Here is a 72,089-nt window from a genome sequence, read left to right as displayed (position 1 = left end):
ACCTGAACGCAATACTCTGCTCATGGGGGACGATCCGGCGCGGTTATATCGCTTGGACGGAGTCGCCCATATAGCTGGGGTCATCAACGAAGAGGTTAGTACGGAAATAACTTTGTTTTACCGGTACATGTGAGTTTGTGGTTTGGCATGCGAGTAAGATATTGGTTTAGTTTGTGGTTTATTTTAGTGGTTTATGTTAGTGATTTCTGTAAATGGTTTATGTTAGTGGTTTTTGTTAGTGATTTATGTTGGTGGTTTATCTTAGTGGTTTATCTTAGTGGTTTATGTTAGTGGTTTATCTTAGTGGTTTATGTATGTGGTTTATGTAAGCGGTTTACGTTAACGGTTTACGTTTGTGGTTTTTGTTAGCGGTTTATGTTGGTGGTTTATGTTAGTGGTTTATCTTAGTGGTTTATGTTAGTGGTTTATGTTAGTGGTTTATGTATGTGGTTTATGTATGTGGTTTATTTAAGCGGTTTACGTTAACGGTTTACGTTAGTGGTTTTTGTTAGTGGTTTATGTTGGTGGTTTATCTTAGTGGTTTATCTTAGTGGTTTATGTTAGTGGTTTATGTTACTAGTTTATGTATGTGGTTTATGTAAGCGGTTTACGTTAACGGTTTACGTTAGTGGTTTCTAGTAGTGGTTTATGTAAGCGGTTTAGTTGTGGTTTTATAATGTTAGATCTTTCATGTCAGTAGCCTATGGTGGTTTCTAATTTAAGTTTCTTATGCAAATGGTTCTCGTTCTTGGTATTTTTAAGCGGCTATACATAGTAAGATTTTTTGGTTTATCAATTATCGTGTTGATTATGTTTGTCACCGGTAATTAAGCTGGTTCTAAGAATGCGGTTCATTTCTTCCGCAGCCTCAGCGATGCATCAGGAGCATGCGGCGGCAGCAGGGCATGGTCCTGGATGACAGATACGTTCCGTACCTGCAGATGGCTGGTCTTTACCATCTTGCAAGGCTGAACGATAGATGGTTCCGGTTGGACGAGGCCCTTGTCAGTGCGTTTGTTGAGCGATGGCGTCCGGAGACTCACACGTTTCATATGCCGTTCGGAGAGTGCACTATCACACTGCAGGACGTGGCATACCAGCTGGGTTTGCCAGTGGACGGGCGTTACGTCAGCGGCTGCCTATCAGAGTTCCATATATACATCGAGGGTGGCCGTCCAGCCTGGGTTTGGTTCGAGGAGTTGTTTGGAGTGGTACCTCCTCCTAGCCAGGTTCAGAAGTACGCGGTCAACTGCAGCTGGTTTCAGGAGACGTTTGGTGAGTTCCCGGAGGGAGCTGATGAGGATACTGTACGTCGTTATGCCCGTGCGTACATCATGATGTTGTTGGGCACGCAGCTTTTTGCGGACAAGTCGGGCAACCGGGTTCACATCAGATGGCTTCCGTTTGTAGCTAGGCTGGAGGACATGGGGACCTACAGCTGGGGTTCTGCAGCACTGGCATGGTTGTACCGGTGCATGTGCCGTGTGGCGAACAGAAATGTTATCAAGCTAGCGGGCCCACTTCAGCTACTTCAGTCATGGATTTTCTGGCGATTTCCTCGGTTTAGGCCTGCAGGATTTGAGACGTTCAGCTGGCCATTGGCCTCGAGGTACTTTACTAATCTTTGTCTATTTCAATTTACTACACATAACCGCGTGTTCATTCATAATGTATTGGATACCCTAAGCACACATTTAAGTAGCGGTAACACATGTGCATGTTGCAGGTGGTCAGGTTACATCCCTTCCAGTAGCGAGAAGGGTCCTAGAGTTCAGACGTGGAGGCTCTGGATAGACCGGTTGCAGGATAGAGAGGTCAGTATGTTACTTAATAAGTTTTTTTATTTAACAACGATTTACGAGTTAGGATCACGAGTTGCCCTGACATTGTATCGTTCTGGGTGCAGTTTATCTGGATGCCGTACAGTAGCCCTGACGTACTTCAGGTCGTGCATCCCGAGGTTTTGGAGCCTCGGCATATGGTGCTGTGGCGGTCTGTTACATCGCTTATCTACTTTGCCGCCATAGAGTGGCATCAGGTAGACAGGGTTCTTCCACAGTTTGGAGGGGTGCAGCCCCGTCCACAGGCCGCCTTGAACATCGACTTTCTGATGTCGAAGGACGGCAGAGACGGCGATCGATGGTTCCCGTCCCATTTGCAGAAGTGGCATCAGTATTGGGACGACCGTACGGAGAGCGTGCTGCGATTCGATGTTGTTGCTGACCCTGGTCCGTCGCATCAGTTCTTGGATTGGTGGAGTCAGCACGGGAAGAGGTTTTTGTCTCCGGATCCGCAGTTGGGTGACCCGAGAGCCGTTGCTATTCCTGTTGAGGCCACACAGCGGGGAGCTGGGCAAGTACCTGAGATGGATAGGCCTGACGACGTGCCGGACAGGAGGCGGGTTGATAGGAGAGCACGCGTGGGCACACGTCGCAGCCAGCGTGACTGGGGGTGGCTTGAGCGTGCTATGGAGGCTGGCGACGAGGCCGGCCCCGCTAGGGGTCGACGACGACATCATCCTGGCAGAGGTAGAGGGCGTGCTGCGGTTCATGCCGCTGCACCTGACCCTGGGTACGACGACGATGATCAGCATGGGCCTGAGGGCGGGGATGGTGCAGGGGCGACTTCAGTTGCTGGTGGTAGTACCCAGGATGGGGTTCACGGAGGTGAGTAGTATGGCTCCGGGATTGGTGACGGGGCTGAGCCTAGTGACGCTGGACTTGGGTCCGGTCCTTTTGGACATTACTTTGTTGGAGTTCCCACCGACGACCAGCCTCAGCAGGACGGTACTCCATGGGTTATTCCCGGATCACAGTGGCAGGACTTCCTTGGGGCAGATACGCTTGATGCGGACTTCGGCAGTCCACGGTTTCTAGCGGAGATTTCGGCTATCATGCAGGAGGACGAGCCGGGCCGGAGGCGTCCTCAGACCCCTGGCACGCAGGCACCCTTAGATGTTGATCTGAACGAGCCTGCTACGACACCTGTTGGTGACCAGTTTGCTTTGGGAGGTACCCCACATTCCGCTTACACCGCTGCCTCACAGTCTGTCGCCGGGCCGTCTGCCGCACCACTCCATTTTTCGCCGCCGGCACAGCCTGCCCCGCATGAAGACGCAGATGAGATAGAGGATGAGGAGCCGTTTATCCGCAGAGGTCAGAGGCCACGGGTTCCCCGTCGTTGTGGGACAGGGTCCCACTTGTTTAGATGATTTACATTTCATGTATTTTGGACGTTAGGGTTCACTCATGTATTTTAGATGATTTACTTTAGAGCTATTTTTCCTTGTTGTTTCCTCATCTTATTGTACTTAAAAATCTGTTATTTACCTACTGGATTAGTGACTATGTATTATCATTGAATCATATAACACTGTAGTTATCAACTTTTGCAGTCATGGGATTTCTAAACATATTCAAATTCAGATGCAACTTTTTCATTACTAGAAGGTAAAAGGATAAACAGATAACACAAATCATCTTAAATAACAAGTAACAGGAAAAATAAAACAAATGAACACTAACAATAACAAGATCGCTACTACTGCCCCCCCGTGTGAGACGGTCCTCCAAGCTGTGGGCAACTCCTGCGGGTGTGTCCGGGTTGGCGACAAAGGCCACACCTCTTTGGCCGATTCGGATCTGCCTCGTCCATGTTCGTTCGTATCCTTGTGGATCTCGGACGACCCTCTCTCGCACGCCTCTTGGCAGGGTCCGGGATCACGGTTGGCCCGTCGTAAGGTGGCCAGAATCCCTCCGGTATCGGCGGTGTGAATCCCATCTGGTACACACGGAACACTGAACTAATCTGATACACGCTGTGAACATAAGAGGACCAGGTAACCCGTGAGTAGGCGCAGCATGCAAGTGCGTGCTGGCACGGGAAATGAAGTGCCTGGAAGTACCCGCAGTCACAGGTCCGGGACGCAAGCGATACTCTGTAGGTACCTAATGAGAAAGAGCCCGTCGGAGTGGTCTCGGCTACGGTGAACTCGGAGTTATCCCGGTCATACAAAGTCACCGTGAAGCACCTCGAATTCTTCAAGTTGGCCTCTATACACTTCACCAAGTACTGACTGAATTGCTGTCCGGTTCCCATCTGGGCCTCAGCCTCTCTACCCTTGCGAACAAAGAGTTCCGCAAGCCTTCCATATGTTGCCTTCACCAAAGAGCAAACAGGGAGGTTTCTGACACCCTTTAGGATTGAGTTCACACACTCCGAGATATTCGTCGTCATGTGACCGAATCTCCGTCCCTCGTCACGATGCTGAGTCCATAATGAATAATCAATCCGGTTCGCCCACTCACACATCGCCGGGTCTTCAGACCGAAGAATATCAAACCAGTAATCAAACTCAACCTCGGTCTTGGCATATGCGGCATTCACTAGAAGCCTACGTGCATCCTTGCCCTTGAAGGTAAGGGCAAAATTAGCCGCTACGTGTCGAATGCAGAATGCACGGTATGCAGATGGAGGTAACCAACCTCCGTCCGGAGCCTCAAGCGCCGCCTTTATGCCGTTATGCCTGTCCGATATAACCAGAAGACCGGGCTGCGGTGTCACGTGCTGTCTAAGGTGGGAGAGAAAGAATGACCAAGACTCTGCATTCTCACCTTCTACTAGTGCGAATGCAACGGGTAGAATGTTGGAGTTCCCATCCTGTGCAATCGCGATGAGCAAAGTACCCCCGTACTTCCCATACAGATGGGTCCCATCAATGCTAACTAAAGGCTTGCAATGGCGAAATGCCTGGATGAGCGGTGGAAACGTCCAGAAAAGTCTGTGGAAAAAAGCTTGAGACTCGTCTACTTGTCCACTAACTCGAACGGGGCTCGTCCGTAGGATTGCAACAGTACCGGGCATCGTCAACTGAACTCCCAAAACCCACCTGGGGAGCTCGTTGTATGACTCATCCCAGTCACCGTATACGAGGGCAATTGCCTTCTGCTTCGCCATCCAGACCCTCCTGTAAGTCGGCCTAAACCCGAAGTGTGCTGCCGTGGCATTTAGGAGCACCTTGATGCTGACGGATGCATCAGCCCTAACCATTGGCATAACGAACGCGGAAATCACATGATAATCCAAGCTCCTGTGGTCACTCGAGATGGAGGTCGCAAGACAAGTGTGAGGTCCATTGTACCGCTTGACCTCCCAAATGCCCTTGCGCTTCCGCAGACTCAGTCGAATCAACCATGTGCACCCATTCCCAAACTCAGAACACTTGCCCACATAACGGCGATGATCAGACTCCACAACCTTGTACTGTACCCCTCGCCGGATGCTGTAAGTCTTCACACTTAACAGGGCCTCGTCTTTATCCTGAAACTGCTGACCAACCTGGAACTCTGTCAAACCAGCAGTCCCTTCAGCATCTCTAGCTCCGAATCCAACAGAGTGCCCTGAAAAACCCTCTTGCCTCATGGCATCTAGGTCCAAAGAGGAAAAATGTGGTGGATACTGCTGTGTGCCAGAACTAGAACCACCGACTACCAATGCAGCCTCAGTCGCTCCAACCTCGTCGCCGCTGTCATCCTCAATCATATCCGGCTCGACGTCGTCCTCCTCTACATCACCCAACACTCCGTCACCGACGCCAACCGGTGGAACTCCCTGTAAAGCGTTCGGCAGAATATCAACTGATCCTACCACGTCGCCTACTCCATCATTCAGATCAACAGCAAAAGACGGGGAGGCGACTGGTTCGACCGCTGGCTCGTACACAGGGACGGACGAAGAAGCAACGGCCGGCCTGGAACTCGAACCGGCTGCCGCTGCTTCAGTGGTGGCATTCCGGTTCGAACCCCCTGAGCTGGATACCACATCAACCAACTTTGCCAACAACTCTGGTGTCCTAACCTCGGGAAACTGCCTCCGACATAGAAACATGACTTGCAGGTCCTCATCACTACCAATCGTGAAGCAATCATACTTCACCGTATCCTGCAAGACAGTGATTGGAATGCGATAGAAAAACTTCTTCACTCGCTTCGCACCTTCCAGACCGAGTTTCATCAGCACAGATCTAACAAGATCATCATAGCTAGTCGTTGGTTTCACGACGATACAGAGAGGATCCTTATCTGTGAACTTCACACCGGAGCGAGTTTTTCTCTTAATGGATCCTCTATGGTGAACCAAAACCCCGAAACTCTCCTCACTAGCCATATTACACCCTCTATGAGAGCAACTCACGTCTAGAACCATATATATACTGCACTGTCTACCACTAATTCGAACCGGACTGGTTCGAATTCATTTTGTGTAATTCGAACCAGCCTGGTTCGAATTACTTGGTGCAGCTCCTCCCTTTATAATTCGAACCAGGGTGGTTCGAATTATGTGCTTTGTTTTCCTCCCAAGTAATTCGAACCACCCTGGTTCGATTTACTTAAATGAATTTCTTTCTACATAATTCGAACCACTCTGGTTCGAATTACATACGAATAGAGTTCGAACCACACTGGTTCGAATTATATAAATATAGGGTTTGGCTTATTGCAGAAACGAATTTCACTTTGGCTTATTTAGGTAATTTGCAACTTCCCTTGGTTTATTCTAGTTTTTTGCCCTCATTGGTTTAAATAACAACAGCTATATATGACAAAAACCTTTCATTGAATAAGGAAGAATTGGACCCTGCTTACATGCTGTAATTATTTTTCTATATCACTCTATTTCTTTACCATTTTATAGCGTGTAAAATCTAGCAATATATAGCAAATATGAAAGGTAAACAAAATAAGAAAAGACTCTTATACTTAATTATTTATTTAATTAATATTAGAAAATCCATTTTTTTCAACTAATTTTTTTATCTTAAATTTCCTAACTTAAAAATTAAAATCATAAATTCTTAGCCTTAAACTCTAAATCTTAAAAAAAATTAAAATTAAAAGAAAACCCTTGCTAATGTTAAGTAATGTTGGCATATATAAACTAAATCCGAATTTACTATTATTTTAAGATATCATCAATTTCCTTAAAAAAATTTAGTGTTTATTTGGACACTATTAAATTAATAAAAAAAATTAATAAAAAAATATTTTTTTAATGTGTTTGATAAATTTTTTATAATAAAAATAAAAAAAATTAAAAAAAATATTTTTTTTAAAAACTATAATTTATTTCTTTTTTAAAATTTCTTTTTTAAAAAAAATATTTTTTACATAAAATAATTTTATATGATTATACATAAATATAATTAATAAATAAGAATATATTTTTATATAAAATATTTTAATATAAAATTATTTTTATTTTTTAATAATATTATTTAAAAAAAATATTTTTTAAAAGCTCATTTAAACAAACCCGTAATCAAATAGGTTAGATACATGATTCCCTTATCAACTCATTATTTTGGTGTTTAGTCATACGATCCACACATTTCGAATTTGAACAATTAATTTTTCTTGTACACTATTTGTATAAAAGATCTATATATATAATATGTGGTCCTTATTAAATTTTGTTGAACTATCTAGATGAGTACGTTGGCATAATATTTTAATTTAAAAAAGATACATCTAAATTCTAATGCAAGTATAGCACTCTACTATTCAAGCAGCATAATATCTTTGCCTTTAAACAATTATTATGAAAGAGAAAAATGAACAACTATCTTCAATTCACTGAGATTGAAGATATAAAAAGTTCATATAACTAACAATAAGAATATTATCCACTCATTTAAAGATAATATATCTAGGCATGAAAAGAAGTAGTTAGGCATAGCAACAAAGAAAAAGAGAGATGAAAAGTGATTAATTACCTGGCTAATGAGAGAAGAAGCATGGTTCCAGTGAAATGCAAAGTAAGTGAGGATGCATCTATCAAACTCATCTATCAATTTTAAGTATAAAACATCAGGGTCCCTTTCATTGGCCAAATATTCGTAGATATTTTCTTCACATCCTTTGGCCTTTCTTAAATACTCATGGGCCAATCTACAAAGCTCTGGCACCTCATTTACATCCTCGAATCCCATTTGCCTCGCTATACAAAATACAATTTTGATTAGAACAAAATTGTTAAGAATTCTACTAAAAAGCCAACAGAATATTTATACAATATGTATAATAAACTTTTATTTAATCTAATATAAGTTAAAAAATAAACATCTAAAATAAAATACTACTAATTTTTTAAACACAATATCTCATACTATCCAAAATAACCATTCGAATACTAGCAACAATAAACATCTAATATCCTCATTTCTAATCCCCCATTATACATATGGTACATATACTTCATAAACTCCTTGTACTTCCTCAATTATTAATTGTCAACGTCAAATAATGTTTTGACCAAATATTTAGCTGGACCTAATCAATCTTCATTTTGTTTGGCCAGTACGTTTTTTATATATATAATTATTTATTAGTTTTAATTTTTGAACAAATCATTTTATAATATAATATTCAAACTTATTTTAAGAAAATAAATAAAAGACAAATTTATGCATAATCACGTTTCAACCTCACATGAGATACACCAAATTAGTGTTCCCATAAATAAGAAAGGGCCCACGCTGTTAGAAAAATAAATAAATAACTTTTAGCGCAAGTCATTTTAGCAGCAATAAAAAAATCGCTAATATATTTACTGATAATTTGATATTAGTTGTTTTATGTTTTATTGTTAAAAAATTTTAACAATAATTATATAATTATTAATAAAATTTTTTTTAATAATCATAAAAAATATATAATTACTATTATAATATATAATAATAACAACAAATATATTATTATCACAAAAACATAAATTAAATAAGATATATAGTTATCATTATTTTTATCAAGACTAAAAGTTATTTTTGTTTTATTACTTTACCTTGTCTTTTAATTTAATTTTAATATTATTGTTATTATTATTTAAATAAAAATTCTTACTTAAAATTGAGTGGTTATAAAAGTGCTATAGACAATTTTTGCTGTACCGAAAAAATATTGACATCTTTTAAGAAATTACAAAAAAATATTGAAATTTAAAATTACAATAACAGAAAAAGTACTATAGTTACCAAAATCACTACTATGAACAATTTATATTTTATAATATTCCATTGACAAAATGTTTTCAAATTCCATAAATTAATAAAACACACGTCTCTACTCTACCCAAAAATTAAAGACCCAGAATTTATACGAGTCATTGTTAATATGTTTCGGTCTTTGCCACTACTCATCAATAGTGGACCGAGAAAGTATTTGTGTTTCAGTCATAATAGTACTACGTTTAAGCGTTTGAAAATGTTGTCCAACAAAATAAATGTTTGAGAATAAATAAATTGAGACATTTAAATAAAAGAAAAAGATATATAATACTGGGTAGGTTAAATGTCATATCATCTGAGAAAAAGGTATATAGTATTCATGAAATGTTTGGCAGAGAATAAGAGATTCATTTTGGCCCAGTATTTCGAGAGGAAAATAGTGTGGTCGTTCTGATGACAAAGTTTAGAATTTGAAGTCAAAACAAATATATTGAGTGGTTTGATTTTCTTGGTAACATTGTTAAAAATATTGCTTGAGTTAGAGATCTCCTATCTGTCTTTCTTTTACTTTTTTAGTTTCTTTAATTTTTGTTCAGACACCAAAAAATCTAAGAATATAAGAGCCCATATATTCAACGGCTCTAAACTTTCTTTCGTTCTTTCTTTCTTTTTTTTTTTTTACGAAAAGAAAACACACTAGATATGTGCGATATGCCATTACTGTGAACCGACTTAGAAGAAACGGAAAAGGAAACTATCAAAATTAAAGAAAGTAATAAACAAACTGTCATGTATATAAGTAAAGTGTAATCTTTTGAGTGAATATGAATTTCCAGCTAAAGAACACAACTTAAATTTGTATGTTAATGTACATTATTTCAACCTTGAATTCGCTGCTTGTGTTTCTTTTGTGTGTGGTACTACTTTTGCAAGTGATAATAATTAAGGCCTTCAAATTAAAACTTACCAACATAGTGAGAGAACTTTTCAAGCTTTCCAACACGCCCAGATTCTGTTCTATCTAGATTGGGGATAATCTTCTTATCCTTATTAGAATTCTGCCGCCGGAATCGTGAGGCGGCCGCCGCGGCAATCAATCCGGCAAAAGACGCAACCAGAACATGTGTGAGGTTGATTACTTTTCCACCAGAACCACCTGAAAGACACAAGTCATAGGAATTAATCTTCATGATGTGGTCTTCTTTTTTCAACACATGTATTTAACTTTATTTGTTGCTAAGAGTAGTAACTATGATCTAAGGTTTTGGTGAATTAATTACCTTGCAGCTGCATCTCTAGCTAGTGTTGAGGAGTATAGAATATGGATAGAGAAATATGGGCGGAGAAGCTAATAAGTGAAGATTATTATTATATCGGTGCTGGGTGGCCTTCAATTATTATGGTGCTATTGTTGTGTTTCTGGAAAGGGAGAGTGGTTGGCACTTATTTATATATATATCTATTTCAAGATCAACTTGATATTGGGTCTCCAAACGTGTTTCTTATTGTCAATTTTTTAAAATTAATGTATATGCGAATACAAAAGTGATGTTTATTATGAATTATCATTATAAAGTTATAACTATGAGATTTAGTATTACTGTATTAGTGTGGCAATTGTTTAAGTTATTATTTAAGTGTTATGATCAGGGTTTAATCCTTCCTTAGAAATGGCATGTATACTGTAATTTTTTGTAGTTATCATTTCACCAACTAGAAAAGAAATTCTGACATAATTGACTTTCAGCGCACATGGATATCTGAAAATTAAAATTCATAAAAAATTATTATAATATTCGAATTGAGACGGAAAAAAAATGTTGGAAAAACCATTCGTCAACGAAGCTTTAAATAATGATCTTCTGCTCCATTTTGTTTATATTAGACATATATCTCTTCTCAACTGGCAAATTTTTTATTATATTTTTGGAAGTTTCATTTGATAAATCTCCATGACATATGGATATCATGAAATATGTGGCTTTATATTTATTAATTATTATCTTATTTAATATTTATTAATTATTATAATAATTAATAAATATTAAATAAAATAAATTTTAATTATTTTTTTATTTTTTAATATTATTGTAATTTTATTTTATTTTTTGTTATTAAAATATAAAGCCGTATAGCACTAGCAGTCTAGCACCCACTTAATTAATAATATTCTTAATAATGATACTGTCCCCAATTTCTTAAATTAATTTTATTTTAATTCACCTTGTCCTCAAAGAAATGTTTGTGTTATAGTGGACACTTTATATTGTATTTATTTTTGCTCTCGTCGGTTGCAAATAAAGTAATTCTAATTTAATTCTAATTTTCTTAGGCTTTGTTTGGATATAGGAAAGAAAATAGAAAAAAAGAAAATAAGAGGAAAGAAAATGGGAGGAAAGACAATAGAAGAAAAAGTAGAGTTATTTATGTGTTGTTTGGATGAAGAGAAAATAAATAGAAAGAAAATAGAAAAAAAAATTTCTTTTGTTTAGATAAGAAGAAAAGTGAGAAAAAAAAAAATCATAATGATATAAAATTACATTAATGTTCTTATAATAAAATAAAGTATAAATATTTTTATTTATTTATGTTTTATTGCATTTTATGAATATTATAAAATATTATAATTTTATAAATTATTTATCTAATACATATATAATGTTTAAATGTAAATCTTTATTATAATAATGTATTAAAACTATTAAAACTAAATTTATATTAATAATTATTATTAATAATAGAATTAGGGGTAATATTGTAAATACATCAAAAGTAACATTTTTCTTTTTATTTTCATGCTTCTAATGGATGGAAAAATTTTTTTGTGGGACCCACACCAAAATTTTCTTTTCTTCTCATTTTATTTGGTATCCAAACAAAAGAAAATAAAATTTTTCACTTATTTTTCTTCCACCACTTTTTTTTCCTCTTATTTTCTCTAAAACCAAACATAGTGTTAGATTCTGTGTAGAATTCTTCTACTCATCACTAGTTCAGTTACATTAGTCAATGCTAGTAATCTAAGCTGCTAACCAGGGAAAGGAACGAATGTGAGGTCTTGACAGAAAGGAAGAGATCATTTAGTGGCTTACCAATTTATTATCAAAGCTTATACTAGATACCAAAATCCGTTCCAGAGAAATTAATTATTTTATTAAAAGATTTTTTTTAGAGTAAGAAGACAAATTTAAAATTATTCAAAGTTAAATGAAAAATAGGACAAACATTTAAAAAATTTAGAAGATAGAAATAAGAGAATAAGTTATTCAAAACATGATTTTTTTAAGTGGTGGTAGAGGTTTTCTAAAAAAAATGTTCAATTAAAAAAAAAAGATTGTCTGCTTATGCAATAATCTAAAATCTTTATAAAATGTTATTATTTATTAACACATACGTTTTTTATTAGATGTAATTTATAAAAAGACATTTGTCAGTAAATGAGGGAGAAGATTATTAATGGTCTATTTATAGAACTAAGAGATGATTGTGAGGCAAATTAAATCTTGAAAGGACGCATGGTTATAAAATAGTAGTTTGAAAATCTCCTCTCCTAGACTTTTCTTGGTCACAAATAAAAAAGAATTTGTTATATGAAAATGTGGATTTTGAAATGGAATAAAGTGAGTTTAAATTTTCAATGAAAAAAAGAAATTTACCCCATGAAAATTGAAATTGCTAAATTAGCTTCACAATGTCTTACAGTCAACAAAGTGACAAGAGGAAAAAATTATTAGAGGACATTGTTGTGTAGAAGTTTGATAAAAATTATACGTTTACTATTAATTTTTTGTACATGTGTTAAAAACAGAAACAATACTAAAGACATAGAGTTAATAGTCAAAATCGTCCCTGAAAGATACCCCGATCTCCATTTTAGTCCTCGAAAGATAAAATTAATCAAAGTCATCCCTGAAAGTTATTCACGTTGGTTGAGTTTGTCCTTCCGTCCTCTCAGGTAGTGACGTGGCTAACGTTTGCTGAGGTGGAACGTTAAGTGCCAGCGTGGAGAGGTCCAGCATGGCAACCGTTAATGCTGATAAGATATGTTTGATTATTTAGGTCAAATTAGTCCTAATGTTACAACCCTAACCCCCAATCTGAAGCATATATGTGCGCGATTCTCAGGTGGCGATGTATGTTTGAGGAGTCGCTGCTATGATGAGTGGAAGCCAGAGTGGTGACTGATGAGCGGATATTTTATACGCTTTTTGGGATAATTTCATATAGTTTAGAGTATGTTTTAGTTAGTTTTTAGTCTAATTCTAGTAGTTTTTAGGAAAAATTCATATTTCTGGACTTTACTATGAGTTGTGTGTTTTTCTGTAATTTCAGGTATTTTTCTGGCTGAAATTGAAGGAGCTGAGCAAAAATCTGATTCAGGCTGAAAAAGGACTGCTGATGCTGTTGGATTCTGACCTCCCTGCACTCAAAGTGAATTTTCTGGAGCTACAGAACTCGAAATGGCATGCTTCCAATTGCGTTGGAAAGTAGACATCCAGGGCTTTCCAGAAATATATAATAATCCATACTTTGCACAAGGATAGATGACGTAAACTGGCGTTCAACGCCAGTTCTCTGCCCAATTCTGGCGTCCAGCGCCAGAAAAGGATCAAAAACTGGAGTTGAACGCCCAAACTGGCATAAAAACTGGCGTTCAACTCCACAAATGGCCTCTGCACGAAATCTCAGCCCCAGCACACACCAAGTGGGCCCCAGAAGTGGATCTCTGCATCATCCATCATAGTCCACCCATATTTTGTAACCCTAGGCTACTCGTTTAGTATTTAAACAACTTTTAGAGACTTATTTTGTATCTCATGACATTTCAGATCTAAACTTTGTATTCTCTGACGACATGAGTCTCTAAACCCCATTGTTGGGGGTGAGGAGCTCTGCTGTGTCTCGATGAATTAATGCAAGTATTTCTGTTTTCCATTCAAACACGCTTGTTCCTATCTAAGATGTTCATTCGCGCTTAACTGTGATGAAGGTGATGATCTGTGACATTCATCACCTTCCTCAACCCATGAACGTGTGCCTGACAACCACCTCCGTTCTATATTCGATTGAATGAGTGTCTCTTAGATTCTTTAATCAGAATCTCCGTGGTATAAGCTAGAACTGATGGCGGCATTCATGAGAATCCGGAAAGTCTAAGCCTTGTCTGTGGCATTCCGAGTAGGATTCAAGGATTGAATGACTGTGACGAGCTTCAAACTCCTGAAGGCTGGGCGTTAGTGACAGATGCAAAAGGATAGCAAATCCTATTCCAACCGGATCGAGAACCAACCGGTGATTAGCCGTGATGTGACAAAGTGCGTGAGCGTAGTTTTCACTGGAAGGATGGAAGGTAGCCATTGACAACGGTGATCCACCAACACACAGCTTGCCATAGGAGGACGTGCGTGCGTGAATCAAAAGACAGAGGAAAGCAGAGATTCAGAAGACAAAGCATCTCCAAAACTCCAACATATTCTCCATTATTACACAACAAGTAACTTTTAATTTGTGCTCTACTGGTTATTCATAATTCAACTGATAAACATAATTGACTTCCTGACTAAGATTTACAAGATAACCATAGATTGCTTCAAACCAACAATCTCTGTGGGATTCGACCCTTACTCACGTAAGGTATTACTTGGACGACCCAGTGCACTTGCTGGTCATGTGTGCGAAATTGTAAGAGAGTAATGTGTGCTAAATTGTAAGAAAGTAACAATTTTGTGCACCAAGTAACAATTTCGTGCTACCAAGTTTTTGGCGCCGTTGCCGGGGATTGTTCGTGTTTGAACAACTGACGGATTATTTTGTTGCTTAGATTAGGAAAAATCTTTCTTTTTGGTTTAGAGTCTTTTATTAATTAACCCTTGTTAAAATACTTTAAACTTATAGCTCAGTTATTTAGAACGTGGTGTTTATGTTCATGATAATTGGCTATCATATTTTTAAAAACCTTTTTCAAAAATAATTTTTCTATTAAATCTTGTGCCAAACTTTAAGTTTGGTGTTTTCTTGTTGATTCCCCTTTGATTTTCGAAAATTTTGGTTTGGTTTTCTAAAAATTTTAAGTTTGGTGTTCTTCCTTCATGTTCTTGTGTTCTTGTGAGTCTTCAAAGTGTTCTTGAATTTCCTTGTGTCTTGATCTTAGAATTTTTAAGTTTGGTGTTCCTTGGTGTTTTCCCTCCAAATTTTTCAAAAACAAGGAGCATTAGATCTAAAAATTTTAAATCTTGTACTATCTTATTGTTTTTCTCTTTCCTTACTAAATTCAAAAATATCTTTTCAAAATATCTTTTCTAACTTCCTATCTTTTCAAAATTTGTTTCAACTAACTAACCAACTTTTTGTTTGTTTCTTAACTTTTTCAAAACTACCTAACTAACTCTCTCTCTCAAATTTTCGAAAATATCTCCCCTCTTTTTCAAAAATTTCGTTTTTTTTAACTAATTATTTTTAATTTTTTTTTTACAAAAAAAAAAATTTATTTCAAAATTCAAATTCTTTTTAGTTATTTTATTTTATTTAAGTATTTACTTCTTATAAAATAAAATAAATAAAAAGGTAAATCAGTCCAAGTTATATCCATAGATCCATCATGGACATAAGTGGAGATGGACAGTCCAGGAGGACTTTGGGGTCATATTCTAACCCCTCTACTGCTTCATATGGGAGTAGCATCTGCATACCCTCCATTGGAGTTAGTAGCTTTGAGTTGAATCCTCAGCTCATTATCATGGTGCAGCAAAGTTGCCAGTATTCCGGTCTTCCACAGGAAGAACCTACAGAGTTTCTGGCACAATTTTTACAGATTGCTGACACAGTACATGATAAGGAAATAGATCAGGATGTCTACAGACTATTACTGTTTCCATTTGCTGTAAAAGATCAAGCTAAAAGGTGGTTAAATAACCAACCTAAGGCCAGCATAAGAACATGGAAACAGCTGACAGAAAAATTCCTGAATCAATATTTCCCTCCAAAAAGGATGACACAGCTAAGGCTGGACATCCAAGGCTTTAAACAAGGAGATAATGAATCTCTTTATGATGCCTGGGAGAGATATAGAGAGATGCTACGAAAATGCCCCTCTGAAATGTTTTCAGAGTGGGTTCAGTTAGACATCTTCTACTATGGGCTTGCAGAAGGAGCTCAGATGTCTTTAGATTACTCAGCTGGTGGATCTATCCACATGAGAAAGACAATTGAAGAGGCTCAAGAGCTCATTGATACAGTTGCCATGAATCAGCATCTGTATCTAAGCAGCAATCCTTCCATGAATGAAGAGGTTAAAATAGTAACTGCTGAATTCAGTACTGTAAAACAAGCTGCTGAATTCAATCAGCAATTAGATTTTCTAACAAAGCAGCTAGCTGAATTCAAAGACAGGTTACAGGAGACAAGGATAGCTAATATACATATGGAAGAACAGTTTAAGCAAACAAAGCAGCAGCTATCAAAGCAAATAGCAGAAGAATGCCAAGCAGTTCAATTAAGAAGTGGGAAAACATTAAATACCCCACCTCAAGGCATCAAAAATTCAAGAAATGAGCAACCCACCAAATATTCCCCTGAGGACAGTAAGAGCCCAGGGAAAAATAATTCTGGCACTAAAACGCCAGAAAATGGGTGGAAGGCTGGCGCTGAACGCCCAGACCATGCCCAAAACTGGCGTTCAGCTCCAGAAACAAGGCAGGATTGGCGTTCAACGCCAGAAATGGGCAAGAATCTGGCGTTGAACGCCCAACAGAGGCACATTTCTGGCGTTCAGGCGCCAGGAACAGACAGTGAGTTGGCGTCTAACGTCACTCCAGCTTCTAACTCTGGTACGCAATTGCCAGTGAGGGATCAGACACACATAAGTGCTGATAACAACCCCTCTAAAAAGGCTTCTTTAACCACTAAGGTTGAGGAATATAAAGCCAAGATACCTTATCCTCAAAAACTCCGGAAAGAGGAGCAGGATAAGCAATTTGCTCGCTTTGCAGATTATCTAAGGACTCTTGAAATAAAGATTCCTTTTGCAGAGGCACTTGAGCAAATACCTTCTTATGCCAAGTTCATGAAAGAGATCTTGAGTCATAAAAAGGAGTGGAGAGAAACATAAAGAGTTCTCCTCACTGAAGAATGCAGTGCAGTCATTCTGAAAAGCTTTCCTGAAAAGCTTAAAGACCCTGGGAGTTTTCTGATACCATGCATATTGGAAGGTGATTGCACCAAGACAGCCTTATGCGATCTTGGGGCAAGCATCAACCTAATACCTGCATCCACTATCAGGAAGCTTGGCTTAACTGAGGAAGTTAAACTAACCCGGATATGTCTCCAACTTGCTGATGGTTCCACTAAATACCCATCAGGCGTGATTGAGGACATGATTGTCAGAGTTGGGCCATTCGCCTTTCCCACTGACTTTGTTGTGCTGGAAATGGAGGAGCACAAGAGTGCTACTCTCATTCTAGGAAGACCCTTCCTAGCAACTGGACGATCCCTCATTGACGTCCAGCAGGGGGAAATAACCCTGAGAGTCAACGATGACGAGTTCAAGTTGAACGCTGTCAAAGCCATGCAGCATCCAGACACATCAACAGACTGCATGAAAGTTGACCTTATTGACTCTTTGGTAGAAGAGATCAACACGGCTGAGAGTCTCGAATCAGAGTTGGAAAACATCTTTAAAGATGTTCAGCCTGATTTGGAGGATTCAGGGGACATGAAAGAGCCTCTGAACTTTCTTCTGAAAGAGGAAAAACCTCCTAAACCAGAGCTCAAGCCACTGCCACCATCCTTGAAATATGCATTTCTAGGAGAAGGTGACACTTTTCCAGTGATCATAAGCTCTGCTTTAAATTCACAGGAAGAGGAAGCACTTATTCAAGTGCTAAGGACACACAAGACAGCTCTTGGGTGGTCCATAGGTGATCTTAAGGGCATAAGCCCAGCTAGATGCATGCACAAAATCCTATTGGAGGATAATGCCAAACCAGTGGTTCAACCACAGAGGCGGCTAAATCCAGCCATGAAGGAAGTGGTGCAGAAAGAGGTCACCAAATTACTAGAGGCTGGGATTATTTATCCTATTTCTGATAGCCCCTGGGTGAGCCCTGTTCAAGTCGGCCCAAAAAAGGGAGGCATGACAGTGATTCATAATGAAAAAAATGAACTGGTTCCTACAAGAACAGTTACAGGGTTGCGCATGTGTATTGACTACAGAAGGCTCAATACAGCCACCAGAAAGGATCATTTTCCTTTACCATTCATAGACCAGATGCTAGAGAGACTAGCAGGTCATGATTATTACTGCTTTCTGGATGGCTACTCAGGCTATAACCAGATTGCAGTAGATCCCCAGGATCAAGTGAAAACAGCATTCATATGTCCATCCGGAGTGTTTGCTTACAGAAGGATGCCCTTTGGGCTATGCAATGCACCTGCAACCTTCCAGAGATGCATGCTCTCTATTTTCTCTGATATGGTGGAAAAATTTCTGGAAGTCTTCATGGATGACTTCTCAGTATATGGAGACTCATTCAGCTCCTGTCTTGATCACTTGAAACTTGTTCTGAAAAGATGCCAAGAAACCAACCTAGTTCTAAACTGGGAAAAGTGTCACTTCATGGTGACTGAAGGAATTGTTCTTGGGCATAAGATCTCAAACAAGGGAATAGAGGTGGATCAAGCAAAAATAGAGGTAATTGAAAAATTACCACCACCTGCCAATGTTAAGGCAATCAGAAGCTTTCTGGGGCATGCAGGATTCTATAGGAGGTTTATAAAGGATTTTTCAAAAATCGCAAAACCTCTAAGCAATCTGCTAGCTGCTGACACGCCATTTGTGTTTGACACAGCATGCCTGCAGGCGTTTGAAACGCTGAAAGCTAAGCTGGTCTCAGCACCAGTCATTTCTGCACCAGACTGGACATTGCCATTTGAGTTAATGTGTGATGCCAGTGATCATGCCATTGGTGCAGTATTGGGACAGAGGCATGACAAGCTTCTGCATGTCATTTATTACGCCAGTCGCGTTTTAAATGATGCCCAAAAAAATTACACAACCACAGAAAAGGAACTACTTGCAGTGGTTTACGCCATTGACAAGTTCAGATCCTACTTAGTAGGATCAAAGGTGATTGTGTACACTGACCATGCTGCTCTTAAGTATCTACTCACAAAGCAGGATTCAAAACCCAGGCTCATCAGATGGGTATTGCTTCTGTAAGAGTTTGATATAGAAATAAGAGACAGAAAAGGGACAGAGAACCAAGTGGCTGATCATCTGTCCCGGATAGAGCCAATGGAAGGGACGTCCCTCCCCTTTCTTGAGATCTCTGAGACGTTCCCTGATGAGCATCTATTTGCCATTCAGGAAGCACCATGGTTTGCCGATATTGCAAACTATAAAGCTGCAAGGTTCATACCCAAGGAGTACAATAGAATACAAAAGAAGAAATTAGTTACTGATGCAAAGTACTACTTGTGGGATGAACCCTATCTCTTTAAGAGATGTGCAGACGGAATTATCCATAGGTGTGTCCCCAGAGAGGAAGCACAGAGAATCCTATGGCATTGCCACGGATCTCAATATGGAGGCCATTTCGGAGGTGAGCGAACAGCCACCAAAGTCCTCCAATGTGGCTTCTATTGGCCCACACTCTATAAAGATTCCCGAGAGTTTGTACGTAATTGTGACAGTTGCCAAAGAGCTGGTAACCTGCCTCATGGTTACGCCATGCCTCAACAAAGGATCTTGGAAATAGAGTTGTTTGATGTATGGGGAATTGACTTCATGGGACCTTTCCCACCATCATACTCAAACACTTATATTCTGGTGGCAGTTGACTATGTATCAAAATGGGTTGAGGCTATTGCCACACCCACCAATGATGCTGAAACAGTGTTGAAGTTCCTCCAGAAACATATCTTTAGCAGGTTTGGTGTCCCTAGAGTGTTAATCAGTGATGGGGGCACTCACTTCTGCAATAAACAGCTTTACTCTGCCATGGTTCGGTATGGAATCCGCCACAAAGTGGCCACTCCATATCATCCACAAACCAACGGGCAAGCTGAAGTCTCTAACAGAGAATTAAAGAGAATTCTGGAACGGACAGTAAATACCCGTAGAAAGGATTGGGCAAGGAGCTTGGATGATGCTCTGTGGGCTTACAGAACAGCATTCAAGACCCCTATAGGGACCTCTCCATACCAACTCGTGTATGGTAAGGCATGCCACTTGCCCGTGGAACTGGAACATAAGGCCTACTGGGCAACCAGATTCCTAAACTTAGATGCCAAATTAGCAGGAGAAAAACGATTGCTCCAGCTAAATGAGCTAGAGAAATTCAGATTCACAGCTTTCGAAAATGCCAAGCTTTATAAAGAAAAATAAAAAAAATGGCATGACAGAAAGCTGTCATCTAGAATCTTTGAACCAGGACAGAAGGTCCTGTTGTTTAACTCTAGACTCCGGCTATTCCCCGGGAAACTGAAATCCCGGTGGAGGGGACCATACGTGATTACAAGTGTATCACCATATGGTTATGTGGAGCTTCAAGATATTAATTCTGATAAGAAGTTCAGTGTCAATGGACAGAGAATCAAGCATTATCTTGAAGGCAACACTGAGCACGAATGCTCAAGGCTGAAGCTAGATTAAAAGCTCAGCAAAGTCCAGCTAAGGACAGTAAAGAAGCGCTTGTTGGGAGGCAACCCAATTTTTATTTATTCTCATGATTTTTTATGTTTTATTAGGTTCATGATCATGTGGAGTCACAAAATAAATATTAAAAATTGAAAACAGAATCAAAAACAGCAGAAGAAAAATCACACCCTGGAGGAAGCACCTGTCTGGCGTTCAACGCCAGAAATGGCTAGTAAATGGGCGTTGAACGCCCAAAAGGGGCACCAACCTGGCACTGAACGCCCAGAGTTGTGTGCAATTCCCTCTTCTTTTGCTCGAGGGCGAGAAACATTCTAAGTTTGGTGTGGTAAAACAATTATGTAAAGGATCTATAGTTCAGTGGTAGAACATGTGGCTGCAAATCAATAGATACCTCAGGGGATGCACTTCCCTCCACATAATTATTGGAAGCAACTGAGGATAGAAATACCAAAAATCACTAGGAATCAAGCCACAAAGGCAAGGAAGAGACATAAAAGAGCTCAAGAACATCATTGGTGCCTCTAGAAGGAAATGCCATCATCACTAAGGTGGACTCATTCCTTGTTATTGCTTTCTCTGTTTTTCGTTTTCTCTATGATAAGTGCTTATCTATGTCTGTGTCTTCATTACATGATCATTAGTAGTAATTAGTATCTATTTGATTTTATCTCCAATTAAGCTATAGTTTATTTTTCTCATCATCATTAAACATGAATAAAGTAGTAGATCTTTTGAATAAGAGGCAATAAAATTTCGAGTTTAAATAAAACAAATTCTAATTGGTTAAATGTGGTGGCAATACTTTCTGTCTTCTGAATGAATGCTTGAACAGTGCATATGTCTTTTGAATTTGTTGTTTAAGACTGTTAAATATGTTGGCTCTTGAAAGAATAATGAACATGAGACATGTTATTGATAATCTGAAAAATCATAAAAATGATTCTTGAAGCAAGAAAAAGCAGCAAAGAACAAAGCTTGCAAAAAAAAAAAAAAAAAAAAGCAGAAAAAGCCAATAACCCTTAAAACCAAAAGGCGAGGGCAATTAAAAAGGATCCCAAGGCTTTGAGCATCAGTGGATAGGAGGGCCTAAAGGACTGAAATCCTGGTCTAAGCGGCTAAACCAAGCTGTCCCTAACCATGTGCTTGTGGCGTGCAGGTGTCAAGTGAAAACTTGAGACTGAGCGGTTAAAGTCAAGGTCCAAAGCAAAAAGAAGAGTGTGCTTAAGAACTCTGGACACCTCTAATTGGGGACTTTAGCAAAGCTGAGTCACAATCTGAAAAGGTTCACCCAGTTATGTGTCTGTGGCATTCATGTATCCGGTAGTAATACTGGAAAACAAAGTGCTTAGGGCCACGGCCAAGACTCATAAAGAAGCTGTGTTCAAGAATCATCACACTGAACTAAGAAAATCAATAACACTATCTGAATTCTGAGTTCCTATAGATGCCAATCACTCTGAGCTTCAATGGATAAAGTGAGATGCCAAAACTGTTCAGAAGCAAAAAGCTACTAGTCCCACTCATCTAATTAGAATCTGAGCTTCAATCAAAAACTCTGAGATATTATTGCTTCTCAACCTATTAGTCTTCTATTTTATTTGTCTAGTTGCTTGAGGACAAGCAACAGTTTAAGTTTGGTGTTGTGATGAGCGGATATTTTATACGCTTTTTGGGATAATTTCATATAGTTTAGAGTATGTTTTAGTTAGTTTTTAGTCTAATTCTAGTAGTTTTTAGGAAAAATTCATATTTCTGGACTTTACTATGAGTTGTGTGTTTTTCTGTAATTTCAGGTATTTTTTTGGCTGAAATTGAAGGAGCTGAGCAAAAATCTGATTCAGGCTGAAAAAGGACTGCTGATGCTGTTGGATTCTGACCTCCCTGCACTCAAAGTGGATTTTCTGGAGCTACAGAACTCGAAATGGCATGCTTCCAATTGCGTTGGAAAGTAGACATCCAGGGCTTTCTAGCAATATATAATAGTCTATACTTTGCACAAGGATAGACGACGTAAACTGGCGTTCAACGCCAGTTCTCTGCCCAATTCTGGCGTCCAGCGCCAGAAAAGGATCAAAAACTGGAGTTGAACGCCCAAACTGGCATAAAAACTGGCGTTCAACTCCACAAATGGCCTCTGCACGAAATCTCAGCCCCAGCACACACCAAGTGGGCCCCAGCACACCAAGTGGGCCCCAGAAGTGGATCTCTGCATCATCCATCATAGTCCACCCATATTTTGTAACCCTAGGCTACTAGTTTAGTATTTAAACAACTTTTAGAGACTTATTTTGTATCTCATGACATTTCAGATCTAAACTTTGTATTCTCTGACGGCATGAGTCTCTAAACCCCATTGTTGGGGGTGAGGAGCTCTGCTGTGTCTCGATGAATTAATGCAAGTATTTCTGTTTTCCATTCAAACACGCTTGTTCCTATCTAAGATGTTCATTCGCGCTTAACTGTGATGAAGGTGATGATCTGTGACATTCATCACCTTCCTCAACCCATGAACGTGTGCCTGACAACCACCTCCGTTCTATATTCGATTGAATGAGTGTCTCTTAGATTCTTTAATCAGAATCTCCGTGGTATAAGCTAGAACTGATGGCGGCATTCATGAGAATCCGGAAAGTCTAAGCCTTGTCTGTGGCATTCCGAGTAGGATTCAAGGATTGAATGACTGTGACGAGCTTCAAACTCCTGAAGGCTGGGCGTTAGTGACAGATGCAAAAGGATAGCAAATCCTATTCCAACCGGATCGAGAACCAACCGGTGATTAGCCGTGCTGTGACAGAGTGCGTGAGCGTAGTTTTCACTGGAAGGATGGAAGGTAGCCATTGACAACGGTGATCCACCAACACACAGCTTGCCATAGGAGGACGTGCGTGCGTGAATCAGAAGACAGAGGAAAGCAGAGATTCAGAAGACAAAGCATCTCCAAAACTCCAACATATTCTCCATTATTACACAACAAGTAACTTTTAATTTATGCTCTACTGGTTATTCATAATTCAACTGATAAACATAATTGACTTCCTGACTAAGATTTACAAGATAACCATAGATTGCTTCAAACCAACAATCTCTGTGGGATTCGACCCTTACTCACGTAAGGTATTACTTGGACGACCCAGTGCACTTGCTGGTCATGTGTGCGAAATTGTAAGAGAGTAATGTGTGCTAAATTGTAAGAAAGTAACAATTTTGTGCACCAAGTAACAATTTCGTGCTACCAGTGACCTGCCGTCGCAGTCTATCGGTAGCCATGAGTCGAACTCTGCCATGCGACGGAGGAGGAAGATGAAGGACCAGACTTGCTTTTGTGGGTTGAAGACGACAATCAAGAAATCCGGCACAAGAGAGAATCCGGATAGGTTGTTCCACACTTGTGCCAGATACCCGGTGAGTTAGGTTATGATATATTAAGCTTGTTTTCAATATTCCGTTGTCTATTCTGCTGGGTTGTTGAAATTGATTTTATTTTTTTTGGAAAAATTCAGAAGGGAAGTCACTGCAACTTCTTTAGGTGGGTTGAGGAAGATGGGTATGTAGCAGGGGCGGAAACTGATGCAGAGGTTGGTGAGGACTATGATGAATGGAGACTGAATGTGTCATAGAGATTGGGTAGCTTGGAGGGTGAGGTTAGAGCAATGAAGATGCTGATAATGTTCCTGTCAGTTGCAGTGGTGGTGGCTACTGTATTGTGTGTATCACTGTTGTTCACATTAATCTCCAAGTAAAGCCACAAATGGATTGTTATGTTCTTGTGTGTTAGAGGTGTTGTTAGATCAGAGAAATTGAATTAGTTGATATGTAATGATGATGTTAATTATGAATGAAAGTATGGTTTAATTGTCTTTAATTTAACATAAACTTGTTGTTTAAGCTTGATGGGTTTCACTGAGAATACATGATGGTGATGTTTGAACTATTATAAGTATCTTTTCACCAAATAGAAGCATACATGACAGTAGACAAAGTAATTGTAATCCATAACAAACATCATAATTATACTGATATCATATTGTCTTAGTAGACACACCACAAAGGTGATCAAGGATCCAGACAACATTGTTTATGTAAAGAAAAAAACATACTAGGCCTAACTTAAATGATCCTGAACACAGAGGCAGTTTACAGAGCCATGTTCCCAAAAAGCAAACTTTTCAACTACATACAAAATATATTTCCTAGTTAAACATATTAATCTTTCTTTCTTGGACGCTTGAACCCTGGAGTAGGCACGAATGTCATGAAGGTTTGCATCTTCTTTGCAGTGGCAGAAGTTGTTCCTTTCAATGTCTCAGCAGAAATGCCCACAGGTGACTGGGTGGAGGCATTTGATCTTGCCTTTTTTTTATTACATGCAGTTTGGGTGGCCTGCCTCTCTTTTCACCCTGCATAGGCCAGTTGAAGACCAATTAATTTCAAGTAAATAAAACAAATGCAATTGGGCAGAATAAAAAGCAGCAAATAAATAACCTGAATGTCTTGAACAGGCAGTTGGGTATCTTGCACTGGTTGGGTTCCTCCAGGTTGGTTGACTTCCACAGCAGGTTCTGGCTGGACTGGGGGAGGAGGGAGAGAATGTGATTGAACTTCATTGTTGGTATTTGGGTCATCTGTAGGGGGAGCAGGCCCTTTAGCAAGGGCAAGCTGAAGTTGCATTTGCCTAGCTTGTTCCTCAGCATCCTCCTTTTTCTTCTTTGCACAGCTTCTCTTGTTGTGTCCAACTTCACCACAAAACATGCACCTAATTGGGTTGTACTTCCTCTTCATCTTGGTGCTTGACCCAACTGGCTGCTCTCCTTTGTCCTTTCTCCTCTTCTTGGTAGGCCTCCCAGGTTTAGGCTTGATTGGAGGTGGGACAGGGGCAGGTGAAGATATTTTCTCCAACAGATCTTGTCCTTTAGCCGGGTTAACATTGAAACAATATGTCCTTTTATACGCCTCCATTGCCAACAACTCATGGCAATACTCCTCAGTTCTCTTACCATTTTTGTCTTGAATTGCTGAAATTGCATGCATACATGGCATCCCTGTGCCAAGTGTAGACAGACAAAGGTAATGACAAAATCAAAAGCAACTATGACTAATTCAGGCTAAGTGAAGGAGTTATAGGGTCCGAACGAATTACCTGTGAGTTGCCAGAATCGACAGGTGCAAGTGTGCTTTCCCAAGTCGACCACCATGTTTGTGGGCCAGCCATGTACTTCAAACAACTCCTCCTTTTCATCCCCGCACCATTGGGGAGCCCAGTGACTAGATAACTTTGTCATGGCTTCTAGTCTGCTTTGCTGAACCGGGGGTAAAATTTCTTGATAAGTGCTCAGCTTCAGTTTGTTATCTACCATGCTCTTCATGATTATTCTCCTCACCTCTTCAGCTAAAGTTAAAATCGGCTTGGTCCTCTCATGCTTTATCTTAGCATTGAATGATTCGCAAGCATTGTTGCAAATATTGTCATTCTTAGGATCCTCACTGAAGTAAGCCTTAGTCCAAGCCTCCTTCGGCCACTTTTCAAGATACTGCCAAGCCTGTTCGTTGATGACCTTTACTCTCTTCATGTTCCTCTCGAACTCATTACGTGTCCTTGATCGAGCACACTCTCAAATCAGGTCTTTCAACTCCGTGCTACCCCATTGTTTTGAAAAATTTCGCCACAAATGCCAGACACAGAACCTGTGCTGGGCCATGGGCATGACTTCCTTCACTGCTGGAATGAGTCCCTGCCAGATACAAAGAAACCCGAAAAGATTGTTAGTCAAATACTTCCTAAGTTTTGGAACAAGTTTGCTTAGTGTCTACTGTTGGGTGGCTGCCCTGTTTTTTCACCTTCTAGGACAGATACGGTTGTCAACCAGGGTTTTAATTTGCCACGACCCGTCTTGCTTACTACGTGCATAGTATACTACCCAAGGACAACCCTCAGCCTTACACACAGCCCTAACCCGAACATTGTCATTCTTTGTAAACAATATGTTTCTACCTAACTGGATTGTATAGTCCCTAGTTGCATGCATAAAATGTTCCTTTGATTTGAATATCATACTAACCTTAAATTTGAGGTCCCCGAACTTTGCCTTGTCATTATACTGGGGATAGACGGTTGGTGATTCCTCATCAGAGTCTAGTTCCTGGTCTGAGTCCTCCGAGTGCCATGAGTTGAGATCCGAATCATTGTCCTCAAGGGGATTATCCTCTAGGTCTGCCAAATAGAAACCACAAATTAAGTAATCAGTCATGTGACCAAAATTAAATCAACATCTACAAACCAATTGATTTAACCAAATACCTGAGTCACTTTCATCCTCACTCTCAGAAGCTTCATAGCTTGAATCGTCAGTCTCTATTTCTTTCTCTGCTAATCTGGTCTTAGCAGGCTTGTGCTTCTCCTTAACCTCCCTTTTTTGTTCATCCTTGTAGAGTTGACACCATCATCACTGTCACTGCTAGATTCATCATCTTTTAGTACCCTTGGAGGTTTGTAAAGGCTGTCTTCAGCACTCTCATAGGAGTCATGAGAGTCACTGTCTTCCTCAACCTCTACTGTCTTCACATGCCTGCCTGCCCTTGTGGTGGTAGTGACTTTGGCCTTACCTTTAGGCTGAGCTGTAGCAGGGGTAGGTTTGGTAGGCTGACTATAGGCCTTTCTTTGCTGTGATGAAGTTTGCACAGGTTCATGTGACTTCTTGGTGGGCTGAGATAATGGTCTGCTGGGCTTAGTGGTTGGTCTAGTAGGCTTAGCTGATGGACCCGTGGGCTTCAATGATGGTCCAGTGGGCTTAGTAGGCTCCTTAGTGGGCTTCATTGGTTGCTTAGTGGGATAGGTAGGCAGTTTACTGGGCTGACTTGGTTCCTTTGTGGATTGGGTAGAAAATTTCTTGGACTGAGAAGGCAACTTTGAAGGCTGAGATAATCTGCTTCCTTCAGCTGATGCCTTCGTGGACTCAGAGCATGCTTTTTGGTGGGATGGTAACTTGGTGGGTTGGAACTGATGTCTCTTGGTCTGGGTTGGGTTAATTTTAGGCACATCTTCTTCCTGCTCATCAACCGCACATGGCTCTGAAACACCATGCTCGAAATACAGGTTGATCAAGTTGAAGTTCCTCCTGCAATCCTTCACCATTGCAACCATATCATCATCTGTGGCCAGCCTCCTCAGCCCATATTCAAGGGGAACTCCTGGAGATTTCCACCAGCACTCCCTAGCCTCAGCATATCCCAGTTCGACATAGTACCCCCTCACAAAGAACACGTCAAGTGTGTCAGCTTCAACTCCCATTAACACATCTGTGTGATCCGGCTCATAGTATAGATATCTACCCTCATCCTTTTTAAACTTCCCACCATGGTGAAATACAAAAGTCATCGGAGGACCCTCCATCTACAAGTACAAATAAATGTAGTCAACATCAACATCTAAAACAACTCCTCTCTTACAACTGCATGTAAACACACAGCAAATCATAACCATCGCAAACCCTCAACTCCCCAGAAAAACCCACCACATAAGGACCAGGAAACCCCTAACAAACGCATACAGAATATCTTCAGGCTAATCCAAACCCTAGCCTCACTAGATGGTTCTTAGAACTAAGTCACCCTAAACCAACGGACACCAACATTGCAAAATCAACAGAAACTATGAAAAAAATTAAGCCTTACCTATGGCAGTTACTGTTCCTTCCTCCAACTACGAAACTCCTCCGCGACCTCCTCCAACGTAGCAGGGCCTACTCTTCTACAAGCCTCGCACACACGAATGCTCGATAACGCCACCAAGTTTTGATCAAAGGATCTTTGGGCAGAGTACCAGGGTAGAGAGAAGACGAGGAGTTTTGGAGCGAAAGTGGAAGAGGTTTGTTACGAGAGAATAGAAGGGCAGAACGTTTGAATATCCACATGTGACTCATAAACGACGTCGTTCCACTGATTTGGGGCTGAGGGTATGAAACTACGTCGTTTTGCACCTCACCACGCTGGCACTTAACGTTCCACCTCAGCAAACGTTAGCCACGTCACTACCTGAGAGGACGGAAGGACAAACTCGACCAACGTGAATACCTTTCGGGGACGACTTTGATTAATTTTATCTTTCGAGGACTAAAATGGAGATCGGAGTATCTTTCAGGAACGATTTTGACTATTAACTCTAAAGACATATTAAGCTATAGTTTCACTAAAGATGTATAGAGGAGTTAATATTAAGAATAGAGTAAACTTCCACCGATGATAATTGTTTGTTGTATAACAAGAATGTTGAAAGTATACATTATTTAGTTATTTATTTTGCAAAGTCATGATATTTTATTGATTTAAGAAATAAATACTTAGTCCATCTTGGACAACATCAGGAATGAATGATTCTCACCAACTTACAACCTTATCACAATAAATCACTACTAGAAATATAATTTTTTCAGACAAAAATTTCAGACGAAATTTATTCTGTTGGAATAATTTTTTAATTTTGGATAAATTTAAGATAAATTTTAAATTTTTAGTGGAGGTTTTAGAAAAATATATTTTGTCTTAAATTTGTTTAAATTTTGTCCCAAATTTTAGCACCAAATTTTTTCTGGATAGTCCTAAAATTTTCTTACAAATTAGCAACAAATTTGGACAAAAACTATAATTCGTCCATATTTTATCTGAATATGTGCAATAACTTCATATGGATTTTGTAAGACTCCATATTTTTGAAAAAAAAAATTAAATAATAAATTATTTATGATTTATTATATTTATTCGCAATTATATTTTCAAAAATTTTTATACTGAACTAGACATTTTTTTATTTATGATTTGCAACTTTAGAAATTGAAAAATAATAAGAGTTTTATATGCTTAATTTTAAATATTTAGATTTTGAGCTTTATTTTATAATTTTAAAAGAAATTAATTTTTATTATCTCTAATTCTTGAAATAGAGTAATTATTTAAACATAATTTGTAAGTTTATGAAAAAATAGTGCTTTCTTTTAAATATAATTTTGTTGAATTAAAATTAGTTTTCAATTACTATATATCCCTAATTTTTATTAAAATTACCAAACTACCCAAAAATTTCCAAATTGAAACCCTAACCCTAAGTATACCTCACACACACTCACCCCCCTTTTCCTTATCTCAGCATCGTCACCCCTCTTTCCTTCACCCTCACCAGACACGCACAACCAGGGGCGGAGCTAGGCTAACTATTTAGGGCGACGGTGTTTAATAATTTACTAAAAATATTTTATATTACTATTTCTATTGATAAAATTAAAATATATATATATATAATCTCAATCAAAGTAAGATAATAATATATAAAAATTATCACTTACAGTTTTGTATCATGAAAAGGCTATTCGACGTTTTTTTTCTATTTTCAAAATCATCTATAATTGAATTTGTGTCAAAAATAGCTGCTAATTCTTTTTCTATATAGATGACCAAATTGTCTGCAAGAAATTCATCAGCCATCTTACTTTGGAGTCTTGTCTTAACAATTTTCATTGCTGAAAAAGCTCTTTCTGTTGTTGCTGTAGATACTGGTAGAGTCAAAACAAGACGTATTAATCTATCAACCATGTGATAAGTTCTTGATTTTCCCATTTCTTGCAACTTGTTGCACAATTCAGAAAGTGTACCAATGCCTTTCAAATGATTTGGTATATCATGCTGATAATGTTGCAACTGAGATTTCAAAATATTTAGCTCATTAGAAGGAAAGTCAAGGGGATAAAACTTCTCTACTAACTTACTAATTTCTTCAATATTAAATGATTTGAAATTGTCCTTAGAATCCAAAGTACAACTCAAAGTCAAAAGCTCTATTGTTTGCTCATTAAATTTACTATTCAACTCTTGTATTTGAGAGTCAATTGTTGCCAAGAATACATCTATTCGATAATGATGCTCAACTGTCACACTTGGTTGACGAGATCGACCTCTTCCAAAAACATATTGTGCACTCATATTAGGGACTTCAATTTCATATTTTTCACAAAAATCTTTAACATTTGCAAGAAAATTGCACCATTCACCATCTCTTAATGTTGAAGAAGTAACTTTGATGTAGAAACAATATACATTGCATTAAGAATATCTTGAGATTGTTGTTGCAGTGCTTGGCAAAGAACATTAGTGATTCCCATAATCTCTTTCATCAAGTGCAAAGTGAAAACAAATTCAAATGACAATAATATTTTACTAACACCATAAGCCTCACCTCTTTGTGCATAAGTTGTCCCGTCTTCAATGATATTATTGAGAACAATGTTGGTAGCAGTAAATATTTTTACCAAACTGCAAATAGAATTAAAGTGAGAGCTCCATCGAGTATCCCCAACTCTTTGTAAAGTGCTTATTTGATTCACACCTTTTCCTGTTTCTAATTCATTTTGAGCAACCAAGTTTGCATTTTAATTGCTTGAGCTTCTTGTAATTGATCATGTCTTTTTGAAGAAGCACTAACAATATTGACAATAGAGTTTAATTGAGTAAAAAAATCATGAATTTGAAGTACCTCTCTTGAAGCTGCCACCAATGCTAATTGTAACATATGAGCAAAACAATGTACATAGTATGCTTGTGGAGAATCTTTAAGAAACAAAGCTTGCAAACCATTCCACTCACCCCGCATGTTGCTAGCACCATCATACCCTTGACCCCTAATATTTTCAACTTGGAGATTATAATGAGAAAGGACAGAAATCAATTCTTTCTTTAAAGTTGTTGCACAAGTATCAGTGACATGCACAAGATCAAAGAATATCTCTTTAACAAAACCATCTAGAGTAACAAATCTCAAAATAATGGCCATTTGCTCCTTTTTAGATTCATCTCTAGCTTCATCAACAATAATACGAAATTTGGCATCTCCAATCTCTTCTTTAATTGAATTTCTCACCTTAGTAGCAAGAATATGTAGAATTTCTTTTTGGACATTATTTGAAGTATACTTAGCATTTTTTGGAGCATTTTCCAAAACATTCTTTTTCACTCTTTCATTGTAAGATCCCAAAAATTTTAACATTTCCAAAAAGTTACCTCTGTTGCTTGAACTTTGGCTTTCATCATGTCCTCTGTATGCACAACCTTGAAATGTCAACCATCTAATGTAATCTATAGATGCTCCTAGTCGAATTCGATTCTTTTCAATCTCTTCTGATGTTTGCTTATGAAGAAGTCTGTCAATATGTTGTGATTGTTTCATTAAATTATCACATGATTTCAGCGCCTTATGATGGAATGAGTTGGGACCTTTGCCAATATGATTCGAAAGAGCACATTCTTTTTCACTATTTACTTTCTTCCAATTCCTGAAACCATTCTCAATAAAAGCATTTGAACCCATATTGATTGAAGGTTCCTTAGCAAAAACAAAGCACGGAAAACAATATATAGCATCATCTTCTATAGAATATTCTAACCAAGATGGAAACAATTTAAACCATGAAGCTTGAAAGCGACGATGACTTTTATCACCAGAAAATGGATAATGATCAATAATTGGTTGATTTGGCCCAACTTTAATATAAGCCCGACGGATTTCATCTCTTTTATTTGGAGAAAACTTCCAAATCATTGGTCCCATTCCAGGATCTCTTTCCAAACGAAAAACATCTAGTTGATTTGGAAGAAGTCGTGGACGCTTTGAGCTATTCAATGGAGAACTTGAAGTAATGAAATTTGATGACCCCTCAAGTATTGGAGTAGTAATAGTAGAAGCATCTTCATTCTCTTGATCTTTTCTTTTAAAAAATATATCAATGGTTTTGAACTTACTCATAATTCAAATGGGCAAATAAGTTCCTATAATTAAAAATATATTTAGCAAAAAGTGTAAATTACAGTGTAAATCTTTATAAAATATAAAAATTATATTTCAATTTAAAATAAAATATTAAAATTCAGAACAATAATACTAACATCCTAGTATAAATAATATAAAATTGTAATTAAATAGTTAACTAATAAAAAAAACTAAATATACAAACTAACATATAATAACATAAACTTAATTAAAAAATAATAATAAATTAACTAATTAAGTAAATAACTAAATATATAAAAAAGAATAAAAATATAACCTTTTTTGAGAAAGAGGAGTGAAAAATCACTTGTTGAACTACTATCTTTTTTTTTAATCTGCAAAAAAAAAAAAGAGTCAAAGAGGTAAAACCGTAAAAGATAAGAAGATTAAAGAGATAAAGAAGAAGAAGAATAAGAAAAGTTGTTACCTGAAATTTTAGAAAGTGAAGGCAGGAAGGGGGAGACGGGGAGACTAGTTGTACGCTGGGAAATAGAAAAGGGGATAGGGAATGGGCTATTGGGCTGGGTTTTTTGTAGGAATTAAAAAGGGGGCTGGGAAAGTTATGGAACAAAAAGAAAGGGGGGGGGGGCTGGGAAATAAAGAAAGGGGGACTAGACTATTTTTTTTTAATAAAAAATAAAATGGGGGGGGGGAGGCATTGTCCCCCTTTACTTATATGTACCTGCGCCCCTGCGCACAACACACACGCTCCACTCATGAAGCTCGCACGCGTAGAAGAGAAGAGGGAAAAGAGAGGTATCGCCGACGGAGGGAAGGTCGCTGCCGCCGTCACCACCGTGTCGCTGAGCAAAGCCCGAGACAGAGAGGAGGGATACGCAAGCCAGGGACCACGACAAGGGGAGGAAGCCGCCGCATTGCCGTCAGACTCCATCGTCGCCATTGGGAGAGCAAAACCGCAAGAGAGAGAGACACCGGTGAGAAAGGAAGGGTTGCGTCTAGCCGCCGTTGCCTCCATTCACGCTGTCACCTCCAGCTGCATCACCGTCCTTCGTGCTCGCCATTGTGGAAGCCGTCACCGTGCATGTCGTCTTCAGAGAAGCAGAAGGCAATGGAAAGAAGGAAGCTACTTCGTTTGTTACTGCTTGTGCCACCGTTCGTCGCTTCCATCGTTGTTGTTCGTACGAATCGACGCCGCTGTGGTGGTTGCCGTGCCTCTGGTCGCCGAAAACTGCTGTTGCAGCTGTAGCTGCTTCACTCTTTGGTTCTTCTTTGAGTTCAGTAAGTCACTCTTATCCCAGAACCCTTATCGTTGTTATTTTGTTATAAGTTATTAAGTTTTACGCGACGCTAATATCTCAGGGTTGAGTTTTGGTTCTTGCATGCTATGTTTGATGAACTGTTGCCGCTGCGAAGATGGACTGAGTTGACGCCGCTGTTCGAATTAAGAGTTTTAAAGAAATTTTGTCGTGTGGTTAAGTCGCGATCGAGGTAGGGGCAATTTCTTAAACTCTATTTACTTTTAAGAATGGTTATGAGTCGATATTAATGCGGAAAATATATTTTTATGATTTTTGTAAGTCTTAAAGATTGAATTGAATTGCCTTGGATGAATGAGATTGTTTATCTGATTGAATTATTGATTGATTGAGGAGGCTGGATATTCGGATTGTCTTATCGATTATATTGAGTTGGCTGTTGTTGGAATGATTGTTGGATAATTTTGTATTAGCTATAGAATTGGTTAAGTGAGTTTGGATTAAGAATTTAATGAAAGGTTGGGATTTTTGCCTTGCTTGATTGGTTGATGAATTGATTGAGAATGTTTAGTTGGGTCTTATGCTTAGTTTGAAGTTATTATGATGATGGTTGGATTGGGGTTGTTTTCTGAATATTAAGACTAGTTGTTTGCTGCATGTTTGGTTTAAATTGTGATTTACTGGAATTTGTTTGATTTTGCTGGTAATGAAATAAGATTTGGAAATGATTTGAAAGGAGTTTGAGAAATGGTTTGGTTGGGATCCTTGAAGGGTGGCAAAAGTCTGAGTTTTAGAGTAGATGCTGCCAAATTTTTTTGAGAAATTGGAAGTTCTGTTTTGGTTAAATTGATTAAAGAACTATTTGATTTTATTTTGATTTTATTAAAGGAAGGAGCAGGTCTTGAGTAGTTTTAGCAAATTTTTAAGTAGTATTGAAGAATAAATGATTGTGTTTCAATTAGAATTTATAATTGGGAATTTAAAATGGTTTTAAAACTTTTAGGAAGAATTTTTAAACCTTAAGGTGAAGTTAAAGTTAGTTTTGGAAAATCGGTTTTCGAAAACTCATTTTTAAAACAAAAGTGAGCTTCATTCAATTAACTCTAATTTAAAAGTTATGTTCTCGGGGATTCTCCAATGAATATGAAGGAACAAATTATTGAAGTCTTTTAAATGATTTCTTGAGCCTTTTAAAAAGAGTTTAAATTTGAAAATGGTTTTGAAGTTAGCTCGAGGAAATTGAGAATGAATGAGACATGATTAATTGCAACGATGATATTGATAAGTTAGATGTCGAGAAGGTGGTAGGGTGCTAATCCCTCGATCTATTCCCCTCCATTCTTTATGATTGTGCTGAGTTGGATGTGGGAAAGGTAGTAGGGCGCTAATCCTTCGATTCATTCTTCTGCATTCATTGTGAATTGTGTTTTGTGGGATGTGAGGAAGGTGATAGAGCACTAATCTCCAGATTTCTTCCCTCACATTCTATCTCTCTCTGTCTGCAACGTGGTAAGGCACTAATCCGTCGACCGATATGGCACGACCTCACTAGGAGAATGTGGTAGGATACTAATCCCCTGATTTATTTCCCTTGGTGTTTGCCTTTAGGAGAATGTGGTAGGGCACTAATTCCCCAATCTTATGCCTCCTGGAGATGCGCATTCGAGAGACGGTATCGGGTTTTACTACCAGATGTGTCGGGTTCTGGCAGTATAACCAACACGTAAGCTCACGGCCAGTAGGATAGGCATGCATCATGTTGCATTTGTTTTCTTTGTTTGGGTGTGCTTGAGTGTTTTGGTTTGCTATCTGGTGAATTCTGTTTAACTGGTAACTATGATACTTGTTGTAACTGTTCTTTAAATATGTTTGCCTTGTATTTGTTTGTGCTTGTGATTGATTTCTGTTTTGAAGTATTGGTGGTGGATTAATGATAGTGGTGATTTGTTTTGAATTAGGCCAGAGGCAAAGTTGATTTGATTTGGGTCAGAGGCCGGGATTGGTTGGATCAGTAGTAAGTTTATTTAAAATATTTTTTTAGTAAGCGGTAAAATATATGGGATGTTATTTTGTGTGAAATTTTATATGAAAAATATAAGTTTTAGATTTGAACAATGAACTAACGATCACTACGACTGAAAAAAGTTTTATTTCAAATATCTTCTTATAACAATTCTTAAAAACCCTCTACTGAGAACTAACGAGGACGATGTTCTCACCCCCTACAGACTTCTCTTTTTAGGACAGATGAGGAAGCTGAGGAAGTTTTTGCTAAGTCTTTGGTTGTACTATTTTTTATTGTGTATAAGTTATAGTTTTTCCTTCGTCCTTGTCATTATAACTTTGTAAAAGGGATAGGAGTTGTATGATTGGTATGTGGTGCACGAATTGTGAATCACACTTTTCACAACGCGTACCACTAACCAGCAAGTGCACTGGGTCGTCCAAGTAATACCTTACGTGAGTAAGGGTCGAATCCCACGGAGATTGTTGGTTTGAAGCAATCTATGGTTATCTTGTAAATCTTAGTCAGGAAGTCAATTATGTTTATCAGTTGAATTGCGAATAACCAAGAGAGCATAAATTAAAGGTTACTTGTTGTGCAGTAATGGAGAATATGTTGGAGTTTTGGAGATGCTTTGTCTTCTGAATCTCTGCTTTCCTCTGTCTTCTGATTCACGCACGCACGTCCTCCTATGGCAAGCTGTGTGTTGGTGGATCACCGTTGTCAATGGCTACCTTCCATCCTTCCAGTGAAAACTACGCTCACGCGCTCTGTCACAGCACGGCTAATCACCGGTTGGTTCTCGATCCGGTTGGAATAGGATTTACTATCCTTTTGCGTCTGTCACTAACGCCCAGCCTTCAGGAGTTTGAAGCTCATCACAGTCGTTCAATCCTTGAATCCTACTCGGAATACCACAGACAAGGTTTAGACTTTCCGGATTCTCATGAATGCCGCCATCAGTTCTAGCTTATACCACGGAGATTCTGATTAAGAGATCTCAGAGATACTCATTCAATCGGATATAGAATGGAGGTGGTTGTCAGGCACACGTTCATGGTTTGAGGAAGGTGATGAATGTCATAGATCATCACCTTCATCACAGTTTAGCGCGAATGAACATCTTAGATAGGAACAAGCGTGTTTGAATGGAAAACAGAAATACTTGCATTAATTCATCGAGACACAGCAGAGCTCCTCACCCCCAACAATGGGGTTTAAAGACTCATGCCGTCAGAGAATACAAGGGTTTGATCTAAAAATGTCATGAGATACAAAATAAGTCTCTAAAAGTTGTTTAAATACTAAACTAGTAGCCTAGGTTTACAAAAAATGAGTAGACTATGATGGATGATGCAGAGATCCACTTCTGGGGCCCACTTGGTGTGTGCTGGGCTGAGACTTAAGTAATTCACGTGCAGAGGCCATTTGTGGAGTTGAACGCTAGTATTTATGCCAGTTTGGGCATTCAACTCCAGTTTTTGATCCTTTTCTGGCGCTGGACGCCAGAATTGGGCAGAGAACTGGCGTTGAACGCCAGTTTACGTCATCTATCCTTGTGCAAAGTATGAACTATTATATATTTCTGGAAAGCCCTGGATGTCTACTTTCCAACGCAATTGGAAGCATGCCATTTTGAGTTCTGTAGCTCCAGAAAATCCACTTTGAGTGCAGGGAGGTCAGAATCCAACAACATCAGCAGTCCTTTTTCAGCCTGAATAAGATTTTTGCTCAGCTCCTTCAATTTCAGTCAGAAAAGTACCTGAAATTACAGAAAAACACACAACTCATAGTAAAGTCCAGAAATATGAATTTTTCCTAAAAACTAATGAAAATAGACTAAAAACTATATGAAATTAACCCCAAAAAGCGTATAAAATATCCACTCATCACAACACCAAACTTAAACTGTTGCTTGTCCTCAAGCAACTAGACAAATAAAATAGAAGACTAATAGGTTGAGAAGCAATAATATCTCAGAGTTTTTGAGTGAAGCTCAGATTCTAATTAGATGAGCGGGACTAGTAGCTCTTTGCTTCTGAACAGTTTTGGCATCTCACTTTATCCATTGAAGCTCAGAGTGATTGGCATCTATAGGAACTCAGAATTCAGATAGTGTTATTGATTCTCTTAGTTCAGTGTGATGATTCTTGAACACAGCTTTTTTTTTTATGAGTCTTGGCCGTGGCCCTAAGCACCTTGTTTTCCAGTATTACCACCGGATACATAAATGCCACAGACACATAACTGGGTGAACCTTTTCAGATTGTGACTCAGCTTTGCTAAAGTCCCCAATTAGAGGTGTCCAGAGTTCTTAAGCACACTCTTATTTTTGCCTTGGACCTTGACTTTAACCGCTCAGTCTCAAGTTTTCACTTGACACCTACACGCCACAAGCACATGGTTAGGGACAGCTTGGTTTAGCCGCTTAGACCAGGATTTTATTCCTTTAGGCCCTCCTATCCACTGATGCTCAAAGCCTTGGGATCCTTTTTATTTGCCTTTGCCTTTTGGTTTTAAGGGTTATTGGCTTTTTGCTCTTGCCTCTTGGTTTTAAGAGCTTTTGGCTTTTTTTGCTTGCTTTTTCTTGTTCTTTCTATTTTTTTTTTCGTCTATATATTTTTTCTGCAAGCTTTGTCCTTTGCTGCTTTTTCTTGCTTCAAGAATCATTTTTATGATTTTTCAGATTATCAATAACATGTCTCATGTTCATCATTCTTTCAAGAGCCAACATATTTAACAGTCTTAAACAACAAATTCAAAAGACATATGCACTGTTCAAGCATTCATTTAGAAGACAGAAAGCATTGCCACCACATTTAACTAATTAGAATTTCTCTTATTAAAACTCGAAATTTTATTGCCTCTTATTCAAAAGATCTACTACTTTATTCATGTTTGCTGATGATGAGAAAAATAAACTATAGCTTAATTGGAGATAAAATCAAAATAGATACTAATTACTACTATATGACTCCTAAGGTAAACTTCTATAAGGACACTGTCACAGAGTTAAGGCAGAAATTGGAAATTAACAACCTTTATTCTGGGGGAACGGGGGTTCCTCTGATCCTTGGGGTGCTTGGTCCTACAAGAGAAGACTTTTGGCGCTTCAATTCCCTTAAGTCACGCCCCTGCTCCTCTTGTTCTTTAAACATATAGGTCAGCATTTGACTGTGTTCCTTCTGTTCTTTTATTATTTGCTCCATAGCTTCCTGTATCTTGGTAACGGACGTCTCAAGATAATCCCAGTATTCAGATTGAGGGATCTCTGGGAGGAATTCCTGTGCTCTCTTCTTGATGGGATCCTCCTGTGCTTGTTGTTTTTCCATTGATGCTTTGGTGATTGGCTTTTCAATTAGGATATATTCAGTTATTCCCATCCTTACTCCAGCGTCCTTGCAGAGCAGAGAAATCATGCTTGGATAAGCCAACCTGGCCTCTTTAGAATTTTTGTTAGCAATTTTGTAGAGTTCAGTTGAAATCAGCTGATGAACCTCCACTTCCTTCCCCATCATGATGCAATGGATCATCACTGCTCTTTTAACTGTGACTTCAGAACGGTTGCTAGTGGGCAACAGAGAACACCCAATGAAGTCCAGCCATCCTCTGGCGACTGGTTTGAGATCCTCTCTCTTGAGTTGATTTGGGACACCCTTTGTGTTGGTGGTCCACCTGGCTCCAGGGATACATATGTCCTCTAGAATCTTATCCAGGTCAATGTCTGCTCTCATCATCCTCCTGTTGAAGGAGTCTGGATCATCCTTTAGTTGAGGTAGCTTTAAGATCTCTCTGATCTTGTCAGGGGTGGTATGAACAATCTTCCCTCTGACCATGGTCCGAAATTCATAGAAGGCAGTTCCAGGTAGTTTTTGCTTGTCAGTCTGCCACATATTAGCATAGAACTCCTGGACCATGTTCCTTCCTACTTTCATTTCAGGATTAGCTAGGACTTCCCAGTTCCTGATTCGAATTTGCTCCTGGATCTCCGGATATTCATCTTCTTTCAGATCGAATCTAACTTCTAGGATCACTGATCTCAGACCCATTACTTTAAGATAATGGTCTGAATATTCTTTAGATAAGAACTTCCCTTGATTCCAAAGTGGTTTTGGAACGCTCTCTTTCTTGCCTCTTGGAGTGGGTTGTTTTCCTTTAGGAGCCATGATCTTAGTGATCTCGGATAAACACACCAAACTTAGAGGTTTGCTTGTCCTCAAGCAAAAGAAAAGAAAGGAGAGGGATAGAAGGAGAGCTAAGTGCAATTGTTGATGGAGGAGGAGGGAGGCCGAACCCAAATTTAAAGGGATGGGGGGGGGGTGGGTTTTCGAAAAATTGGAAAAGATAAGATAAAAAGATTGAGTTGAAAAAGATAAGATAGAAGATATAGTTTAATTTTGAAAAGATATGATAGATTTTTGAAAAAGATAAATCTGAATTTTGAAAAAGATAATATGGAGATTTGAAAAAGATATGGATTAGTTGAAAAGATTTTTGAGTGAAAAAGATAGATTTGTTTTCAGAAAAGTTTTGAAAAGAGTTTGGATTGAATTTGGAAAGAGGGATTTTTAGAAATTAAGGATTTTAGAAATCAGGGTTCTTAACATGTTCATGTAAAAAATCATGCATTGAAACATAAAATTTGAAATTAAAATGGAAGTACGTGTGGAAAAATGAATTTGGCTCCTCCCTGCTGTCCTGGCGTTTGAACGCCCAAACACTGCCTGTTTTGGGCGTTCAGCGCCCAAATGCTGCTCTCCTGGGCGTTCAACGCCCAGCTGCTGCCATTACTGGCGTTCAACGCCCAGTGGGTGCCCTTTTCTGGCGTTGAACGCCCAGATTGCTACCATTACTAGCGTTCAACGCCCAGTGGATGCCCATTTTGGGCGTTGAACGCCCAAAATATACTTTTACTGGTGTTTTCTTGCCAGTGAGCTCTTTTTCTCTATTTTGTGTGCCGAGGTCTTCTGTAAATGATTATTTACCTTGTTGCCAATGAACTCTATATAAACAAATAAGAATAAAAATAGAAATAGGGCAAAATGCTTAGAGGATTGTTGCCCCATGGCTGGGTTGCCTCCCAGCAAGCGCTTCTTTATTGTCTTTAGCTGGACCTTGCTGAGCTTTTAATCTAGCTTCAGCCTTGAGCATTCTTGCTCAATGTTGCCTTCAAGATAATGCTTGATTCTCTGTCCATTGACAATGAACTTCTTATCAGAATCAATATCTTGAAGCTCCACATAACCATATGGTGATACACTTGTAATCACGTATGGTCCCCTCCACCGGGATATCAGTTTCCCGGGGAATAGCCTGAGTCTAGAGTTAAACAACAGGACCTTCTGTCCTGGTTCAAAGATTCTAGATGACAGCTTTCTGTCATGCCATTTTTTTTTATTTTTCTTTATGAAGCTTGGCATTTTCGAAAGCTGTGAATCTGAATTCCTCTAGCTCATTTAGCTGGAGCAATCGTTTTTCTCCTGCTAATTTGGCATCAAAGTTTAGGAATCTGGTTGCCCAGTAGGCCTTATGTTCCAGTTCCACAGGCAGGTGACATGCCTTACCATACACGAGTTGGTATGGAGAGGTCCCTATAGGGGTCTTGAATGCTGTTCTGTAAGCCCACAGAGCATCATCCAAGCTCCTTGCCCAATCCTTTCTACGGGTATTTACTGACCGTTCTAGGATTCTCTTTAATTCTCTATTAGAGACTTCAGCTTGCCCATTGGTTTGTGGATGATATGGAGTGGCCACCTTGTGGCGAATTCCATACCGAACCATGGCGGAGTAAAGCTGTTTATTGCAGAAGTGAGTGCCCCCATCACTGATTAATACTCTAGGGACACCAAACCTGCTAAAGATATGTTTCTGGAGGAACTTCAGCACTGTTTTAGTATCATTGGTGGGTGTGGCAATAGCCTCAACCCATTTTGATACATAGTCAATTGCCACCAGAATATAAGTGTTTGAGTATGATGGTGGGAAAGGTCCCATGAAGTCAATTCCCCATATGTCAAACAACTCAATTTCCAAGATTCCTTGTTGAGGCATGGCATAACCATGAGGCAGGTTACCAGCTCTTTGGCAACTGTCACAATTACGTACAAACTCTCGGAAATCTTTATAGAGTGTGGGCCAATAGAAGCCACATTGGAGGACCTTGGTGGCTATTCGCTCACCTCCGAAATGGCCTCCATATTGAGATCCGTGGTAATGCCACAGGATCCTCTGTGCTTCTTCTCTAGGAACACACCTACGGATAATTCCTTCTGCACATCTCTTAAAGTGATAAGGTTCATCCCACAAGTAGTACTTTGCATCAGTAATTAATTTCTTCTTTTGTATCCTGTTGTACTCCTTGGGTATGAACCTTGCAGCTTTATAGTTTGCAATATCGGCAAACCATGGTGCTTCCTGAATGGCGAATAAATGCTCATCAGGAAACGTCTCAGAGATCTCAAGAGAAGGGAGGGACGTCCCTTCCACTGGCTCTATCCGGGACAGATGATCAACCACTTGGTTCTCTGTCCCTTTTCTGTCTCTTATTTCTATATCAAACTCTTGCAGAAGCAATACCCATCTGATGAGCCTGGGTTTTGAATCCTGCTTTGTGAGTAGATATTTAAGAGCAGCATGGTCAGTATACACAATCACTTTTGATCCTACTAAGTATGATCTGAACTTGTCAATGGCGTAAACCACTGCAAGTAGTTCTTTTTCTGTGGTTGTGTAATTTTTCTGGGCATCATTTAGAATGCGACTGGCATAATAAATGACATGCAGAAGCTTGTCGCGCCTCTGTCCCAATACTGCACCAATGGCATGATCACTGGCATCACACATTAGCTCAAATGGTAATGTCCAGTCTGGTGCAGAAATGACTGGTGCTGTGACCAGCTTAGCTTTCAGCGTTTCAAACGCCTGCAGGCACTTTGTGTCAAACACAAATGGCGTGTCAGCAGCTAGCAGATTGCTTAGAGGTTTTGCGATTTTTGAAAAATCCTTTATAAACCTCCTATAGAATCCTGCATGCCCCAGAAAGCTTCTGATTGCCTTAACATTGGCAGGTGGTGGTAATTTTTCAATTACCTCTATTTTTGCTTGATCCACCTCTATTCCCTTGTTTGAGATTTTATGCCCAAGAACAATTCCTTCAGTCACCATGAAGTGACACTTTTCCCAGTTTAAAACTAGGTTGGTTTCTTGGCATCTTTTCAGAACAAGTTTCAGGTGATCAAGACAGGAGCTGAATGAGTCTCCATATACTGAGAAGTCATCCATGAAGACTTCCAGAAATTTTTCCACCATGTCAGAGAAAATAGAGAGCATGCATCTCTGGAAGGTTGCAGGCGCATTACATAGCCCAAATGGCATCCTTCTATAAGCAAACACTCCGGATGGACATGTGAATGCTGTTTTCTCTTGATCCTGGGGATCTACTGCAATCTGGTTATAACCTGAGTAGCCATCCAAAAAGCAGTAATAATCATGACCTGCTAGTCTTTCTAGCATCTGGTCTATGAATGGTAAAGGAAAATGATCCTTTCTGGTGGCTGTATTGAGCCTTCTGTAGTCAATACACATGCGCCACCCCGTAACTGTTCTTGTAGGAACCAGTTCATTTTTTTCATTATGAATCACTGTCATGCCTCCCTTTTTTGGGACGACTTGAACAGGGCTCACCCAGGGGCTATCAGAAATAGGATAAATAATCCCAGCCTCTAGTAACTTGGTGACCTCTTTCTGCACCACTTCCTTCATGGCTAGATTTAGCCGCCTCTATGGTTGAACCACTGGTTTGGCATTATCCTCCAATAGGATTTTGTGCATGCATCTAGCTGGGCTTATACCCTTAAGGTCACCTATGGACCACCCAAGAGCTGTCTTGTGTGTCCTTAGCACTTGAATAAGTGCTTCCTCTTCCTGTGAATTTAAAGCAGAGCTTATGATCACTGGAAAAGTGTCACCTTCTCCCAGAAATGCATATTTCAAGGATGGTGGTAATGGCTTGAGCTCGGGTTTAGGAGGTTTTTCCTCTTTCAGAAGAAAGTTCAGAGGCTCTTTCATGTCCCCTGAATCCTCCAAATCAGGCTGAACATCTTTAAAGATGTCTTCCAACTCTGATTCAAGACTCTCAGCCATGTTGATCTCTTCTACCAAAGAGTCAATAAGATCAACTTTCATGCAGTCTGTTGATGTGTCTGGATGCTGCATGGCTTTGACAGTGTTCAACTTGAACTCATCATCATTGACTCTCAGGGTTATTTCCCCCTGTTGGACGTCAATGAGGGATCGTCCAGTTGCTAGGAAGGGTCTTCCTAGAATGAGAGTAGCACTCTTGTGCTCCTCCATTTCCAGCACAACAAAGTCAGTGGGAAAGGCGAATGGCCCAACTCTGACAATCATGTCCTCAATCACGCCTGATGGGTATTTAGTGGAACCATCAGCAAGGTGGAGACATATCCGGGTTGGTATAACTTCTTCAGTTAAGCCAAGCTTCCTGATAGTGGATGCAGGTATTAGGTTGATGCTTGCCCCAAGATCGCATAAAGCTGTCTTGGTGCAATTATCTTCTAATATGCATGGTATCAGAAAGCTCCCAGGGTCTTTAAGCTTTTCAAGAAAGCTCTTCAGAATGACTGCACTGCATTCTTCAGTGAGGAGAACTCTTTCTGTTTCTCTCCAATCCTTTTTATGACTCAAGATCTCTTTCATGAACTTGGCATAAGAAGGTATTTGCTCAAGTGCTTCTGCAAATGGAATCTTTATTTCAAGAGTCCTGAGATAATCTGCAATGCGAGCAAATTGCTTATCCTGCTCCTCTTTCCGGAGATTTTGAGGATAAGGTATCTTGGCTTTATATTCTTCAACCTTAGTTGCTGCAGGTTTATTGCCTATAGAAGTGGTTGAAGAAGCCTTTTTAGAGGGGTTGTTATCAGCATTTTTGTGTGTCTGATCCCTCACTGGCACTTGAGTGCCAGAGTTAGAAGATGGAGTGAAATTGGACGCCAGCTCCTTGTCTGCTTCTGGCGTCTGAACGCCAGAACTGTGCCCATTTTGGGCGTTCAGCGCCAGATTCTGCCCATTTTGGGCGTTCAACGCCAGATCCTTGCCCATTTCTGGCGTTGAACGCCAGTCCTGCTGTATTTCTGGCGTTGAACGCCAGTTTTGGCCATGGTCTGGGCGTTCAACGCCAGCCTTCCACCAATTTTCTGGCGCTTTAGCGCCAGAATTATTTTTCCCTGGGCTCTTACTGTCCTCAGGTGAATTTTGGGTGGTTTGCTCATTTCTTAGCTTTTTGCTGCCTTGAGGTGGGGTATTTAATGTTTTCCCACTTCTTAGTTGAACTGCTTGGCATTCTTCTGCTATTTGCCTTGACAGCTGCTACTTTGTTTGCTTAAACTGTTCGTCCATATGTATATTAGCCATCCTTGTCTCTTGTAACCTGTCTTTAAATTCGGCTAACTGCTTTGTTAGAAAGTCCAATTGCTGATTGAATTCAGCAGCTTGTTTTACAGGACTGAGTTCAGCAGTTACTGTTTTAACCTCTTCATTCATGGAAGGGTTGTTGCTTAGGTACAGATGCTGATTCCTGGCAACTGTATCAATGAGCTCTTGAGCCTCTTCAATTGTCTTTCTCATGTGGATAGATCCACCAGCTGAGTAATCTAGAGACATCTGGGCTCCTTCTGCAAGCCCATAGTAGAAGATGTCTAACTGAACCCACTCTGAAAACATTTCAGAGGGGCATTTTCGTAGCATCTCTCTGTATCTCTCCCAGGCATCATAAAGAGATTCATTATCTCCTTGTTTAAAGCCTTGGATGTCCAGCCTTAGCTGTGTCATCCTTTTTGGAGGGAAATATTGATTCAGGAACTTTTCTGTCAGCTGTTTCCATGTCCTTATGCTGGCCTTAGGTTGGTTATTCAAACACCTCTTAGCTTGATCTTTTACAGCAAATGGAAACAGTAATAGTCTGTAGACATCCTGATCTATTTCTTTATCATGTACTGTGTCAGCAATTTGTAAAAATTGTGCCAGAAACTCTGTAGGTTCTTCCTGTGGAAGACCGGAATACTGGCAGCTTTGCTGCACCATGATAATGAGCTGAGGATTCAACTCAAAGCTACTGACTCTAATGGAGGGTAAGCAGATACTACTCCCATATGAAGCAGTAGAGGGGTTAGAATATGACCCCAGAGTCCTCCTGGACTGTTCATTTCCGCTTAGGTCCATGATGGAGAAAGGGAGATGATGTAAAATAGAAAAAATATTTTTATTTATTTATTTATTAATTTATTTCAAAAATAAAATAAATCAAAATAAAATAAATAAAAATGAGTAAAAGATTTTCGAAAAGGTGAGGAGAGAGAAAGTGGTTAGGAGATTTTGAAAAAGATATGATGATTTTTGAAAAAGATTTTAAATTTTGAAATAAAAATCTGAATTTTTAAAGGAGAGAGAAAAACAATAAGATAACACAGGATTTAAAATTTTTAGATCTGAGGTTCCTTATTTTCGAAAATTTTGGAGGGAAAACACCAAAGAACACCAAACTTAAAAATTTTAAGACCAAGTCACAAGGAAAACTCAAGAACACGAAGAAAGAACACCAAACTTAAAATTTTTAGAAAACCAAACCAAAATTTTCGAAAATTTTAAGGAAAATCAACAAGAAAACACCAAACTTAAAGTTTGGCACAGGATCTAATAGAGAAATTATTTTTGAAAACTATATTTTTTTTAAAAAGAAAATAAGGATTCTAAAATTTTAACACGACAATAATAAGAGACTCTAAACAAAAAAGAAATTTTTCCTAATCTAAGCAACAAAATAATCCGTCAGTTGTTCAAACACGAACAATCCCCGGCAACGGCGCCAAAAACTTGGTGCACGAATTGTGAATCACACTTTTCACAACACGTACCACTAACCAGCAAGTGCACTGGGTCGTCCAAGTAATACCTTACGTGAGTAAGGGTCGAATCCCACGGAGATTGTTGGTTTGAAGCAATCTATGGTTATCTTGTAAATCTTAGTCAGGAAGTCAATTATGTTTATCAGTTGAATTGCGAATAACCAAGAGAGCATAAATTAAAGGTTACTTGTTGTGCAGTAATGGAGAATATGTTGGAGTTTTGGAGATGCTTTGTCTTCTGAATCTCTGCTTTCCTCTGTCTTCTGATTCACGCACGCACGTCCTCCTATGACAAGCTGTGTGTTGGTGGATCACCGTTGTCAATGGCTACCTTCCATCCTTCCAGTGAAAACTACGCTCACGCGCTCTGTCACAGCACGGCTAATCACCGGTTGGTTCTCGATCCGGTTGGAATAGGATTTACTATCCTTTTGCGTTTGTCACTAACGCCCAGCCTTCAGGAGTTTGAAGCTCGTCACAGTCGTTCAATCCTTGAATCCTACTCGGAATACCACAGACAAGGTTTAGACTTTCCGGATTCTCATGAATGCCGCCATCAGTTCTAGCTTATACCACGGAGATTCTGATTAAGAGATCTCAGAGATACTCATTCAATCGGATATAGAACGGAGGTGGTTGTCAGGCACACGTTCATGGTTTGAGGAAGGTGATGAATGTCACAGATCATCACCTTCATCACAATTAAGCGCGAATGAACATCTTAGATAGGAACATGCGTGTTTGAATGGAAAACAGAAATACTTGCATTAATTCATCGAGACACAGCAGAGCTCCTCACCCCCAACAATGGGGTTTAAAGACTCATGCTGTCAGAGAATACAAGGGTTTGATCTAAAAATGTCATGAGATACAAAATAAGTCTCTAAAAGTTGTTTAAATACTAAACTAGTAGCCTAGGTTTACAAAAAATGAGTAGAGTATGATGGATGATGCAGAGATCCACTTCTGGGGCCCACTTGGTGTGTGCTGGGCTGAGACTTAAGTAATTCACGTGCAGAGGCTATTTGTGGAGTTGAACGCCAGTATTTATGCCAGTTTGGGCGTTCAACTCCAGTTTTTGATCCTTTTCTGGCGCTGGACGCCAGAATTGGGCAGAGAACTGGCGTTAAACGCTAGTTTACGTCATCTATCCTTGTGCAAAGTATGAACTATTATATATTTCTGGAAAGCCCTGGATGTCTACTTTCCAACGCAATTGGAAGCATGCCATTTCGAGTTCTGTAGCTCCATAAAATTCACTTTGAGTGCAGGGAGGTCAGAATCCAACAGCATCAGCAGTCCTTTTTCAGCCTGAATCAGATTTTTGCTCAGCTCCTTCAATTTCAGTTAGAAAAGTAGCTGAAATTACAGAAAAACACACAACTCATAGTAAAGTCCAGAAATATGAATTTTTCCTAAAAACTAATAAAAATAGACTAAAAACTAACTAAAACATACTCAAAACTATATGAAATTAACCCCAAAAAGCGTATAAAATATCCGCTCATCAGTATGTATATAATATGTATAAGTTACCTGTATAAGAAGTTATATGTGTGTGTGTGTGCGTGCGCGCAGATGTAGTTTCAAATAAAAAGAACTTTCGATTTCTCAAAGATATAGCGATATGATTTCGAGTTAAAGGCTCATATCTTATTATTAAATATATGAAAGTTGTCGTAATATTCTCAGTATCAGAGTGGCACAACCGGAACTGTGACAATCTGCTAGTGAGGGTGCTACATTATGGTATCAGAACAGTCTTTTCTGTAGAGCCTGAGGAATGGAATGACTATGCTTCAATTGTATACTTTGAGCATCTGTCATGTAGTAGGTCTTGTCCTGATGATGAGAGTTAAAGATTTATGCACATGACTGTTTAATGATTAACTCTGTTAGTCTACTGTGCACATTTTCTGGTATTCAGTTTGGTCAACCTAATGCTATAGGTCTGTGTATTTGGGAACATTAACGGGTTATCATAGACGATATATGATCATAAGTAACGCGACTCCGGGGTTTTGGGAGACGTTAGAAGTTGAAGTTTGGGAAGTTGGAGCTCTGAAGTTAGGACGAGCCCAGTGTGTGGACGTTAAGCGCGTTGTTTTAACCCCAGCCTGTTTTATAACATTTTTCTGCCTTGCTTTACCATCGTATGTTTAAACCATGTTATCTTTTGCATCAAGCCCGCCTTGTAACTTCTGCTTTGCAATCACACTTCTACCCTTATATCTTTATACCATGTGAAAATCCAAGTAATTGAAACTGTATATGTATACATATGAGTCGAGACTTTGTGCTTTTCCATAAGGTGTTATAAAAAGCAAAGTTTTGAAACAATATAATATTCTGTGTGTTGCGTTAATTTTTTAGTACGAAAATTTTTATAAGTGTGGTAAGATGTAAGACCCAAGATTTTTAGAAAAAACTAAATAATAAATTATTTATGATTTATTATATTTATTCACAATTATATTTTTGAAGATGTTTATACTGAACTGGACACTTTCTTATTTATGATTTGCAACTTTAGAAATTAAAAAATAATGAGAGTTTTTTATGCTTAATTTTGAATATTTAGATTTTGAACTTTATTTTATGATTTTAAAGGAAATTAATTTTTATTATCTCTAATTCTTGAATTAGAGTAATTATTTGAAAATAATTTGTAAGTCTATGAATAAATAGTGCTTTCTTTTAAATATAATTTTGTTGAATTAAAATTGGTTTTCAATTACTATATATCCCTAATTTTTATTAAAATTACCAAACTACCAAAAAATTCACAAATTGAAACCCTAACCCTAGAATAATCTCATCAAACTACCCAAATTGAATACTCTTATCAAGCTGGCCATAGAAATCATTTTCATATTCACCATAACATATACCTTTGACACATATTCCATAATTCTGAGTTGACTTCTCATTTGCGTGGGATCTTGTGTGAAACTTGAAGCCATTGACTTTGAAGATAGATCAACATTTAACAATTCTCAAAAGACCCCATGCCAAAGAATAAATATTTAAATCTGCTGCATTATTTAAAGGATCATGTACCTATATTAAATAAGAACCAATAAATTAGAATATAATACGTCGTCTAAAAAAATGTGTGTACAATAAAAATATTATATCATGTTGACTTACATAATCTTTAAACCATTTTACAAAATTCGCTTCAATAAATTGATAAACTTGTTCATCTCTTAAAGTAACACGATCTTGGCGTATTAAGTCTACAAATATCCTATAGTGCATGAATTTTAAAGAAATAAATTTATTAATATAAAATATATTATTAATAGTAAAAATATATAAAAAGATAAGTACACACTCAATATATAGCTTAATTTCATCACAGTTTATTAATATATGATTCATGGTTGAACTGAATTCTTTGTTATCTAAATAACGAGTTTTGCATTCACCAGCCAAACAACCAGGCAAATTAAAAATAGACAAAGTTGGTTGTACTGACTCATCACCCACATCATTTCGCCTTGTATCGATGCTAGAATGGTTGAAATAGTACTCACAAAAGTGAGAAATTTCCTCAATTAGGTATGATTTGTAACACCCTACCACACAGAGTCTTATGCTTAAGTCATAAAATAGAGGTGGCGAGGTATTACGATCTCTAAAAGTAAAATATAATAATAATAATAATAATAATAATAATAGTTGAAAGGAATTTTATAACGAAGAGCTTTCGAAGGAAAGTTTAAAACAAACGTCGTAACGCTCACGTAAACGGAAAACTTGCGTACGAAGAAACGTAAGATATATATATATATATATGAAAAGGGAGTGTCAAAAGATACAAAATATTCAAGCTCCAGGCTCAACCTGCGAAGGTCGAAGAATATTTACATAAGTATATACAAGTCCCAAGATCTAAAATACTCAAAACAACCTTAGTTCTTCATCAAGCCTCTATAAGGCAAAAGTGAAGTATATAAAAGGAGAAATATAAGCATATATATACTTATACATAACAAAGAACAAAAATCCAAAGTCCCATCTTCGCTGCAGAGTAAGTCCAGACGCTTAGCGAGATGCCTTTCGACCTGCGTAAAAAACACAACAATATCGTATGGGATGAGAACCGGGGGATTCTCAGTATGATTGAGGTTCCCACATACATAATATATAAGGTCCCGGAAAAGCCAGAGGCAATCCTAGAACTTCAACACTCAGATATAAACTTAAAGGAATAAACTGAACCATAAATTCGATAAAACTCTCTAAGGTATCCAAATCATAATATAACTCTAACTCTGCAGTTTACTTTCTATCTCATTTAACTCTAACCCTTGCTTTCAATTTCACATAACATAACAGTCTATATATTTCACCGCTTTCTAACAAATCATTGTTAACCAGTTCGGCCTCTGGCTCAAATAAACTCAATCCGGCCTCTGGCCCAGTTTAAAACAAATCATCATTATTATCAGTCCATCTCCAAAGTACTCAAAATAGAAGACAATCATAAACATAAGAAAATAAGAGGCAAACACATTTAAAGAACAGTTACAGCAAGTATCACAGTTTCTAGTTAAACAGAATTTATCAGATAGGCAAACCAAAAACAAGTATGCACACCTAAACCAAGCAAACAAATGCAACATGATGCATGTCTGTCCTACTGGCCGTGAGCTCACGTGTCGGTTAACTGCCAGAACCTGACACATTCGATAGCTAACCCGAAAATAGTCTCTCAACTGCGTATCTCCAGGAGGCATAAAATCGGGGGATTAGTGTCCTACCACCTTCTCCCAGAGACAGACACCACGGGGAATAAATCGGGGGATTAGTGCCCTACCACCTTCCCCTAGTGAGGCCATGCCATACTAGTCGAGGGATTAGTGTCCTACCACCTTGTAGATAGAGAGAGAGAGAATGCGAGGGAAAAACATAGGGGATTAGTGCCCTACCACCTGCCTCACATCCCACAAAACACAACCACAAGGAATGCGGGAGAAAAAAAATTGAGGGATTAGCATCTTACCGCCTTCTCCAGCTCCAACAATCATAATCTCATTTTAATAATTATGATCGTTTTTAAGATAATCCAATCAAAGTGAATGGGGGGAGGGGGGAAAGAATTGAGGGATGAGCGCCCTACTACCTTCCCCACATCCAACAAAACACATTAATTCATACCATCATCATGTCCATTCAATCTCAAATTCGTCATTATCCAAGCTTACTTCGCCCCCAAGCTACCTTTCCTTCCTACCTTCATCTCATTACTATGTATTCCACTAAGATCTAGGGGTTAAAAGAGTAAAAATAGAGGTTTAGAGGTTCAAAATTACATTTTGAGTAAAGTATTATTTTTGTCCCCATCATTTGGGGTAAATCCTATTTGTGTCCCTAACGTTTAAATCGTCTTATTTGTTTCCCTAACGTTTGTAAAAGTGATTCAATGTTATCCTGCCGTCAATTACACAACATGAGCGCTTTAGTTTGAGTTTTGAAAATCTCTTCTTGGAGTCAGAATACAAATATTTGGGATAGAATCGATGATTCACTCCGAAAAATAGCTCATCAAAAGTTGAAACTAATTCCTACAACATTTACATAATTCACTTTTCTAGGGGATATAATTGAATCTAAACACAAATAGTGGGTATAATATTAAAATCGAACACATCCAAGTGAGACCTAATTGAGAATGAATATATCCAAGTAAGAATAATTGAAAAATATAATCTGATTTGTTAGTATAATTGATAGTAGGATAACATTGAATCACTTTTATAAATGTTAGGGATACAAATAGGACGATTTAAACATTAGAGACAGAAATAGGACTTACCCCAAACGTCGGGGACAAAAATGATACTTTACTCTTACATTTTAAACCACAAAACTCACTTTGCTGATTTTAGGTGTCATTCGTACGCGTGGGCATGTTTTTCTTGCTGGCGTACGCATGCATCTTGCTCACGTACGCGAGTTCTGCAGAGTGGGTAAAAATGCTAAGTGTTGTAGAATTTCAATTTTGCACACCGAAATTCCGACGCGCATAACTTTCTCATTTTAAAGAATTTTTCATCCGTTCTTTGAACGGCATAAACTTCACAGACCCAATTTTCATATGAAATAACTTTGAAAAAATTTGGGGGTCCGGAAGTGAGTTATAGCTTGCCAAAGTTTGGTCAAAAATTAATTTTTCTCAACAAATCTAAAACCTCTATTTTCACCAAGTTTCTTTCAAAAACCAATAACTCACACCCCAAGTCAGCACTAATCGTGTACAAAACAATCTTATACCTATTCTGTCTCTTTCATCACATGTAAATACATAATTCTTACCATTTTTATCATATACAATTTCACAAACCAATGCAACACAATTCACAAGTCATCCTATTATCATCATCATCATTCAATATCCTCATCAACTATCACAATTCACAATTCTCATTAGTTATTCTCATCAATCCTCAACATAATCACCAATCAACAACCCTTTTCAAGATAACGTGACATTTCATTAAGATTACTAACTCCTAACATACATACATGCTTCAACCTAACTTATGGTCAACTAGGCTATGTTTTCACAAGACATTATATATTATCTACGAGAAACCAAAACCATACCTTGGCCGATTTTTCGTAAAACCCAGAACATTACAATTTGTCACCGTTCTACGACACCCAAGTTTCCAAAGTCTCACCAAATGGGTCTCTGGCTCCCCAGAGTCCAATACCAGGTCTCCAACACCACCAATTTGTTTCCAAAGTACACAATCCAAACAAATTTCACAAAATAACACTAAAATTACCATAGGATTCGCTAATTAGATAAATCAAAAAGGATTGAATGTTTCTCACCTTACTAATAGAAGATCGAACCAAGACCCAACACATTTGCAAGGTCAATATGATCCTAAACATCAAGATTTAACCAAATCTCAACACATGCACTCATTAATTTTTGAAATTGAGGGGTGAGCAGCTGGGAATGAGAACGAAGCTTACCTACAAAATTGTTGAATGAGACTTGTAGAGCTTGTCACAGTGGTCGCGTGGTTGCAAACATTGCGACGATCGGAGCTCCGGATAAAAAGTTATAAGGAATTGGAACTTGGGAGTGAGGGTTTGTGTTCTTCATGTGTTCTTCTCCCATTCTTTGGCTTCCCAGCATGTTTCATTAAGTAAGGGGAGGAATGCTGAAGTTCATTTAAGTGTGGGTTGAAATGTGTTGGGCTTTGGGCTCGTTTTGGGCCCAATTCAACCCAATCTTGGGCCAAATTCTTTAAAATTAGTGTCAAAATTCATGGTTTAATTAATTCTACCTCATTAAACTATAAAATTAATATTTTTAATTTCTTTAATTAATTATTAATTTATTAGATAATTACTTAATTTTGCTGGTTTTATATCCTACCCCCGTAACAGAAATTTTTCCCTCGAAAATTCGTTCTCAAATATTCACATACGCTCCCTTTGATTCAATCGACCTCATATCGTTCATTCTATTTATTCACCAATATCAATTCAAACACCTGTTCACACTCTCCATTTTTATGTACAAGATCATAAACTTAATCAAATACAGGCCTAAGTCATACCCGTTTATTTCACTCTTAACTTAGTCTAGTTCTTTTTCAACGACTACAAATTTCTTTATCTTGTATATGTGCCATCTAATTCAATTTAAATCTCAAGTCCTTCTCAACTATTTCAAACACTAGACAATTACTCTATCTCTTTGTCTGAGTCAAATAATTTTAACCTAAACCCATATACACGCACTCTCCGTTCTTCGATCCTATGTCAATCTTCAATTCATTTTCACATCCCAATACCTCTTTCTCACGTTACTACAATTCTAAAGCCTCCAAATTCACCACGCTTCCGCAGTGTTACTCTGATTATAAGCCACTAAGATCTTAATTACACTCCTACTCTGCTAGAACACTCCTTAAATATCTTCATCTCTCTAACTAAACGTCATCGACCTTTACTCCAGCTGCACGAGTTCTAATCCTTGGCCTTCTCCACCACCTAATCTATTACTGCCTCCATCACAATTCCTAGGTTATCCGCTCCATCCCTTCTGCAGTAGTTCGCACAGCAGCTACCACAAATTCAACCGTATCACTTCACTCGCATCCACAAGATGCTTTTTTGATCCTGTCCACACCAAACAATTGATATTAAGGTGATCAGTCTCAATATCTCAGTCTAGTGCTTTGAATCTCTAAAGGTAATGCTCATGAACATTCATGCTATACATGTTAAGCAGACATCCTAAATAGCATATGCACATAGCTATGCTCAGAAGCATAGTCAGTCCATTCCGCAGGCTCTACGGGAACGAACTGCTCTGACACCATAATATAACACCCTACCACACAGAGTCTTATTCTTAAGTTATAAAACAGAGGTGGCGAGGTATTACGACCTCTAAAAGTAAAATATAATAATAATAATAATAATAATAATAATAATAATAATAATAATAATAATAATAATAATAATAATAATAATAATAATAATAATAATAATAATAATAGTTGAAAGGAATTTTATAACGAGGAGCCTTTGAAGAAAAGTTTAAAACAAAAGTCGTAACGCTCACGTAAACGGAAAACTTGCATACGAAGAAACGTAAGATATATATATGAATAATGAAAAGGGAGTGTCAAAAGATACAAAATATTCAAGCTCCAGGCTCAACCTGCGAAGCCAAGGTTGGCCGGAGAATATTTACATAAGTATATACAAGTCCCAAGATCTAAAATACTAAAAAACAACCTTAGTTCTTCATCAAGTCTCTATGAGGCACAAGAGTGAAGTATACAAAAGGAGAAATCTAAGAATATATATATACTTATACATAATAAAGCACAAAAAACCAAAGTCCCATCTTCGCTGCAGAGTAAGTCCAGACGCTTAGCGAGGTGCCTCTTGACCTGCATAAACAATATCGTATGGGATAAGAACCAGGGGTTCTCAGTATGGTTGAGCTGACCACATACATAATATATAAGGTCCCGGAAAAGCTAGAGGTAATCCTAGAATTTCGACACTTAGATATAAACTTTAAGGAATAAATTGAACCATAGATTCGGTAAAACTCTCTAAGGTATCCAAGTTACAATATATCTCTAACTCTGCAGTTTACTTTCTGTTACATTTAACTTTAACCCTTGCTTTCAATTTCACATAACATAACATTCTATATATTTCATCGCTTACTAAAAAATCATTGTTAACCAGCCTTTATCGCTGATTCAACCAGTCACGGCCTACGGCCCAAATCAAACCAGTTCAGCCTCTAGCCCAAATAAACTCAACCCGGCCTCCGGCCCAGTTCAAAACAAATCATCATTATTATCAGTCCAGCGCCAAAGTACTCAAAATAGAAGATAATCACAAACACAAGCAAATACAAGGCAAACACATTTAAAGAACAGTTACAACAAGTATCACAGTTATCAGTTAAATAGAATTCATCAGATAGGCAAACCAAAAACAATTATGCACACCCAAACCAAGCAAACAAATGCAACATGATGCATGCCTGTCCTACTGGACATGAGCTCACGTGTCGGTTAACTGCCAGAACCAGACACATTCGGTAGCTAACCCGAATATAGTCTCTCGACTACGCATCTCCAGGAGGAATAAAATCAGGGGGTTAGTGCCCTATCACCTTCTCCTGGAGACAGACACCAGGGGGAATAAATCGTGGGATTAGTGCCTTACCACCTTCCTCACATCCCATAAAACACAACTACAAGGAATGCAGGGGAAAAAAATCAAGCGATTAGCACCCTACCACCTTTTCTACATCCAACAATCATAATCTCATTTTAATCATCGTGATCATTTTTAACATAAGCCAATCAAAGCGAATGCGGGGGAAAAGAATCGAGGTATTAGCGCCCTACTGCCTTCCCCACATCCAACAAAACACATTCCTACCATCATCATATCTATTCACTCTCAAATTCGTCATTTTCCAAACTTTCTTCGCCCCCAAGCCACCTTTTCTTCCTTGCTTCATCTCATTACTATGTATTGCACTAAGGTCTAAGGGTTAAAAGAGTAAAAATAGAGGTTTAGAGGTTCAAAATTATATTTTAAAGCGCAAAACTCACTTTGGTTATTTCAGGGGTCACGCGTACGCGTGGGCATGTTTTTCTTGTCGCGTACGCATGCACCTCGCTCACGTACGCGAGATGCCCAACCCGAAATATTGGTCGCGTCGCGTGCAGGTGGTCGCGTACGCGAGTTCTACAGAGTGGGTAAAAATGCTAAGTGCTGCAGAATTTCAATTTTGCACACTGAAATTCCGATACGCATAACTTTCTTGTTTTAAAGCATTTTTCATCCGTTCTTTGAATGACAAAATTTTCGGATCCAATTTTCATATAAAACAAGTTTGAAAGAATTTAGGAGTCCGGAAGCCGAGTTATGGCTTGCCAAAATTCAATCAAAAATAAATTTTTCTCAACAAATCTAAAACCTTTATTTTCACCAAATTTCTTTCAAAAACCAATAACTCACACCCCAAGTCAGCACTAATCGTGTACAAAATTGTCTTATACATATTCCATCTCTTCCATCACATGCAAATACCTAATTTTTAGCATTTTTATCATATACAATTTCACAAACCAATGCAACACAATACACAAGTCATCCTACTATCATCATCATCATTCAATATGCTCATCAACTATCACAATTCACAATTCTCATTAGTTATTCTCATCAATCCTCAACATAATCACCAATCAACAACCCTTTTCAAGATAACGCAACATTTTTCTAAGATTACTAACTCCTAACATATATACATGCTTCAACCTAACTTATGGTCAACTAGCCTATGTTTTCACACGACATTATATATAATCTACGAGAAACCAAAACCATATCTTGGCCGATTTTCTGTAAAACCTGGAATGTCACAATTTGTCACCGTTTCACAACACCCAAGTTTTCAAAGTCTCACCAAACGGGTCTCCAGCTCCCCAGAGTCCAATACCAAGTTTCCAACACCACCAATTTGTTTCCAAAGTACACAATCCAAACTAATTTCACAAAAGAACACTAAAATTATCATAGGGTTCACTAATTAGATAACTTGAAAAGGATTAAACATTTCTCACCTTAAGTGTGGGCTGAAATGGGTTGGGCCTTAGGCCCGTTTTGGGTCCGGTTCGGCCCGTTCGGCCCAATCTTGAGCTAAATTCTTTAAAATTGGTGTTAAAATTCATGTTTTTATTAATTCTACCTCACTAAATTATAAAATTCATATTTCTAATTTCTCTAATTAATTATTCATTTATTGGCTAATTACTTATTAATTTCAGAGGTTTTACATGATTCAATTATAGATCCTTCAACATATGCTTTGTTCTTGACCTTTTTCTTAAAATGATGGAGAAACCTATCATAAAAAAATCATAAAAATTAAATAACAAACAATTGACTTAAAACAATAAGAAAAAAATTTGAGAATAAATATAAAAGTGTGACTAAGATACTTCTCAATTGGATACATCTATCTATATTGCATAGGACCACCAAGTAATGCTTCAAATTAGGGGTGTACATGGGTCGGGCCACACCGGATTTGTCCTAACCCAAACTCGACCCAAAATATATACCATGCCTAGTTTATAGACCCTAACCTGGCCATAGACCTGATGAAACCTACACACCTTCGGGTTGGGTGAAAACCAAATAAAAACTGGGTGAAAACTGGGTCTTTAGCATGTAAAAATCTCAAAATCTCCAACCATTATTTCACAACTATCTCCTCTTCCCATTGTTCGTATCCTAAACAAACAAAATCAAGAATAAATTCAGCAGTACTCAGTAACATATCAGAAGTTCAGCAACATTAGAACAAAATTCGAACAAAACACTAACACGAAGAACAAAACACTAACAGGAAGAATAATGAAGACTTAATTAGAACAATAATCAAAATTCTTAATAAGAAATTCTAATCAAAATTCATAAATTTCAATAATCAAAATTTATAATCAGTACATTTTAACAATTCATAGTATTTTTTCTTTGAAAATCTCTTTACAGGAATATTCACATTTTTTTTACATGTATCTTCTTCTTGCTATCAATTCAGCTACATAACTTGGATGCAAATGGCTTTAAATATTAGTATTTACACATCATCTCATCAATTTTAATTCCATATATATAATAAATCAATATATCATTCCATCTATCAGATTAACCATCATCTAAGTCTGGTCTAGGACATGACTTAACATTTTTTTATATACATCAAAGGGTGTTTAGATGATTTACACTAACAGGAACTCAGGAAGAACAAATTCAATCAATATTATAAAGCCTTAATCAAAATACTAACAGGAACTCAGGAAGAACAAAATCAGAACTATTCACTAACAGGAAGAAAGGGAAGCAAATTTCAAATTTACCTAATCAGAACTTCTAATAACCAAATCTCAAATTTCAGAAGAGAAGCAATCTTAATCAGAAATTCCAAATTTCCAATAATCAGAACCCTAAATCCCTAATCATAAATTCCAATATTCAAATCCCTAATCAGAAATTCTTGTAACCAAATCCCTAATCAGAAATTCAAAACATATAATTTACCTGAACTGAACTTGAGCAGGGGCTAGAGAAGAGAAGAAGACCAGCGACAGAAGTAGTCATTGTTGCCATCGTCGTTCAGGCCTTGAGGGTTAGAGAAGCTCCATCGCTGTTTGCAGTTGTCGTTGTCGAGAGAGACGTCATCACTGGGAGTCGAGATGCAATGCACCACCGTTGTGACTCTGAGGATAGGGAGCGGTAACTGGCGCTGTTATGGTGCTGTTGAGAGATAGAGAGAGGGCTGAGAGGAAAAGAGTGTGACAGTTTGTGAGAGGCACAGAGAGAGATGCGTTGGAAAGATTGGCAGTGCCATCGTCATGGCCTGCGGGGAAGGGTTGAGAGGAGGCTGAGCTCTGAGGGTGGGACTGTGGCAGGGTCAGGGAGAAGGCTTGTGAGGCACAGAGGGTCAGAGGCAGTAGGCACTGATGCTTGTGTATTGTGTGAACTGAATGCCTGCCCTAGGCTAGCATGACAAGTTCACATAATGATGCTCACCGGGCCGAGCCGGGTGACCCGAGCTATGGCCCGGTCCTGGTTTCATGCGTCCTTTTGGTTTCATTATTTTTTCCCAGGTCAATCTCGGGCCACTTCGAGTCCGGGCCAATATGCCTCAAAATTCTTCGGACCCGGGCTGGACTGGGCCGTATACACCCCTACTTTAAATGGCAAACGAATAAGTAAATGTTCCACTGAATAAAAAAATTCAAGAGAAAAAATACGTTCTAACTTGCATAGCACAATTGGAATATTTTATTCAAGCTTATTAAGAACATCTTCTCGTAACGATGTTGAGCACAAATCCCTGAAGAATTGTTTAACTCTGTTATGGGCTTCAATATTTGCTTTGGCAAAGAACTAAAAGCAATTGGAAGTAAACATTCCATAAATACATGACATTCATGACTTTTTATTCCATATAACTTGTCTTCTTCTATGTCTATACATCAGCCTAAATTTAAAACATATCCATCAGGCATCCTTAACTCCTTCACCCATTCACATATTGCTCTCCTTTTTATTAGAGAGTAAATGTGTTGTTTGCTTTATGTTTTATAATTTTACCTCCATTTTGTTCTGGCAATTCTAAACTTTTTTGCTTATAGTATAATAACAAATCCATTCTAGCCTTTGCAGTATCTTTAGTCTTCTCTTTGATGTCCATGCCATACAATATTAAATATATTATCAAATATATTCTTCTCAATATACATCACATCAAGGTTATACTGAATTAAATTAGAAAAAGTATAGGGAGACAATAAGAATAGTAAACAATGTGAACAATAGAGTAAAAAATAGAAAATAGAATTAAAATCATAAATAAGATCATTAATTAATTATTTTTAATTTCAAATTTTAAAATTTAAAAAATAAAGATTAGCAGTTACACCTACTTATCACGCTTACCTCCCTTCTCTATTTGCCATCACCGGCCTGCAGAGGCACCCAGGTGCCGCTTTACTTTCTTTCCAGTTGACGCTGCCCAGCCTCCAGTTAATGCCCCTATCTGGCCGCTGACACCGCCCAAGCATCTCCGCGAACGTCCGATCGCTCCACAGCAACCCCGTGCATCATCCTTCACGCTGCCCATCCGCGTGCTGACCGTGCACCCCCCCAACCCTCGCCTTTACCACCGTTGTAGCTCACCACCACCGTTGACAACAACGACGACCACCTCGACACCAACACATTGTTCAAAGCCATGCAGAATCTCCACTCCGTTCTCGCCTCCCATGGCCTCAACCACAAGATTTCATGGCGGTTCTCGCTTCTTCCTTCCTTCCTTCCTCCGCCATCTTTGCCATGAACCTCACAACACCGCACAGTATGGATCCTAATAGCTACGTCTACAGCAACATGCTGGATGTGCAGATCGATGCTGTGAGAAGGTATGCATCGGAAGTTTTATATACACATGTGGATGTTTATTTTTCATGCAAATAAGATGTTTATTCTTAATGTAAATGGGATGTTTGTTCTTCATATAAATGAGATGTTTATTTTTAACGCAATGAGATGTTTGTTCTTCATGCAAATGAGATATTTTTTCTTAATACAGCACTCGAGGTTGGTGACAGTGGGAGATGACGGCACTAGAAATGGGGTTTGGATTAGAAGAAAGTGTAATTAAGGTTAAAAGAGAGAGGATGGTTAAAATTTCCCGATGGTAGGGTTAAAAGGTTTTTTTTTTAACTTGAGTTGGGGTAGTTTTTTTTAATCCTTAGTAGGCTAAAAAATCAGCCCATTGTTCACGTTGTTCAAATTTCTCATTGTCTACCTAGCAGAATTGATTAAATTATCACGCCAATAAGGCAAATCCCAAAATATGCTTCTTTCATTCCAATTATGCGTACTTCTATACCTTTCTATCTCAAGTTGCTTAACATCACTTATTTTATCATAATTCTAAACTATATGCCATACTTGCTCTCCAGTTAATCTTGACAGAGGTTTTGATCTCTCAATCCTATTCTTAAAGAATACATCCCTGTTTCTTCTAAACATGTGATTATTTGGTAAGAATTGTCTGTGATAGTCAAACAATAATGGCTTTCTCCCATTTTTAATAGGAATGCCTTGGTTTATTCCATACAATTTGGGCATGCTAGCCTACCTGTTGTCATCCATCCAGACTGATGGTTATCAGTGGCTAAGAGAAGGGGGTTAAATCTTGGCCCCTTTTTCTTTATTTTGTATACTTGCTTTATGTTATGGAAATACAGGAGATATTGTGATTTTGTCTCTTGACTAGGCAGGAAATACTTTTGTTTTATCTCCTATAGTGCAAAATCAAAATAGAGATGAGAGGAGAAATTGACACACAGATATATCCTGGTTCAGCTGCCTAGTGCAATATAGCCTACATCCAGTCTCCATCAAAACATTGACAGAATTTCACTATCTTTTCAATAGGTTACAATCACCAATTCTCCCTAGGATCTACCCAATCCTACCTGGGACAAGTCCAGATTCTAAACTAATCTGAACTTAACTAGGAATCAATCTAGCTTTCAACAGCAAAGTGCTAACCCAACTTGCAAGAAAATCCCCATAGGATCATGACACAAAACAGAAATATATTCAAAGAATTTCTGAGATAACTATAACTTTTTCTCCAAGTCTAGCTCACTGTCCTTTTCCACTCATTGACTTTTTTTTACAAACCTCACCATGTTTGCCATTTTCTAGTGATACTCAAACAAACTAAATTGAGAAAAAATTACAACATGAAAACCATGAAGGAGAAGAACAAGAACAGCTCAGGGAGCTATGAAAACCTAAACAAGTGCTCTTTCTCTCTTACCTTCAATCCTTGGCCGTTCACCCTTATTATAGAAAAGTGAAGCTTCAAAGGTTTGAACCAAGTTCAACACTTTGGGTTGTCTTCTTCTCCAGCATAAGAACTAGCAGCAGTGTGGTCAGAGGAGAGAGACAATACTGAATCTGTGACATACAACATACCTATTCTCTTTCATCCTTTTTCTTCAATCTTCTTTAATCTTGGCTGTGTATGTTTTCTTTGTCCCCAAGTTTGATTTTTTATCATTGATGAGCCTCTATGCAAAATTGACTTCATTTTCTTCATGGTTGCTTGATTTGTGCTTGGAACTCAGCAGATTTCTTCATGGTTTCTTGGTGTAGCACAAATGGGGAAAATAACTTTTTGTGATCCTCTATTCGGATGAGATTTACCCCTTTGTTGTAGCCCATCTTCTGGATTGAAATTGGTAAGAACCTTTTTGTTCTTTACCTTCCCCTAGCTTTGGCTCTTTCCATTTTCTTCTTTCTTGACTCTGAGCTTTTTTGTTCTGTAGATTAATTTGCTTATCCTGTTAGTGATTAAGTTGAAGAGAGATGGGTTTATGTGTAAACACCGAATTGGACTTGGAAGGAATTTGAGCTTATTTCTTTCTTTTCTTATGTTTTATTTCTGATGGGCAATTTGTGTTGAAAACTTTTGTTTGTTGAGAATCAATGTGCTTATGTGAACCAGATCGGGTTTGGGCTGCATTTCATGCTTCTTGGGCTGGCTTTGATTAAGTTGTTTTTCCTGCACACTTAAATAAAACATTACACAACCAATCGATAAAAAAAACCAATAATGTTTAATCATCACTTCATTCAAGCTTTAATTTTTCAAACTCAACACAGACAACATTCCATATGCAAGAAAATTATTAATAGTTTATAACAATGCAGCTCGCATTACAAAATTTGACTTGAAATGAATATCATAAGTTAAGACACTATCTTTCCATAGTAGCTTTAGCTCATCAATCAAGGGCTACATGTATACATCAATCCTACTTTTGGAATTACAAGAACTATAGATAATCATAGTTAAAAATATGTAAGAAGTTTTCATGCACATAGAAGGAGGCAAGTTATAAGGAGTGACAATTATTGGCCAACATGAATATTGTTTACAAGATTGACCAAAAGGTGTGAATCCATCAGCACATAATCCTAGCCTGACATTCCATGGTTCTTGAGAAAATTGTGGATATTTTGTATCAAAATCCTAGCCCATTTCTTCCTCCTTCCTCATGCTTGCTGCGCTAAAAATACCAAGGGGAGGGAAGGAAAGAACAAACCCTTTTGATCCGGAGCTCCAATCGCCGCACTGTTTGTGGCCATGTAACCACGGCGTCGAGCTCTACAAAACTCATAATATTATTCAATAGGTAAGCCATGTTTTCCTTCCAATTTTCCCAGCCCTTGATTTCAAAAATCTTGAGTAAAAATGTTAAGATTTTGAGCTCTTTGATGTTATAGGATCCAATTAGCTTGAGGGGAAGGCTTAATCTCACCCCTTTGATCTTTGGGTATGGTAAGATTCTCAACCCTAAGTGAAATACTTGAATTGTTGTGATTAGTTATTGAGTTTTTATGTGTGGGTGTATGTTATGTGTATTAGGTAATATATGTATGTAAGTGGCTTGAAGCTTGATGGAGATTTTGGGAACTTGAAGTGAATTCTAGAAATCTGTTTTTGGAGGTGTTGGAGTCTTGAAAGTTGAGGAAAAGTTGAAATTGGAGGTGTTCTGGGGTGAGCGGGGAATCGGCCAAGGTATGGTTTCGGTTTCTCGTATCTAAAATGTAATTGATAAACAGACTTTTGTATGGTATAGAATTTCACAAATAAGTTCTCGTTGAAAGTATAGCTTCTAAACCAACAAAGAATCCTTTCATGCAAAAGTTCGGTTGTCACAAGTAACAAACCCCCTAATAAAATTGATAACCGAAGTATTTAAACCTCGGGTCGTCTCTCAAGGAATTACAGTGAAGTGTGCTTATAATTGGTTATGGAAAAGTGTGTTTTGGGATTTTGAATAAGGAGCAAGAAAAGAAAATAGCAATGAAATTCAAATGATAAAAAGAGGTCTTGGCAAGGGTTGGTGGTCAAGGATCTCTATCCTTATCACTAACCACAACATGAGATTAGCAAGGATCAATCCCATTAAATCATCCTCTAACTAGTAAAGGAAAGTTAAAATGAGCTATATCAATCCAAGTCCATAAGTCCTAACTCTCCACCAATTCAATTAGTGAGAACTAGAGTCAATGGCTACCAATCATCAATTGCTTGGACATTAGTAACTCAAGAGTTCCCAAGTTACCATCCCACGCTAGGAACACAAAATTCTAAGCTGAAACTCTCCCAAGCATTTCATCAAACACTTGGAGTGCTGGCGTGTAGGCAGAAGTTGGCTAATTAAGAAATCAATATAGAGAATGCGTTGAGAGTATAGTTCTTAACCAGCTAAGATCCGCCTCGTCAATTTAGAAAAGTTGTCACGAAATTTAGAAATAAAAATACTGGGAGTATGAGTCCCAGGTCGTCTCCCAACGAGTTACAGGAAAGGATGCTAACTTATTAATCAGGAATTTTTGAAAGAGTTTAAGTTTGGATAATGAGCAATAATTATAAATGAAAGCAATAAAACTAAGAATTATTATTAATACAAAAAGGCCTTGACTGAGGGAATGATTAATTGGAAGTTCTATCCTTGTTGGGATCTCTTAAGTGTAGTATTAAAAAGGTTGTTGTTTTCACTTAGTTAACCCTTGCTAAATAAAGGAAAGTCAAGTGATTGAGCTAATCCTTATTCACAAATCCTAGTCCTCTCCCTTGGGAAGGTCTAGCGTTAGTAAATACAGAACTAGCCAACAATTCCCATTTTAACCAACACTTAAGCCTTCCAACTCAAGTGTCTCCTCTTAATCAACCCCCATGTCAAGTTTGGGAATTCTACTCCATTGACATTAATATAAAACTCAGAGAAATATACGAAGACATAATAAATTAATTAAAATAAAATAGAGACAAAAAATTAATTAAAAGTAAAAGTAATCCTCTTTACTAATAATTCATGAAAATAATCCAATTAGAACTCTAAATAAAATAAATAAGGATATGGAAGAGTAAGGGACAAGTAAACAAACTAGAATAATGTCTTCAACGGAGGTAATGATTCTTCAGTTTTCAAAAGTAAAAGTAATAACTAGGAATGTAAAGAGAAACTAGAGGAAGAGTAATTCTCTCTCTAGATTCAGATCTAAAACTAAATAATCCTAATGTGAATGATTGTGTATCTCTGTCTATGCGTCTGTGTTAAGTCTATGCTTGTTCCCTGGCCTTATTCTATGTTTCTGGGCCAAAAACTGGGTTGAAACGCAGTCCGAAATTGCCCCCAGCATTTTCTATTAATTCTGCAGATCGTGCAGGTCACGCGTACGCGTCATCCATGCATTCGCATCATTCGGCGATTTTTCTTGTCACGCGTACGCGTCATCCACACGTTCACATCATTCGTGCAGACTCCAATCCACGCGTTCGCATCAAGCACGTGCTCGCGTCGCTGTGATTTTCTCCATTCCACGCGTTCGCGTGAGCCATGCGCTCGCGTTAGTGTTCGCTGGTCATCTCCTTAGTTTCTTGTGTTCCTTCCATTTTTGCAAGCTTCCTCTCCATTTTTTCCAAGCCATTCCTGTCCTATGAAGCCTGAAATACTTAACACACGGATCACGGCATCAGATGGTATAAAGGAGAATTAAAATATACTAATTAAAGATCTCTAGGAAGCAAGTTTTCAATCATAAATCAATATTAGGAAGGAATTATAAAATCATGCAATTAGTATGAATAAGTGGGTGAAGACTTGATGAAACCATTCAATTAAATACAAGATAAACCATAAAATAGTGGTTTATCAAGTGCACATAATAAAAATATAGGAAATTAATAAGAGAATATTAGATGTAAACAACCAATAGCAAGGATTCAATAATAACAAATGAAGAAGCAAGCAATAAACATGGAATACTTCAAATTGTATTAAATATAAAATCAAGTCTAACATGAGAATTTATAAACTAAAGTAATCAACAAGGAAGTTCAATAAACTAGAATGTTAAGACAAATAAAAGTAGAAGAAAAATCCTAAATCCTAAAACCTAGAGAGAGGAGAGAACCTCTCTCTCTAAAAACTACATCTAAAACCTAAAATTATGTGAATGAAAAGTGTCTCCTTGATTCCTCCACTCTGAAGCCTCTAATCTGTGTTTTTTGGGGGCGAAAACTGGGTCAAAAACAGCCCAGAAGTCGTTGGGGGCTATTTCTGATACGTACAGGTCGCTGATTTTTTACAGAATTGCACGTCCACATGATGCCCGCGTGCGCGCCTTCTAAACACCAGGAAACTATGAAAAATTATATATCATTTCGAATCCCCGGATATTAGCTTTCCAACTCAACTGGAACCGCCTCATTTGGACCTCTGTAGCTCAAGTTATGATCGATTGAATGTGAAGAGGTCAGGCTTGACAGCTTTGCGATTCCTTCAATTTCCTATATTCCTTCCACTTTTGCATGCTTTCTTTTCATCATCTAAGCCATTCCTGCCCTGTAAACCCTGAAAACACTTAATACACATATCACGGCATCGAATGGTAATAAGAGAGGATTAAAGCTAGCAAATTTAAGGCCAAAGAATCATGTTTTCAATCATAGCACAAAATCAGGAAGGAAAATGTACAACAGGCGATTTCTATGAATAAGTGTGAGAATAGTGGATAAAATCCACTCAATTAAGCACAAGATGTACCACGAATTAGTGGTGCATCAAATCTCCCCACACTTAAACATTAGCATGTCCTCATGCTAAGCTCAAGAGAACCAAAAGAGTGAAGGCGACATGGTAAGACTTATGCAATGCAACCTATCTAAATACAACTACATGCAAAAATGGTTCTACCTACTTGGTTAAAAGTAAATAAACCTTTCAAGAACAAATATGAACTGGATTTCACTAATTCAAATCATAAAAATGAAGTACAAATAGACTTGCAGAAGAAAATAGCTCATGAAAGCCGAGAACAAAGAATTGAGCATCGAACCCTCACTGGAAGTATATGCACTCTAATCACTCTAGTGTTTAAGGGTCGATTCTCTCGGTTCTCTACTAATCTTGCTTTCTAAGGCTTGATCTTCTTCTACCAATCAACCAAGAATTTAATGCACAGATACACATATCAAGAGGTCTTTTCAAGGGTTGTAATGGGGTTAGGGTCAAGGTAGGAATGTATTTGGTTAAGTGGACTGAAATTCAAATCCTTGATTAACCTAAACATCTCACTTAGCCTAAGACATTCCATGTAATTACAATGCAAAATCTAACTGCCCATTAACTATGTTTACCACATATTCATGCATCCCAAATTCAAGTACAACTCATATGCATTGCTACCAACACTTACTTTGGGGCATTTTGTCCCCTTTTTATTATTTGCTCTTTTTCTTTTCTTTTTCTCTTTTTTTTTCTTTTATTTTTCTTAATGCATATGATTAAGGTATTGAATACAAGAATATGTGCTTAACTATCTCTTTCACAGAAATATACAATACACCCAATTCTCAAACCAAATGTTTCCAACCCAATTTTCTCACACTTAAATCATGAACACTCTCACTAGTCTAAGCTAACCAAGGATTCAAATTAAGGACATTATTGTTTTCCACTTAGAGATAGTGATGTGCTAAAGTAAAAAATAAAAGGGATAAAATAGGCTCAAATTGGTTTGCAAAGGATAATGAAAGGGTAGGGCCATATGGATATGTAAGCTCAGTGAAACAAATGCCTCAATCACATAAGTGCATGAATACATTAAACAATGGAAATATAGAATTAAGCAAGACAAAGATTACAATTTTAGAGAGAACAATCCACACACCAAAATAAAATATTGGTTGATAAAGTGCAACCAATAGAATAGGCTCAAAATCTCACTAGTTTTGTGTGTTCGAGCTCTAAACCATGTTCCAATATAATATTTCTTCAAACAATTTTAACATAAAAAAATTTAATTCAAATTAGTGAAATGCTATAAAATAGTTTCTTGAAAAAGAAAATATTACTTCAACCAAGTAGTGGTAAAATTATGCACAAAATCAAAGAAACATGCAATCAAACATGCAAATGCAACAATGAACTAACAAATTAAACATTGGTGTTGAGAAAGGAAGTAACTAACCCACAAAATTCGGTATCGACCTCCCCACACTTAAAGATTGCACCGTCCTCGGTGCATGCAAAGATGTGCAAGTGGACGGGTGGCTCCAACTGATGCTTTTTCTCCAAAGATTGTGCGGCAGACTTGTGTATTGCTCCAGTTAGAAACTTTTCCTTTTTCCTCTTGGTGGCCATCCTGAAAAAGGGAGAAAGGAAAGGGACATGTAATTCAAATAGCTAGAACCGGGAGGAGAAAAGTCCAAGTGATAATCAATGCCAAGGTAAAAGATAATGTCTTAAACACATGGTCGCGACTACATGCAAATAGGACATCAATTAAAGTCAATGAAGGCATATTAGAGCAACTAGATGCAAGAGGTTTAAAAGCATGCAAGCAAGGGCATGAGAAGCATAGATCAAGCATCAATAGAAAATATAGAAGAAAGCAATCACCCAAATAAATTTCTAACACCAATCATAAGAATGCAAAAATAGATAATTAGTAAGAGAGAAAAAGAAAAAGAACCTTAAAGAAGAAGATGAAAATAGAGAGGTAAAGGAGAATGTGAGTGAGAAAAACAGGAAGAAAGGGGGAAGAAGAACGTAGAAAAGAGAGAAGAAGAAGAATGAAGAAGAAAGAAGAAAGAAGGAAGAATTAGGATTGAGAGAGAATTAGGATTTGGGGGGTGGGAAAGAATGAAAACTGGCAGCGCTAGGATTTAGTGGTGCGGCGCAACCGATGCGCACGCGTACTGCGTGCATCCACATGGATTGCGCAAAAGGAGAGGGACGCGGAGGCATCTAGTATGCGTACACGTGATCGAGGCGGTGCCTCTAGCGCGAATCCAGCGCGAGGCCAGCGCAACTTTCGGCCAAAACACTCAATTACGCCGATTTCCAGGGGCACACGTGCGCGCCATGCATGCTTCCACGTGGGTCGCCGAAACTGCAAGGGACGCGTACGCGTTAAGGACGCGTACACGTGGGTGAGCTTGTGCGTTGGGCATGGTTCCGACGCTTCTCCCGCGTAACTCTCTGTTCAATACCTAAAATTTTCGCATTCACAGCTAGCGCGTATGCGTCCTAAACGCGTCCGCGTTTACAGAATGCAAGTGATGATGCAGAATGTATGAATGAACACAGATAAAAATAAAATAAAATAGAACTAAGAATGAAAAGGAACGATCATACCATGGTGGGTTGTCTCCCACCTAACACTTTTAGTTATTGTCCTTAAGTTGGACATTTGGTGAGTTCCTTGTCGTGGTGGCTTGTGCTTGTACTGATTCTTGAATCTCCACTAATGTTTGTAATTCCAATAGCCTCCGGGATCCCAAACTAGGCATAAAGTCTTTAAGCAAGTTAAAACAAGTGACAAGACCCCAAGAGTGTTGATTGGTAGAATGAATTCCGGGGTCCCAAACCTTGCTTTTGCACCGTCTTCTTGTTGATCATCATTTTTCCAACCGAGTGGCAAGCAATTTGAATTCTCACTGAAGCCTCTAAACAACTTCCTAGACCCATTCAATTGAGCTCTACACCAACCTTTGCATTTCAACTTGGAGCATGCAACCATGTTGAACCTTGCATGACAACTCCTACCACTAACCATCTCCCTCTTACTCGTAAAGCCACAAAGAGCTCTAAGTTGACCATCCGTCTCAAGCAAACCATATTCAAGTGGGAAAGTAAAGGTTAAGGATAAGGATTTTACCCACTTGAATGTTGTATTGGATGGGAATGGCTTTGGGAGAGGTGTTTCCAATAGTCTTGCAAGCTCCACTCCCTTGGGCTCTTCTTTGAATTCTTCCACCTCTTTGCAAGCCTCTTCAACTTCAACCACTTCCACTTGGTAGCTTTCTTCTAATTCAATCTCTTCTTCATTGCCTATCAAGGGCATGGGAGGCTGATGAGCGGATAATTTATACGCTTTTTGGCAATGTTTTTACATAGTTTTCAGTATGATTTAGTTAGTTTTTAGTATATTTTTATTAGTTTTTAAATAAAAATCACATTTCTGGACTTTACTATGAGTTTGTGTGTTTTTCTGTGATTTTAGATATTTTCTGGCTGAAATTGAGGGACTTGAGCAAAAACCAGATTCAGAGGCTGAAGAAGGACTGCAGATGCTGTTGGATTCTGACCTCCCTTCACTCAAAGTGGATTTTCTGGAGCTAAAAGAGTCCAAATGGTGCGCTCTCAATTGCGTTAGAAAGTAGACATCTAGAGCTTTCCGGAAATATATAATAGTCCATACTTTTCCTGAGTTTAGATGACGCAAACTGGCATTCAACGCCAGCTCTCTGCCCTATTCTGGAGTCAAACGCCAAAAACAGGTTGCAAAGCAGAGTTAAACACCAGAAATAGGTTACAAACTGGCGTTTAACTCCGAGGAAGACCTCTACACGTGAAAGCTTCAATGCTCAGCCCAAGCACACACCAAGTGGGCCCGGAAGTGGATTTCTGCATCATTTACTCATTTATGTAAACCCTAGTAACTAGTTTGGTATAAATAGGACTTTTTACTATTGTATTTTAATCTCTGGACGTTTAGTTCTTAGATCATGGAGGCTGGCCATTCGGCCATGCCTGGACCTTATCACTTATGTATTTCCAACGGTAGAGTTTCTACACACCATAGATTAAGGTGTGGAGCTCTGCTGTTCCTCATGAAGTAATGCAAAGTAGTATTGTTTTTCTATTCAACTCAAGCCTACTTCTTCTCTAAGATATTCATTCGCACACAAGAACATGATGAATGTGATGATTATGTGATGCTCATTATCATTCTCACTTATGAACGCGTGCCTGACAAACACTTCCGTTCTACATGCAAACAAGCTTGAATGTGTATCTCTTAGCTTTCTGATCGTGAGATCAGAGTCTTCGTGGTATAGGCTAGAATTATTGGTTGCCATTCTTGAGATCCGGAAACTCTAAACTTTGTCTGTGGTATTCCGAGTAGGATCTAGGAAGGGATGGCTGTGACGAGCTGGAAACTCGCGAGTGCTGGGCGTAGTGACAGACGCAAAAGGATTACTGAATCCTATTCCAGTATGATCGAGAACTGATAGATGAATAGCCGTGCGGTGACAGCGCATCTTGGACCATTTTCACTGAGAGGATGGGAAGTAGCCATTGACAACGGTGATGCCCTACACAAAGCTTGCCATAGAAAGGATTGGGAATAATTGGATGAAGACAGCAGGAAAGCAGAGGTTCAGGAGGAACGAAAGCATCTCTATACGCTTATCTGAAATTCTCACCAATGACTTACATAAGTATCTCTATCCCATTTTACGTTTTATTTATCTTTTAATCATTAAAACTCTATAACCATTTGAATCCG

General features: G+C 38.3%; 3 protein-coding genes and 1 long non-coding RNA gene across 4 annotated transcripts in view; 1 reads left to right on the top strand and 3 right to left on the bottom strand.

Annotated features, from left to right (window-relative positions):
- The window catches only part of LOC107618537 (calmodulin calcium-dependent NAD kinase), a 15,767-nt gene extending 5,225 nt beyond the window's left edge, over positions 1–10,542 (bottom strand). Inside the window, exons 1-3 of the mRNA XM_016320627.3 lie at positions 10,282–10,542; positions 9,969–10,157; positions 7,772–7,995 (exon numbers count right to left, since the gene is read on the bottom strand). Coding sequence (XP_016176113.1) covers positions 7,772–7,995; positions 9,969–10,157; positions 10,282–10,294 — 426 coding nt within the window. The 5' untranslated portion in view covers positions 10,295–10,542. The remainder of the gene's footprint in view (positions 1–7,771; positions 7,996–9,968; positions 10,158–10,281) is intronic.
- Positions 1,842–6,349, bottom strand: LOC148546252 (uncharacterized). Its single transcript, XM_088498548.1, has one exon. The coding sequence runs from the start codon at positions 6,202–6,204 to the stop codon at positions 3,541–3,543; it is 2,664 nt and encodes an 887-aa protein (XP_088354674.1). The 5' UTR covers positions 6,205–6,349; the 3' UTR covers positions 1,842–3,540.
- A 17,554-nt stretch (positions 10,543–28,096) lies between the features above and the next one.
- Positions 28,097–32,439, bottom strand: LOC148546251 (uncharacterized). Its single transcript, XM_088499163.1, has 3 exons — positions 31,174–32,439; positions 30,099–30,341; positions 28,097–28,186 (listed from the first exon to the last, which is right to left on the bottom strand). The coding sequence occupies exons 1-3, from the start codon at positions 32,437–32,439 to the stop codon at positions 28,097–28,099; spliced, it is 1,599 nt and encodes a 532-aa protein (XP_088355289.1).
- A 740-nt stretch (positions 32,440–33,179) lies between these two features.
- Positions 33,180–48,958, top strand: LOC148546250 (uncharacterized). Its single transcript, XR_015899130.1, has 3 exons — positions 33,180–33,702; positions 33,784–36,056; positions 48,153–48,958. It is a non-coding gene; the product is annotated as an uncharacterized LOC148546250 (long non-coding RNA).
- The last annotated feature ends 23,131 nt before the right edge of the window (positions 48,959–72,089 follow it).

Source organism: Arachis ipaensis, chromosome B9, assembly GCF_059453495.1.
Source record: "Arachis ipaensis isolate K30076 ecotype BB chromosome B9, ASM5945349v1, whole genome shotgun sequence".
NCBI classification, from domain to species: Eukaryota; Viridiplantae; Streptophyta; class Magnoliopsida; order Fabales; family Fabaceae; genus Arachis; species Arachis ipaensis.
This window is presented reverse-complemented; position numbering and strand designations above follow the sequence as displayed.

Bases quoted from the DNA above. Each gene is read 5' to 3' on its own strand.
- LOC148546252 (XM_088498548.1), bottom strand. From the start codon at position 6,204: ATGGTTCTAGACGTGAGTTGCTCTCATAGAGGGTGTAATATGGCTAGT.
- LOC148546251 (XM_088499163.1), bottom strand. From the start codon at position 32,439: ATGAGTAAGTTCAAAACCATTGATATATTTTTTAAAAGAAAAGATCAA. The intron at 30,342-31,173 runs GTACTTCAAATT...TTGAAATCTCAG, and splicing joins TGGTGGCAGCTTCAAGAGAG to TTGCAACATTATCAGCATGA. The intron at 28,187-30,098 runs GTCATCTATATA...TGCGTTTGTTAG, and splicing joins AATTTCTTGCAGACAATTTG to GGGTTTCCTGGTCCTTATGT.